The following is a 72,089-nucleotide window of genomic DNA, read 5'->3' as shown; positions in this document are numbered from 1 at the left end:
TAGTAAAAAAAATTTACAAGTAGTAAATTGGGTCGGCCAGGAGTCTTTTCTGTTATACTACCTGTAGTCGCCCAGGTGTCTCTATCACTAGATTGCCTGGGGTCGACCAGGAGTCTCTCCCATAAGAATGCCTGAGGTACTCCAGGTGTCCCAATCATTACACTCCTGGGGTCAGCCAGGAGTCTCTCCTATTAGAATGCTTATTGTTGTTCTTATGTCTCTATCATTAGAATGCCTGAGGTCGCCCAGGTGTCTCAATCATTACACTCCTGGGGTCAGCCAAGAGTCTCTCCTATTAGAATGCCTGCTGTTGTTCTTGTGTCTCTATCATGAGAATGCCTGGGGTCATCCAGGAATCCTTCATATTAGAACACCTGGGGTCACCCGGTTGTCTCTATCATTAGACTGGGGCCTGCCAGTAGTCTCTCTCAGTATCTCAAATAAAGGAATCTGTTTTTATTCACTAGATTGAAAACACTCTTTTTTCACCTATACTGAAAAATGAATATCCCCCAATAAAAATTAGAAACAAGCTATATGTGGATATACTTTGTGATGTGTGGATTAATCTCACAGAGTTAAACCTGTGTTTTCATTCACCAGTTTGGAAATATTCTTTTTATATAATTTACAAGGACCTTTCTTTCAGAGCCCAAAGAAGCCTATAGTGAAAAACCGAATATCCTGTGATAAAACTAGAAATAAGCTTTCTGTGATAATCCTTGGTGATATGTGGATGGATCTCAGTGTTAAACCTCTGTTTTGATTCAACAGGTCGGAAGCATTCTTTTTGTAGTATCTACAAAGGGACAACTCTGAGCCCATTGAAGCCTGTAGTGAAAAACCAAATATCCTGTGATAAATACCAGAAAAAAATCTACCTGTGAAAATTCGCTGTGATGTGTGGATTCATCTCACCGAGTAGAACCTGTGTTTTTACTCACTAGGTTGGAAACAGTTTTTGTAGAATCTACTAAAGGATATTTCTGAGCTCACTGAAGCCTATAGTGCAAAAATAGAGTGTCCCATAACAAAAACTAGATACAAACTATCTCTGAAATTCGTTCATTAAGTATGGATTCATCTCACAGGAAGCTCTGTTTTAATTCATGAGGTTGGAAACACTCTTTTTGTAGAGTCAATGAAGGGACATTTCTGAGCCCTTGAAGCCCATAAGATAAAATCAAATACCCATGATAAAAACTAGAAAAAGAGTCTGAAAAAATGCTTTTTAATGTAGTGGATTCATCTCACAAAATGGAATCTGTGTTTTGATTCACCAGATTGGAAACACTGTTTTTGCAGAATCTGTGAAGGGACATTTCTGAGCCCATTGCAGCCTATAGTGAATAATAGAATATCCCACAATAAAAACTAGAAACAAGCTATATGTGAAAATGCTTTGTGATGTGTGGATTCATCTCACAGGGTTAAACTTGTGTTTTGATTCACCAGGTTGGAAACACTCTGTTTGTACAATCTACAAAGGGACATTTCAGTGCTCATTGAAGCCTATATTGAGAAACAGAATATCCCATGATAAAAATAAAGAACAAGCTATCTGTGAAAATACTTAGTGATGTGTGCATTCTTCTCACAAAATGGAACCTGTGTTTTGATTTAACAGAATAAAAACTCTTTTTTGTAGACTCTAAGGGATATTTCTGAGCTCATTGAAACCTATAGTGTAAAACTGAATATTCCATGATAAAACTAGAAACAAGCTATCTGTGAAAATGCTTTGTCATTTGTGGATTCATCTGACAGGGAAAATCCTGTGTTTTGATGAATCAGGTTGGTAATACCCTTTTTGTAGAATGTATAAGGAAACATTTCTGAGCACCTGGAAGCCTATAGTGAAAAACTGAATATCCTGCAATAAAAACTAGAAACAAGCTATCTGTAGAAATGCTTTCTGATATGTGGATTAATCTCACAGAGTGGAACCTGTGTTTTGATTCACCAGGTTGGAAACACTCTTTTTGTGGAATCTATGAAGGGACATTTCTGAGCCCCTTGGGGCCTGTAAGATAAAATCAAATATCTTGTGTTAAAAACTAGAAACAAGCTGAGAAAATGCTTTGTGATGTGTGGATTTATCTCACATAAATGAATCTATGTTTTGATTCATCAGGTTCAGGTTGGAAACATCTACTTATAGAACCTATGAAGGGACATTTCTGTGCCCATTGATACCCATAAGATACAATTAAATATCCCTTGGTGAAAACTAGAAGCACTGTAAACAAGTCAGATATGAAAATACTTTGTAATGTGTGGATTCATCTCACATAGTTAAACCTGTGTTTTGATTCACCAGGTAGGAAACACTCTTTTTGCAGAATCTATGAAGGGACATTTCTGAGCCCAATAAGGCCCATAAGATAAAATGAAATATCAGATGATAAAAACTAGAAATAAGCCATCTTGAAAATGCTTTGTGATGTGTGCATTCATCTTACTGAATGGAATCTGCCTTTTGATTCACCATGTTGGAAACACTCTTTTTGTAGAATCTACAAAGGGGCATTTCTGAGCCCTATAGTGAAAAATTGAATATCCCACGATAAAAACTAGACACAAGCTGTCTGTGAAAATGCTTTATGATGTGTGGATTCATCTCACAGAGTAAACCTGGGTTTTGATTCACCAGGTAGGAAATACAGTTTTTATAGAGTCTACAAAGGGAAATTTTTAAATCTTATTTAATTCTAGCATGAAAAACTGTGTATCCTGCAATAAAAACTAGAAGCAAGCTATCTGTGAAAATGTTTTGTGATATCTGGATTCATGTCACAGAATGGAACCTGTATTCTTTTTCACCAGGTTGGAAAAACTCTTTATGTAGAATCTACGAAGAAATATTTCTGAGCCCTTTGAGTCCTACAGTGAAAACTGAATATCCAGCGATAAAAACTAGAAACAAGATATCTGTGAAAATGCTTGGTGTCATTTGCATTTGTCTCACAGAATGGAACCTGCATTTTGATTCACCAGATTGGGAATACTCTTTTGTATAATCTATGAAAAAACATTTCTGAGCCCATTGAAACCTATACCAAAAAATCGAATATGCTGTGATAAAAACTAGAGAAAAACTATCTGCGAAAATGGTTTGAAAGGTGTGAATTCATGTCACAGAATGAAAGCTGTGTTTTGATTCCCCAGTTTGGAAACTCTCTTTTTTGTAGAATCTGCAAAGGGATATTTCTGAGTCCATTAAAGCCAATAGGGAAAAACTGAATATCCTGCGATAAAAACTAGAAAAAACCTACCACTAAAAATGCTTTGTGATGCGTGGATTCATCTCACAGAGTTAAACCTATGTTTTGATTCATCAGGTTAAAAAGACTCTTTATGAAGAATCCATGAAGGGATGTTTCTAAGCCCATTGATGCCTATTGTGAAAAAACAATCCCGTGGAAAAAAAAATTGAAACAACATATCTGTGAAAATGCTTTGTGATGTGTGGATTTATTCCACAGAATGGAACCTGTGTTTTGATTCAACAGGATGGAAATACTCTTTTTGTAGATTCTACGAAAGGGTATTTCTGAGCCCTTTGAAACCTATAGTGAAAACCAAAATATCATGCAATAAAAGCTATAAAGAAGCTACCTGTGAAAATGCTCTTTGATGTGTGGATTCATCTCAGAGAGGTAAACTTGTGTTTTGATTCACCAGGTTGGAAAACTCTATGTAAAATCTATGAAGGGACATTTCTGAGCCCATTGAAGCTGATAGCAAAAAAACAAATATTCTGTGATAAAACCTAGATACACACTAACTGTGAAAATGCTTGGTGATGTGTGGATTCATCTCACAGAATGGAACCTGTGCTTTGATTAACCAGGTTGGAAACTTTTTTTTTTTTTTGCAGAATCTATGAAGAGACATTTGGGAGCACATTAAAGCCTACAGTGTAAAGGCAAATATATTGTAATAAAAATTAGAAACAAGCAATCTGTGAAAATGGTTTGTGAAGTGTGGATTCTTATCACAGAATGAATCTTTTTTTTTTCGAGACGGAGTCTCACTCTGTCACCCAGGCTGGAGTGCAGTGGTGTGATCTTGGCTCACTGCAACCTCCACCTCATGGGTTGAAGCAATTCTCTGCCACAGCCTCCCAAGTAGCTGAGATTACAAGCACTCACCACCATGCCTGGCTAATTTTTGTATTTTTAGTAGAGATGGGGTTTGACCAACTTGGCCAGGCTGGTCTTGAACTCCTGACCTCGTGATCCACCTGCATCAGCCTCCCAAAGTGCTGGGATGACAGGCATGAGACACTGTGCCCAGCTGAAACTTTTGTTTTTACTCAGCAGGTTGGAAACACTCTTTTGTAGAATGTAAGAAGTAACATTTCTGAGCCCATTGAGGCCCATTAGATAAAATCAAATATGCTGTGATAAAAACTAGAAAAAATCTATCAATGAAAATGCTTTGCAATGTGTGGATTCATCTCGCAGACTGGAAGCTCTGTTTTGATTCACCATGTTAAAGGCACTTTTTGTAGAATAAGCAAAAGGACATTTCTGAGCCCATTGAAGCGCATTATATAAAATCAAATACCGGTGATAAAAACTTAAAAAAAGCTATCAACGACAATGCTTTGTGATGTAGTAGATTCATCTCACAGAATGGAATCTATGTTTCAATTCACAAGATTGGAAACACTCTTTTTGTAGAGTCTACAAAGGAACATTTCTGAGTCCATTAAAGTGTATAGTGTAAAACAGAATATCCTGCAATAAAAACTAGAAACAAGATACATGTGAAAATACTTTGTGATGTATGGATTCATCTCAGAGAGTTAAGCCTGTGTTTTGATTCACCAGTTGGAAATACTCTTTTTGTAGAATCTAGGAAGGGACATTTCAGAGCCCTTTGAAGCCTTTAGTGAGAAACAGAATATCCTGTGATAAAAATTAGAAAGAAGCTATTCATGAAAATGCTATGTGATGTGTGGACTACTCTCAGAGAATGGAACCATTGTTTTTATTCAACAGGATGGAAACACTATTTTTGTAGAATCTAAGAACAGATATTTCTGAGCACATTGAAGCCTATAGTGTAAAACTGAATATCCTGTGATAACAACCAGAAACAAGCCATTTGTAAAAATTCTTTTTTTAATGTGTGGATTCATGTCACAGAGTTAAACCTATGTTTTGATTCACCAGATTGGAAATATTGTTTTGAAGAGTTTATGAAGGGACATTTCTGAACTCATTGAAGCCTATAGTGAATAACTGATCCCACGATAACAAAATTGAAACAAGCTGTCTGAGAAAATGCCTTGTGATTTAGGGATTCATTTCACAGAATGGAACCTGTGTTTTAATTCAACAGGATGGAAACACTCTGTTGGTAGAATCTACAAAGTGGTATTTCTGAGCCCATATAAGCGTATAGTGCAAAACCAAATATTTTGTGATAACAATAGAAACAAGCTGTCTGTGAAAATGCTCTGTGATGTGTCACTTCATCTGGCAGAGTTAAACCTGTGTTTTGAGTCATCAGCTTGGAAACACTCCTTTTGTATACTCTACGAATGGAAATTTCTAAGCCTATTGAAGCCTATAGTGAAAAAACAAATATCCTGTGATAAAAACTAGAAAAAAGCTGTCTTTGAAAATGGTTTAAAAATCGTGGGTTCTTCCCACAGAATGAAACCTGTGTTTTTATTCACAAGGTTGGAAACACTCTTTTTGTAGAATCTACAAAGGGATATTTCTGAGGCCATTAAGGCCCATTATGTAAAATTGAATATCCCATGATAAAAACCAGAAACAAGGTATTGGTGAAAAAGCTTTGTGATGTGTGTATTTATCTCAGAGTCTAGAAGCCCTTTTTTGATTCACCAAGTTGTAACACTCTTTTTGTAGAATAGATGAAAAGACATTTCTGAGTTTATTAAGGCCCATAAGATAAAATCAAATATCTGTGATAAAAAGTAGAAAGAAACTATCTCTGAAAATGCTTTGTGATGTAGTGGATTCATCTCACAGAATGGAAACTGTGTGTTGTCACTAGGTTGGAAACACTGTGTTTGTAGAATCTATCAGGGGACATTTTTGAGACAATTGAAGCCTATAGAGAAAATCAGAATATCCTGCAATGAAAACTAGAAACAAGCTATACTGGAAAATGCTTTGTGATATGTGGATTCATCTCATAGAATTAAATTTTAGTTTTGATTAACCAGTTTGGAAACACTTTTTGTAGAATCTATGAAGGGACATTTCTGAGGCTATTGAATCCTGTAGTGAAGGACCAAGGATCCCGCAATAAAAACTAGAAAAAAGCTGTCTGTGAAAGACTTGTGATGTGTAAATTCCGCTCATGGAATAAAATCTGTGTTTTGATTCACCAGGTTGGAAATTTTTTTGTGCAAATTACTGTGGGACATTTCAGAACCCATTGAATACTATAGTGAAAAATTGAATATCACGTGATAACAACTAGAAACAACCTATCTGTGAAAAACTTTTGTGATGCATGGATTTATCTCACAGAATGGAACCTGTGTTTTAATTCGCCAGGTTGGAGTCACTGTTTTTGTAGAAACCACAAGGGGACATTTCTGAGCCTGTTGATGCCTATAGTGAAAAACTGAATATCCTACGATAAAAACTAGAAACAAGCTATTTGTGAAAATGCTTTCTGACATGTGAATTTATTGCACTGAATAAAACTTGTGTTTGGATTCACCAGATAGAAAAAACTGTTTTTGTAGAATCTATGAAGGGACATTTCTGAGCCCATTGAAGCCTATAGTGAAAAACTGAATATTCTGCAACATAAAATAGAAACAAGCTATCTGTGAAAATGCTTTGAGATGTGTGGATTCATTTCATGGAGTTAAACCTGTGTTTTGGTTCATGAGATTGGAAACACTATTTTTGTAGAATCTGCAAAGAAACATTTCTGAACCCGCTGAAGCCTGTGGAGAAAAAACAAATATCCTGTGATAAGAACTAGAAACAAGCTATCTGTGAAAATGCTTCATGATTTAAGGATTTATCTCACAGAGTTTAAACATGTTTTGATACACCAGGTAGAAAACACTTTTTTTTGTAGAATCTACAAAGGGACATTTCTGAGCACATTGAGTGCTACAGTGATAAACCAAATAACCCATATAAAAAAACTAGAAACAAGCTATATGTGAAAATTCCCTGGGATGTGTGGATTCATCTCACTGAGTGGAACCTGTGCTTTGATTCTCCAGGCTGAAAACACCATTTTTCTAGAATCTATGAAGAAACATTTCTGAGCCAATTGAAGTCTATGGTGAAAAACAGAATAATCCATGATAAAAACTAGAAACAAGCAATCCATGAAAATGCTTTATGGTGTCTGGATTCATCTAACAGAGTTAAACACAAGTTTTGATTCACCACATTGAAAATACTCTCCAGTATCTAGGAGGGGATATTTCTGAGCCCATTGAGGTCTCAGTGAAAAAGTGAATATCCAGAGATAAAAACTACAAACAAGCTATCTGTGAAAATGCCTTGTGATGTGTGGACTCATCTCACAAAATATGACCTCTGTTTTGATTCACCAGGTTGAAAACACTTTTTTTTGTAGAATCTTAAGAGGGACATTTCTGAGCCCAGTGAAGCCTTCAGTGAAAAACTGAATATCCTGCAATAAAAACTAGAAACAAGCTATCTCTGAAAATGCTTGGTGATGTGTGGATTCATCTGACAGAATTAAACTTGTGTTTTGACTCACCATGTTGGTGATACCTTTTTTGTAGAATCTATGAAGGGGCATTTTTGAGCCCATTGAGGTGGATGAGATATAATTATATACCCATTATGTAAACTAGAAACAATGTATCTGTGAAAATTGCTTGTGATGTGTGGATTCATTACACAGAGTTAAAACTTTGTTTTGATTCAACAGGTTGAAAGCACTCTTTTTGTAGATTCTACAAAGGAACATTTCTAAACTCATTGAGGTCTATAGGAAAAAAATGAATATCCCTTGAGAAAAACTAAAAGTAAGCTATCTGTGAACATGCTTTGCAAAGTGTAGATTCATCTCTCAGAGTTAAATCTTTGTTTTGTTTCAATAGATTGGAAACAATCTTTTTGTAAAATTTATGAAGCGACATTTCTGAGCCTATTGAGACCTATAGTGAAAAATTGAATATCCTCCAATAAAAACTAGAAACAAAGTATCTGTGAAAATGCTTTGCAATGTATGGATTCATTTCACAGAGTTAAAACTTTGTTTTGATTCAACATGTTGGAAACACCCTTTTTGTAGAATCTATGAAGAAATATTTTTCAGCTCATTGAGGCTTATATTGAAAAAATATATTCTGTGATTAAAACTAGAAACAAGCTATCTGTGAAAATGCTTTGCAATTTGTGCATTTGTTTCACATAATTAAACTTTTGTTTTAATTAAACAAGTTGTATACACTCTTTTTATTGAATATATGAAGGGACATTTCTGAGCTCATTGAGGCCTACTGTGAAAAACTGAATATCCCATGATAAAAACTAGAAAAAAAAATCTCTGAAAATTGTTTAGGATGTGTGGCTTTATCTCACAGAGTTAAACCTTTGTTTTCATTCAACAGGTTGGAAAACCTTTTATTTGTAGAATCTACAAAGGGATGTTTTTGAACCCATTGAGGCCTGTATTGAAAAAAGAAATATTCCATGAAAAAAAAAAACAACTAGAAACAAGCTATCTGTGAAAATGCTTTGTGATGTGTAGTTCATTGCACTGAATGGAACCTGTGTTATGATTCACCAGATTAGAAACAAACTTTTTTCAAAATCTACAAAGGGACATTTGTTAGCCCTTTGAGGCCTATAGTGAAAAACCGAATATCTTGCGATAAAAACTAGGACTAAGCTATCTGTGAAAAAGATTTACGATATGTGGATTCATCCAACAATGTTAAACCTCTGTTTTGATTTCACAGTTAGTTTGTCAAATGTACAGACATTTCTGAACCCATTGAGGCCTATAGTGAAAACCAAAACCAAATATTCTGCCTCAAAAACTAGAAACAAGCTACCTGTGAAAATACTTTACAATGTGTGGATTCATCTCAAAGAATTAAACCTGTCTTTTGATTCAAGAGCTTGGAAACACTCTTTTTGTAGTAACTATATGTGAAAATCCTTTGCAATGCATGGATTCATCACACGGAATGGAACCTGTGTTTTGATTCACCAGGTTCGAAACACTCTTTTTGTCAAATATACAAACAGGCATTTCTGAACCCATTGAGGCCTATAGTGAAAAACAAAACCAAATATTCTGCCTTAAAAACTAGAAACAAGCTACCTGTGAAAATACTTTGCAATATGTGGATTCATCTCAAAGAATTAACCTTTCTTTTGATTCAAGAGCTTGGAAACACTCTTTTTATAGTAACTACAAAGGGACATTTCTGAGCCCACTGAGGCAGATAGTGAAAAACCAAATATCCTGTGATAAAAACTAGAAACAAGCAAACTATGAAAATGCTTTGTGATGTGTGGATTTCTCTCAGACAGTAACACTCTTATTTGATTCCACAGGTTGGAAACATGCTTTCTGTAGAATCTACCAAAAGACATTTCTGAGCCCATTAAGTCCTAAAGTGGAAAACAGAATATTCCACAGTAATAACTAGAAACAAGCTACCTCTGAAAATGCTTTATGAGGTGTGGATTCATCTGATACAATAAAACCTCCCTTTTGATTAAAAATGTTGGTACACTCATTTTGTAGATTGTACATAGAAACATTTCTGAGCCCATTGAGGCCTATAGTGAAAAATCAAGTATCTTGCGATAAAAAGTAGAAACACAATACCTGTGAAAACGCTTTGTGATGTGTGGATTTATCTCACATAATTAAACCTTTCTTTTGATTCAAAAGGTTGGAAACACTCTTTATGTAGAATCTATGAAGACTCATTACTGAGCTCAATGAGGCATACAGTGAAAAACTGAATATCATGCGATAAAATCTAGAAAGAAGCTACCTGTGAAAATACTTTGTGATACATGGATTCATCAGAGAGTTACACTTTTGTTTTGAGTCAACAGTTTGGAAACATTCTTTTTGTACAATCTATGAAAGGACATTTCTGACCCCATTAAGGCCTGAAGTGAAAAGCAGAATAATCCATGATAAAACCTAGATGCGAGCTATATCTGAAAATGCTTTATGAGGTGTGGATTTATCTCACAGAGTGAAACCTCTGTTTTGATTCAACGGATTGGGTACACTTTTTTTGTAGAATGTATTAAGGGATATTTCTGAGCTCATTAAAACCTATAGGGAAAAACTGAATATCTCATGATAATGACTAAAAATAAGCTATCGGTGAAAATTCTTGGTGATGTGTGGCTTCATATCACCGAGATAAATGTTACTTTTGATTCAACAAGATGGAAACGCTTTTTTTGTGGGTCTATGAAAGGACATTTCTGAGCCTACTGAGGCTTTTAGTAAAAAACCAAATATCTCCCAATAAAAACTAGAAATCAGCTATGTGTGAAAATGCTGTGCAATGTCTGGATTCATCTCACAAAGTTAAAACTTTGTTTTGACTCAACAGGTTGGAAACACTCTTTTATAGAAGATATGAATGGACATTTCTGAACCCATTAAGGCCTAAAGAGAAAAACAGAATATCCCACAATAAAAACTATTAACAAGTTATCTGTAAAAATGCTTTGCAATGTGTGGTTTTATCTCACAGAGTTAAATCTTTGTTTTGGTTGAACAGGTTGGAAGAAATATTCTTGTAGAATCTACAAAGAAACACTTCTGAGCCCATTAAGGCTTACAGTGAAAAACCAAATATCCCCCCCCACACACACACACAAAACTAGAAATAAGCTATTTGTGAAAATGCTTTGTGATGTGTGAAGTCATCAGAAAGTTGCAATTTTGTTTTTGTTCAACAGGTTGAAAAAACACATTTTGTAGGATCCATGAAGGGATATTTCTGAGCCCATTAAGGCCTAAAGTGTAAAACAAAATATCCCACAATAAAAACTAGAAAAAAAGCTATCCATGAAAATGCTTTGCGATGTGTGGTTTCATCTCTCAGAGTTAAACCTTTGTTTTTATTCAATAGATTGTGTACACTCTTTTTGTAGAATCTACAAATAATATTTCTGAACCCATTGAGAACTATAGTGAAAAACTGGATACCCCATGATAAAAACTAGAGACATGCTCTCTTTGAAAATGCTTTGCAATAACTGGATTTATCTCACAGAATTAAAATTTGTTTTAATTTAAATGATTTGAAACTTTTTTTTGTGGATTCTATGTAGGGATATTTCTGAGCCCATTAAGGCCCTTAGAGATAAACTGGATATCCCACAAAAAAAACTGAAAACAAACTATCTATAAAAAATGCTTTGTGATGTGTGGCTTTATCCCACAGAGTTTAACTTTTCTTTCTATTCAACAGGATGAAAACACTCTTTGTAGAATTTTGAATGAAAATTTCTGAACCCATTGAGGCCTATAGTGAAGAACAAAATATGCTGTGATAAAAACTAAAAACAAGCTATCTGTGAAAATGCTTTATGATGTGTTTATTCACCTCATCAATTGGAAACTGTGGTTTGATTCACTGTGTTGGAATCACTCTTTTTGCAGAATTTACAGAGAGATGTTTATGAGCCCTTTGCGGCCTACAGTGCAATACAGTATATCCCACAATAGAAACTAAAAACAAGCTATCTGTGCAAATGCTTTGTGATGTGTTGACTCATATCACAGAGTTAACATCATTTTCATTCAACAGGTTGGAGGCACTCTTTTTGTGGAATCTATGAAGAAAAATTTCTGAGTCCATTGAGGCCTACTGTAAAAAACTGAATATTTTGTGATAAAAACTAGAAAAAAAGCTATCTGGGAAAATGCCTTGTGATGTATGAATTTATTTGAGTTAAACTTGTTTTTTTACTCACCAGGTTGGAAATATTCTTTTTGTAGAAGCTACAAGGAAATATTTCTGAGTTTTTTGAACCTGTAGTGAAAAACAAAATATCCCATGATAAAAACTAGAAATAAGCTATCTGAGAAAATGCTTGGTGATGTGTGGTTTCATGTCAAAGAATTCAACCTTTATTTTGATCCAACATGTTGGAAAGACTGTTTTTTAAAAATCTACGAAGAGACATTTCTGAGCCCATTGAGGCCTATAGTAAAGAACCGAATCACCTGCTATCACAACTGGAAACAAGCTATCTGAGAAAATGCTTTGCAATCTGTGGATTTATATCAGAGTTAAATTTTTCATTTTATTCAACAGGTTGGTAACACTCTTTTTCTGGAATCTACGAAGGAACATTTTTGAGCCCATTGAGGCTTACAGTGAAAAACCAAGTATCCTGCCATAAAAACTAGAAACAAGCTACCTCTGAAAATGCTTTGTGATGTGCACATTCATCTCACAGAGTTAAACTTTTATTTAGATTCAACAGGATGGAAACAGTCTTTGTGTAGAATCTATGAAGGGATATTTCTGAGCTCACTGAGGCCAACAGTGCAAAACCAAATACACTGTACTAAAAACTAGAAGTAAGCTACTTGTGAAAATGCTTTGTGATGTGTAGATTTATCTCAGAGAGTTACACTTTTATTTGGTTCAACAGATTGGAACCACACTTTTTGTAGAAATTATCAAGGGGCATTTCTGAGCCCATTAAGGCCTAAAGTGAAAAATAGAATATCCCTAGATAAAACTAGAAACAAGGTGAAGTGTGGTGGCTCATGCCTGCAATCTCTGCACTTTGGGAGGGTGAGGTGGGTGGATCACGAGGTCAGGAAATCTAAACCATCCTGGCTAACATGGTAAAACCCAGTTTCCACACACACAAAAAAATACAAAAAATTAGCTGGGCATGATGGTGGTTTCTTGTAGTCCCAGCTACTCAGGAGGCTGAGACAGGAGAATGGTATGAACCTGGGAGACAGAGATTGCAGTAAGCCAAGATCACACCACCGCACTCCAGCCTGGGTGACAGAGTGAGACTCTGTCTCAAAAAAAAAAAAAAAAAAAAAAAAAAAACTAGAAAGAAGCTTTCTCTGAAAATAGTTCACAAGGTGTGGATTCATCTCAAAAAGTTAAACCTTGTTTAGATTCAACAGGTTGGGTTCACTCTTTTTGTAGGATCTAGGTAGAAATATTTCTTAGACCATTGAGGATGATAGTGAAAAACAGAATATCCTGTGATAAAAACTCAAAACAAGCATCTGCAAAAATGCTTGGACATGTGTGAATTCTTCTCACACAATTAAACCTTTCTTTTGATTCAACAGAATGGAAACACTCTTTTTGTGGACTCTATGAAGGGAACTTTTGAGCTTACTGAGGCCTGTAGTGAAAAATCAAATATCCCATGATAAAAACTGGAAAAAGGTTATGTGTGAAAATGATTTGCAAAGTCTGGATTCATCTCACAGAGTTAAACCTTTGGTTTTATTCAAACAATTGGAAAGGCTCTGTGGTAGAATCTATGGTGCAACATTTCTGAACCCATTGAGGCCTATAGTGAAAAACAGAATATCCTGCCTTAAAAACTGGAAACAATCAATCTGTAAAAATGCTTTGTGATGTGTGCATTCCTGTAACAGAATTAAACCTTGGTTTTGATTTAACATTTTGGAAACCCTTTTTGTAAAATGTATGAAGGGATTTCTGAGCCCCTTGAGGCCAACAGTAAACAACAACAAAAAACAATCTTGCATAAAACTAGAAACAAGCTGTAAAAATACTTTCTGATGTGGGGATTTATTTCACTGAATGAAACCTGTGTTTTGATTCACCAGGGTGGAAACACCCTTTTTGTTGAATTTATGAGAGGAAATTTCAAAGCCCTTTGAGACCTGCAGTGAAAAACTGAATATCCTGTAATATATTCTAGAAACAAGTTATGTTTAAAAATACTTTGCAATTTCTGGATTCATCTCATAAAGTTAAACCTTTGTTTTCATTCAAACAGTTGGAAACACTTTTGTAAGATCTATGAAGGGACATTTCTGAACCTACTGAGGCCTATACTGAAAAACCAAATATTTCACCTTAAAAAGTGGAAACAAGCTATTTGTAAAAATGCTTTGTAATGTGGAGATTAATCTAACAGAGATAGAACTTCCTTTTGATTCAAAAGGTTGGAAACAATCTTTTTGTAAAATCTATGAAGGGACATTTCTGAGTCCATTGAGCCCTCCATTGAAAAACCAAAAATATTGTGAGAAAAAACTAGAAATAAGCTACCTATGAAAATGACTTGCGATGTGTGGATTCATCTCAGAGAGTTACACTTTTGTTTTGATTCAACTAGTTGTAAACATCCTTTTCATAGAATCAGAAAAGGGACATTTCTGAACATCTTGAGGTCTAATGTGAATAACAATATCCTGCAATAAAAACTAGAAACATCCTATCTTTGAAAATGCTTTACAAGGTGTGGATTCATCTCACAGAGTTAAATCTTTGTTTTGATTCAACTGGTTGGTTACACTCTTTTTGTAGAATCTACAAAAGCATATTTCTTAGCCCATTGAGTACCATAGTGAAAAACTGAATATCCCAAGATAAAATCTGGAAACAAGTTTGTGTGAAAATTCTTTGCAGTGTGTGGATTTATCTCACAGAATTAAACGTTTGTTTGATTTAATAGTTTGGAAACACTCTTTTTGTAGAATCTACAAAGGGACATTTCCTAGCCCAATGAGGCCAATAGAAAAAAAAAGCATATCCAACAATAAAAATTAGAAACAAGCTATCTGTGAAAATACTTTCAAATGTAAGGATTCATCTCACTGAATTAAATCTTACTTTTGTTTCAAAAGGTTGGAAACACTTTTTTTTTTGTAGAAATTATGAAGGAACATTTCTGATTTCATTGAGGCCTATCATGAAACACTGAATATCCTGCAATAAAAACTAGAAACAAGCTATATGTGACAATGCTTTGTGATGTGTGGATTCATCTCACAGAGTTAAGATGCTGTTTTGATTCAACAGATGAAAAACACTCTTTTTGTAGAAGCTAAGAAGTTATATTTCTGAGCAAATTGAGGCCAGTAATGGAAAACAAAATATCATTCTATAAAAACTAGAAATAAGCTATCTGTGAAATACTTTGCAATTTATGTTTTTAGCTAAAAGAGGTAAAGATTTCTTTTGATTCACCAAGTTTTGTGGGGTATACGAAGGGACATTTCTGAGCCCATTGAGGCCTATAGTGAAAAACCGAATATCCCACCTTAAAAACTGGAAACAAGCTATCTATGGAAATACTTTGTAATATGTGGATTCATCACAGCAAATGGAACACAGGTTCAAAGCACTCTTTTTGTAGAATCTACAAAGGAACATTTCTGAGCACATTGAGGCATATAGGGAAAAACCGAATTTCCTGTGAGAAAAACAAGAAACAAGGTATCTGTGAAAATGCTTTGTGATGTGTGGATTCATCTCAGGGACTTAAACCTTTGTTTTGTTTCAACAAGTTGGGAAGACTCTTTTTGTAGAATCTGCAAAGGGATATTTTTGAGCCCTTTGAGCTCTATATTGAAAAATTGAATATTCCATGATAAAAACTACAAACAAGCTATCTGGGAAAATGCTTTGTGATATATGGATTCATTACAATGAATGGAACCTATATTTTGATTCACCAGGCTGGAAACACTTTTGTTGTAGAATCTTTGAAGACACATTTCTGAGTAAATTGAAGCCTATAGTAAAAAAACCCCTCATATCCCACAATAAAAACTAGACACAAACTATCTTTTAAATGCTTTGTGATATGGAAATTCATGTCACAGAGTTAAATGGTTAACTTGATTCAAAATGTTAAAAACACTTTTTTGTAGAATCTATGTAGGGATATATCTAAGCCCGTGGAATACTACTGTAAAAACAGAATTTCCCACAATGAAATCTAGAAATCTAGGATCAAGCTATCTGTGAAAATGCTTTGTGATTCATGGATTTTTCTCACAAAGCTAAACCTTTCTTTTGATTCAACAGGTTGAAAACACTCTTGTAGAATCTGCGAAGGAACATGTCTGAGTCCATTGAGGCCTATAGTGAACAACTGAATATTTTGCTATAAAAACTAGAAACAAGCTATCTGCGAAAATGCTTTGCAATATCTGGATTCTATTCACCTAATTAAACATTTGTTTTCATTCAACAGGTTGAAAACACTTTTTTTGTATCATTTACAAAGAAATATTTCTTAGCCAATTGAGACCTACTCTGAAAAACTGAAAATCCCACGATGGAAACTAGGAGAAAGATATTTGTAAAAATGCCTTGCAATACGTGGATTCATCTCAAAAAGTTAAAACTTTGTTTTGATTCAACAAGTTGGAAACACTCTTTTCATAGAATCTGCAAAGGGACATTTTCTAGCCCATTGAGGACAATAGAAAAAAACACACAAATATCCCACAATAAAAACTAGAAACAAGCTGTCTGTGAAAATGCTTTGTGATGTGGGGATTCATCTCACCAAGTTAAACCTTTCTTTTCATTCAACACATTGAAAACACTTTTTTGTAGAATCTATGAAGAGACATTTCTTGTAACTAACCTGCACAATGTGCACATGTACCCTAAAACTTAAAGTATAATAATAAAAGAAAAAAAGAAAAAAAAAAGAAGAGACATTTCTTATTTCATTGAGGCCTATAGTGAAAAACTGAATATCCTGTGATAAAAACTAGGAACAACCCTATCTGTAAAAATGCTTTTTGATGTGTGGAGTAGTCTCAAAGAGTTAAAGCTTTGTTTTGATTCAGCAGGCAGAAATACTCTTTTTGTGCAATCTACAAAGAGATATTCCTGAGCCCCTTGAGACCTATGATGAAGAAACAAGTGTCCCATGATAAAATCCAGAAACAAGCTATCTGAGAAAATGCTTTGTGATGTGTGGATTCATCTCATAGAGATAAACCTTTGTTTTGATTCAACATGTAGGAAACACTCTTTGTAGAATCTACAATGGGACATTTCTAAGCACATCTAGGCCTATAGTGTAAAACCGAATATTTTGTGATAAAAGCTAGAAACAAGCTATCTGTGAAAATGCTTTGTGATATGTGGATTTATCTCACAGAATGGAATGTGTTTTGGTTTACCAAGTTCAAAACACTCTTTTTTGTATGATCTATGAAGGGACATTTCTGAACCACTTGAAGCAAAATGCAAAACCACATATCCAATGATAAAATCTAGGAACAAGCTATCTGTGAAAGTTCTCTGCGGTGTGTGGATTTACCTGACAGAGATGAAACTGTGTTTTGATTCACCAGGGTCTAAAAAGTCTTTTTAAAAAAATCTATGTTAGAACACTTCTTAGCACATTCAAACCTATAGTGAAAAACTGAATATAACTTGATAAAATCTAGAAACAATCTATCTGTTAAAATGCATGGTAATGTGCATATTCATCTCAGAGAATGGAAACTTTGTTTTCATTCAACAGGTTGGAAATACTCTTTCTGTAGAAATTATGAAGGGACATTTCTGAGCCCATTGAGGCCTATATTAAATAACCAAATATCCCAAGACAAAAACTAGAAACAAGGTCTCTGGGAAAATGCTTTGTAATTTGTGCATTCATTTCACAGAGTTAAAGCTTTCTTTTGATTCAACAGGTTGGGAGTACTCTTTTCATAGAATACATGAAGGGACATTTCTGAGCTCATGTAGGCCTATATGGGAAAACAATATGCTGCAATAAAAACTATAAACAAGCTATCTCTGAAAATGCTTTATGACTTGTGGGTTAATCTCACAGAGTTAAAGCTTTGTTTTGATTCAACAGGTTGGGTACACTTTTTTTGTAGAATCTAGGTAGAAATATTTCTGACCCCATTGAGGCATATAGTGAAAACCGAATATCCTGCAATAAAAACTAGAAACAAGCTCTCTGTGAAAATGCTTTGTGATTTATCTCACAGAATTAAAACTTTGTTTTTATTCAAAAGGTTGGAAACACTCTATCTGTAGAATCTATGAAGGGACATTTGTGAGTCCACTGGGGCCTATCATGAAAAACTGAATATCCCCCTTAAAAACAAGAAACTAGCTATCTGTGAAAATGCCTTGTAGTGTGTTGATTCATCTCACAGAGTTAAATCTTTTTTTTGATTCAACAGATTGGAAACACTGTTTTTATAGAGTCTACAAAGGGACATTTCTGAGCCCACTGAGCCCTGTCATGAAAAATTGAATATTCCGTGATAAAACCTTTAAAAAATGTATCTGTAGAAATCCTTTGTAATGTGTGGATTCCTCAAACTGAATGGAACCTGAGTTTTGATTCACCAGTTTGGAAACACTGGTTTCATAGAATTTACAGAGGGACATTTCTGGGGCCATTGAGGGCTATTGTATAAAACAATATTCCATGATAAACCCTAAAACAAAGCTATCTGTGAAAATTCTTTGTGATGTCTGGATTCATCTCACAGAATTAAACGTTTGTTTTGATTCAACACTTTGGACAAACTCTTTTTTGAGAATCTTTGAAAAGACATTTCTGAGCTTTTTGAGGCCCATAGTGAAAAAGAAAATGTTTCATGTTAAATGTTAGAAACGAGCTACCTGTGAAAACTGTTTGCAATGTGTGGATTCATCTCACAAAGTTAAACCTTTCTTTTGATTCAACAGGTTGGAAATAGTCTTTTTGTAGAATCCCCAAAGGGACATTTCTGAGTCCACTGAGGCCCATAGTAAAAAACCAAATGTCCCACAATAAAAACTATAAACAATCTATTTGGGAAAAATGCTTTATGATGTGTTTATTTATCTCACCCAATAGAACCTGTGCATTGATTCATGAGGTTGGAAACACACGTTTTGTAGAATGAATGAACAGACACTTCTGAGCCCATTTAGCCCTGTAGTGAAAAACCGAATATCACATGATAAAAACTAGAAGGAAGCTATGTGCGAAAATGCTTTGCAATGTGTGAACTCATCTTCCAGAGTTAAATCTTTAATTCAACAGGTTGGAAACACTTATTTTGTAAAATCTATGAAAATACATTTCTGAGCCCACTGAGACCTATAGTAAAATGCTGAATTTTCTGCCTTATAAAGTGGAAACAAACTTTCTGTGAAAATGCTTTGTGATGTGTGGATTCATCTCAAAGAGATAAAACATTCTTTTGATTCAACAGGTTGGAAATGCTCTTCTTATAAAATCTCTGAAGGGACATTTCTGAGCCTATTAAGGCCCAATGTGACAAGCAGAATATCCCACAAGAAAAATTAGAAACAAGCTATCTCTGAAAATGGTTTATGAGGTGTAGATTCATCTCACAGAGTTAAGCCTTTGTTTTGATTCAATATGTTGGGTACACTATTTTTGGAGAATCTACAAGAGGATATTTCTGAGCCCATTAAAGATTACAGTAAAAAACCAAATATCCCACCATAAAAACTAGAAAAAAGCTATCTGTAAAATGCTTTGCAATGTGTGGATTCATCTCAGAGCATTAAAGCTTTGTTTTGATTCAACAGGTTGAGAACACTTCTTGTAGAGTCTACCAAGGGACATTTCTTCACTTATTTAGGCCCATAGTATGAAACAGAATATACTATGTATACTCTGATAAAAATTAGAAAGAAGCTATCTCTGAAAGTCCTTTATGAGTTGTGGATTAATCTCCCAGAGTTAATTCTTTATTTCGATTGAGCAGGTTGGGTATACTCTTTTTGTGGAATCTCCACAATGATATTTCTGAGTCCATTGAGGTCTATAGTGAAAAACTGAATATCCCATAATAAAAAAGTAGAAACAATCTATCTGTGAAAATAATTTACAATGTGTCAATTGATCTTACAAAGGTAAACCTTTGTTTTGATTCAGCAGGTTGAAAACACTCTTTTTGTAGGATCTCTGAAGGGAAATTTCACAGTCCATTGAGGGCAATGTGAAAAACTAAATATCCTGGGATAAAAGCTAGAAACAAGCTACCTGTGAAAATGCTTTGTGGTGTGTGAATTCATCTCACACAGTTAAACCTTTCTTTTGATTCAACAGATTGAAAACAGTGTTTTTATAGAATATATGAAGGGACATTTCTGAGCTTATTGAGTTTTACAGTGTAAAACCAAATATCACACACACACAGAAAGAACAACAACAAAAAAAACTGTGAAAATGTTTTGAGATGTTTGGATTCACGACAGCAAGTGGAAACTGAGGTTTGATTCACCAGGTTCAATATGCTGTTCTTCTAGAATCTACAAAGGGACATTTCTGAGCCCATTGAGGCCAATAGTGGAAAAACTGAATATCCCACAATTAAAATTAGAAACAAGCTATCTGTTAAAACGCTTTGTGTTGTCTGGATTTGTCTCACAGAAATAAACCTTTGTTTTGATTCAACAGGTTGGAAACATTGTTCTTGTAGAATCTAAGAAGGAACATTCTGAGCCCATTTCTGCACCCATTGAAGCCTGTAGTGAAAATCTGAATATCTCACTAATAAACCAGAAACAAGCTATGTGTGAAAATGGTATGTGACCTGTGGATTCATCTCACAAAGTTAAATCTTTCTGTTAATTCAACAGGTCGGAGACACTTTTTTGTAAAATCTATGAAGTAATATTTCTGAGCCCATTGAGGCCTATAATAATAGTGAAAAACTGAATATTCCATCTTATACAAAAGAAACAATCTATCTGTGAAAATGTTTTGTGATGTGTGGATTTATCTCACAGAGTTAAATCTGTGTTAATTCAACAGGTTGGCAACACTTTTTTTGTAGAATCTACAAAGGGAAATGTCTGAGTCCATTGGGGCCTACAGTGAAAAATCAAATGTTCCACAATAAGAACTAGTAACAAGCTATTTGGGAAAATACTTTATGATGTGTTTATTCATCTCACTGAATGGAACATGTGTTTTGATTCAACAGGTTGGAAACACAGTTTTTGTAGAATCTATGAAGGGGCATTTCTGAGCCCACTTTGTCTTGTAGCAAAGAACCAAATATCCCGCAATAAAAACTAGAGACAAGATATCTGTAAAAGTGCTTTGGAATGTGTAGATTCATATCACAGAGTGAAATCTATGTTTAATTCAATAGGTTGAAAACCTTCTTTTTGTAGAATCTACAAAAAGACATTTCTGAGCCCATTGATGCCTATAATAAATTACTGAATATCCCATGATGAAAACTAGAAACAAGCTATCTATAACAATTCTTTGTGATGTATGGATTCATCACACTGAATGGAAATGCTGTTTTGATTCACCTGGTAGGAAACACTTTTCCTGTAAAATCTACTATTGGACATTATTTTGCCCATTGTGGACTGTAGTGAAAAACCGAATGTCCCATGGGGAAATTAGCAACAAAGTATCTGTGAAAATGGTTTGTGATATGTAGAATTATCTCACAGAGTTAAACCTTTCTTTTCATTCAGCAGGTAGCAAACACTCTTACTGTAGAATCTACAAAGGAAAATTTCTGAGACCATTGAGGCCTGTAGTGAAAAATTGAAGCTCCAGCTATGAATACTAGAAACAAGCCATCTGTGGAAATGCTTTGCAATGTGTGGCTTCATCTCAAAGTGTTACACCTTTGCTTTGATTAAACGTCCCCATAAGTCTTTTAGTAGAATTCATGATGGGGCATTTCTGAGATTATGGAGGCCTAGAGCAAGATACTGAATATCCCGTGATAAAAACTAGAAACAAGCTATCTGTAAAAAATTCTTTGTGATATGTGGATTCATCTCACAGAGTTAAAGCTTTTTTTAAATTATTCAAAAGGTCATAAATACTCTTTTAGTAGAATCTACAAAGGAACATTCCTGAGCCATTGAGATCTGTAGTGAAATACCAAATTTCCCACAATGAAAAGTAGAAACAAGCTATCTTTGAAAATGCTTTGCTGTGTGTGGATTTATCTAAAGGATTTACACCTTTGTGTTGATTCAAAACTTTGGAAAACCTCTTTTGGTAGAATCTATGAAGGGACATTTCTGAACCCTTTAAGTTCTAGAGTAAATAACTGAATATCCTTCAATAAAAAGTGAAAGAAGCTATCTGTGAAAATGCTTTGCCATGTGTGGATTCATCTCTAAAAGATAAACCTTTGTTTGAGGCCTACAGTGAAAAACTAATATCCAGTGATAAAAACTAGAAATAATCTATCTGTGAAAATGTCTTGTGATGTGTGGATTCATTTCAGAGAGTTAAACCTTTGTTTTGATTCAGCAAGCTGGAACCACTCTTTTTGTAGAATCTACAAAGGGACATTTCTGAGCCATTGAGGCCTATAGTGAAAAACCAAATTTCCCAAAATAAAAAAAGTAGGAAAAAGCTATGTTTGAAAATGCTTTGCCATGTGTGGATTCATCTCAAGGAGTTAAACTTTGTTTTGATTAAAAAGGTTGGAAACACTTTTTTGGTAGAATCCACCAAGGGACATTTCCAAGCCCTTTAAGTTCTATAGTGAATAACTGAATGTCCTGTGATAAAAAGTAGAAACAAGCTATCTGTGAGAATGCTTTGCCATCTGTGGATTCATCTCAAAAATTTAAACCTTTATTTTGGTTCACCAGGTTAGAAACACTGTATTTGTACCATTCAAGAAGGGACATTTCTGAACCCATTGAGGTCTATAGTGAAAAATTGAATATCCAGTGGTGAAAACTAGAAGCAAGCTATCTGTGAAAATTATTTGTAATGTGTGGATTCATCAAACTGAATGGAACCTGTGTTTTGATTCACCAGGTTGAAAACACTCTTTGTAGAATCAATGAAGGGACATTTCTTTGACCCTCGAGGCCTATAGTGAAAAACGAAATATCCAGTGATAAAATCTAGAAACAAGTTACCTGTGAAAGTGCTTTGGGCTGTGTGGTTTCACCTGACAGAGTTAAACCTGTATTTTAATTGACCTCATTGTAGGGATTCTTATTGCAGAATCTACGAAGGCACACTTCTGAGCCCATTGAGATCTACAATGAAAAACGGAATATGCCTGGATAAAAACTAGAATTAATCTTACTGTGAAAATGCATTGTGATGTGTATATTCATTTCACAGAATAGAACCTGTGTTTTGATTCACCAATTGGAAACGCTGTTTCTGTAGAATCTACGAGGGGACATTTCAGAGCCCACTGAAGCCTATAGTGAAAAACTGAATTTCACACAATTAAAAGTAGAAACAAGATAACTGTCTGAAGGCTTTCTGATATGTAGATTCATCTCACAAAACGTACTTGTGTTTGGATTCAGCATGTTGGAAACACTCTTTTAGAATAATCTACTAAGAGACATGTCAGAGCCCTTTGAAGCCTACAGTGAAAAATGAATACACTACAATAAATACTAGAAGCAAGGTGTCTGTAAAAATGCTTTGTGATGTGTAAATATATCTAAAAGAATGGAACGTGTTTTCATTCAGCAGGTTGGTAACACTCTTTTTGTAGAATCTACAAAGGGAAATTTCTGAGGACATTGAAACCTGTAGTGAAAGACAGAATATCCCATGACAAAAAGTAGAAATAATCTATCTGTGAAAGTGCTTTGTGATGTGTGAATTCATCTCACAGAGTTAAACCTTCGTTTTGATTCAACAGGTTGGAAACCCTTTTTTTTGTAGAATCTACGAGGGGACATTTCTGAGATTAATGAGGTCTATAGTTAAAAAACCAAATATCCTGCAATAAAATCAAGAAACAAACTTTGTGTAAAAAGAGTGTGTGATGTGTGGATTCATCTCACAGAGTTAAACCCTTGTTGTGATTCAACAGATTGGAAACTCCCTTTTTGTAAAATCTATGAAGAGACATTTCTGAGCCTATTGAGCCCTATAGTGAAAAACCAAATATCCTGCAGTCAAAACTAGAAACAACTGGTGAAAATGCTTAGTGATGTTGGATTTATCTCACTGAATGCAGGCTTTGTTTTGATTTGTTGGTAGGAAACACTCTTTTTGTAGAATCTACAAAGGGACATTTCTGAGTTCCTTGAGGCGTATAGTAAAAAACAGAATATACCATGGTAAAATCCAGAAACAGGCTGTCTGTGAACAGGCTTTATGATGTGTTTATTTATATGACCAACTGGAACCTGTGTTTTAATTCATCAGGCTGGAAACCCTTATTTTGTAGAATCTACAAATTGACATTTCTGAGCCCGTTGAGGCCTGTAGTGAAAAACCGAATATACTGCAATAAAAACTAGAAACAAACTATCTGTAAAAATACTTTGTGATGTGTGGACTCCTCTCACAGAGTTAAAGCTTTGTTTTGATTCAACAGGTTAGAAGCACACTTTTTGTAGAATGTACATAGGGAGATTTCTGAGCCCATTGAGACCTATAGAAAAAACAGAAAATATTGTGATAAAAACTAGAAACAACCTGTCTGTGAAAGTGCTTCTTGATGTGTCGATTCCTCTCACAGAGTTAAACTTTTGTTTAGATTCAACAGGATGGAAAAACTCTTTTTGTAGAATCTATGAAGAAACATTTCTGAGGCCATTGAGGTCAACAGTGAAAAATCAAATACACCACGTTAAAACCTAGACAAAAGCTACCTGTGAAAATGATTTGCAATGTGTGGATTCAGCTCAGAAAGTTACACTTTTGTTTGATTCAATAGATTGGAATTGCACTTTTCGTAGAGTCTACCAATTGGCATTTCTGAGTTTATTAAGGGCTAAAGTGGAAAACAGTATCCCATGATAAAATCTAGACACAAGCCACCTGTGAAAATGCTTCATGATGTGTGGGTTTTTCAGAGAACTACACCTTTGTTTTCATTCAACATGTTGGAAACACGCTTTTTGTAGAATCTATGAAGGGTCACTTCTAATCCTATTAAGACCAGAAGTGAAAAGCAGAAAAAAACAAAAACAAAAAAAACTAAAAAACTAAAACTGGAAACACGCTATCTCTGAAAATGCTTTACAAGGCATGGATTAATCTCACAGAGTTATATGTTTGTTTTGATTCAACAGGTTGGGTACACTCTTATTGTAGAATCTACATAGGGACATTTATTTGCCCCTTTAGGCCCATAGTGAAAAACAGAATAGCTTGTGATAGAAAGTATAAATAAGCTATCTGGGAAAATGCTTGGTGACGTGTAGATTCACCTTATGGAGTTAACCTTGTTTTAATTCAAAAGGTTGAAAACACTTTTTTTTTTGTAAAATCTATGAAGGGACATTTCTGAGCCCATTGAGGAGCATAGTGAAAAACTGAATATCCCACAATAAAAACTAAAAACAAGCTATCTGTGAAAATGCTTTGTGATGTGTGGATTTATCTTACCAAATAGCACCTGTGTGGATTCACCAGATTGGAATCACTCTTTCTGTAGAATCTCAGGAGAAGCATTTCTGAACCCATTAGGTTCCATAATGAAAAATTAAATATCCCACAATAAAAACTAGGAATAAGCTATCTGTGAAAATGCTTTGCAATGTGTGAATTCATTGAGAAGAGTTAAACTTTTGTTTTGATTCAACAGTTTGGAAACACTCCTTTTGTAGAATCTATGAAGGGACATTTCTGGGTCTGTTGAGGCCCATAGTGAAAAACCAAATTTCATGTGATAAAAACTAGAAACAAGCTATCTGTGTAAATGCTTTTCAATGTGTGCATTCATCTCAAAAAGTTAAACCTTTGTTTTGATTCAACAGGTTGGAAACACTCATTTTTTAAAATATACAAATAGAAATTTCTGAGCCCATTGTGACCTGTAGTGAAAAACTGAATTATGTGCATAAAAACTAGAAACAATCTATCTGTGAAAATGCTTTGTGATGTGTGGATTCGCCTCACTGAATGGGACCTGTGTTTTGATTCACCAGGTTGGAAACACTCTTTTTGTAGAATTGATGAAGGGACATTTCTGAGCACTCTGAAACCACAGTGAAAAAGTATATATCTTACAATGAAAATTAGAAACAAGCTGTCTGTGAAAACGCTTTCTGATGCATAAATTCATCTCACCAAATGAAACCTGTGTTTTGACTCAACAGGTTGGAAACACTCTTTTTGTAGAATATATGAAGGGACATTTCTTACGCATTGAGTACAATAGTGAAAAACTGAATTTCCTGTGACAAAAAGTAGAAACAAGCTATCTGTGAAAATGCTTTGCAATGTGTGTATTCATCTCACAAAGTTAAACCTTTGTTTTTATTCAGCAGATTAACACTCTTCTCATTGAATTTATGAAATAATATTTCTGAACCACTGAAACCTATAATATAAAATCAAATTTCCCATGATAAAAACTGGAAACAAGCTATGTGTGAAAATGCTTTGCAATGTGTCAATTCATCACAGAATGTTAAACTTTGTTTTAATTCAACAGGTTGAAAACACTCTTTGTGTAGAATCTACAAAGGGACATTTCTGAGCCCTTTGAGGCCTGTAGTGAAAAATTAAACATCCTACAATAAAAACTAGAAACAAGCTATCTGTGAAAATGCTTTGTGATGTGTGGATTCATCTCACAGAATGGAACCTGTGTTTTAATTTACCAGGTTAGAAACACTCTTCTTGTAGAATTTACAAAGAAACATTTTTAGGCCATTGAGGCCTGTAGTGAAAAACTAATTATCTTGTATAAAAACTAGAAACAAGTGATCTGTGAAAATGCTTGGTGATGTGATTAATCCCACATAGTTAATCTTTGTTTTGATTCAAAAGGCTGGAAACACACTTCTGTAGAATGTACAATGGGACATTTTTGAAACCATTAAAACCTGTAGCTAAAAACTGAATATCTAGTGATAAAAACTAGAAAAAATCTATCTGTGAAAATGCTTTGCCATGTGTGGATTCATCACACAGATTCAAACCTTTGCTTTTATTCAACAGGTTGGAAATACTCTTTTTGTAGAATTTACAAAGGGACATTTCTGAGCCCATTGTGGCCTGTAATGAAAAAACAAATATCCCACAATATTAACTAGAAAGAAGCTATCTGTGAAAATACTTCTTGATGTGTTGGTTCGTCTTACTGAATGGAACCTGTGTTTTGATTCAGCAGGTTAGAAATACTCTTGTTATAATATCTACAAAGGAACATTTCAGAGCACACTGAGGCCTGTAGTGTAAAACCAAATATCCTGCAATAAAAAGTACAAACAAGCTATCTGTTGAAATGCCTTGAAATGTGTGGATTCATCTCATCGAATGGAACATGCGTTTTTACTCATCAGGTTGGAAACATTTTTTGTAGAATTTATGAATGAACATTTCTGAGCCCTTTGATGCCTGTAGTGAAAAACTGAATATCCCTCAATAGAAATGAGAAACAAGCTATCTGTGAAAATGCTTTGTGATATGTGGATTTGTCTCACAGAGTTAAAAAACTTTGTTTTTATTCAACAGGCTGGAAACACTCTCTTTGTAAAATCAACAAAGAAGCATTTCTGAGACCCTTGAGGCCTATTGTAAAAAATTGAATATACCATGATGCAAGCTATCTGTGGAAAGGCTTCACAATATGTGGGTTCATGTCTCAGAATTAAACCTTTATTTTGATTCAACAAGTTAAAAACTATTTTGTAGAATCTACAAAGGGACATTTCAGAGCCTATTGAGGCCTATAGTAAAAAAAAAAAAAATCCCGTGATAAAATCTAGACACAAGCTATCTGTGAAAATGCATTGGGATGTGTGGATTCATCTCACAGAGTTAAACCATTGCTTTGATTCAACAGGTTGGGAACACTGTTTTTGTAGAATCTACGTAGGGACATTTCTAATCCAATAGAAGCCTATAGTGAAACACCAAATATCCCACCTAAAAAAACTGAAAACAAGCTATCTGTGAAAATGCTTTGCAATGTTTGGATTCATCTCACAGAGTTAAACTTTATTTTGATTTAACTGCTTGGAAACACCCTTTTTGTAGAATCTATGAAGGGATATTTCTGAGCCCATGAAGGCCTATTGTGAAAAACAAAATTTTCAATAATAAAAACTAGAAACAAGCTATCTGTGAAAATGCTCTGTGATTTGTGGATCCATCTCACAGAATTAAACCTTTATTTTTATTCAACAGTTCAAGAACACTCTTTTTGTGAAATCTATGAAGGGATACTTCTGAGCCCATTCAGGTCTATAGTGAAAAACTAAATACCCTGCAATAAAAATTAGAAATAAGTTATCTGTGAAACTGCTTTGTGATGTGTGCATTCATCTCACAGAGTTAAACCTTTCTTTTGATTCAGCAGGTTGGAAACCCTCTTTTTGTAGAAACTGTGAAGGGACATTTGGGAGCCCATTGAGGCCTATAGTGAAAAATGGAATATCCCCCTATAAAAACTAGAAAGAAACTCTCTGTAAAACCATTTGTGATGGGTGGATTCATCTCACAGAGTTAAACCTTTGTTTTGATTCAGCAATTTGGAAACACTTTTTTTGTAGAATATATGAAGGGACGTTTCTGAGCCCATTTAAGCCTGTAGTAAAAAACAGAATATCTCACTATAAAACCAACAAACAAGCTATCTCTGAAAATGCTTTGTGACGTGTAGATTCACATTGCAGTTAAACCTTTCTTTTGTTGTGTGGATTTTTCTATTGATGTGTGGGTTCTTCTCACCATATAGAACCTGTGTTTTCATTTACCAGATTCAAAACCCTTCTTTTGTAGAATCTATGAAGGAACATTTTTGCTCTCATTGAGGCCTATACTGAAAAACTGAATATATTAATATAAAAACTAGAAACAAGCAGTCTGTTGAAATGGATTAAATGTGTGGATTTATCTAGCAGAGTTAAAGCTTTGTTTTAATTCAGCAGGTTGGAAACACTGTTTTTCCAGAATCTATGAATGGCTGTTTCTAAGATCATTGAGGCCTATAGTGAAAAACCGAGTACACCGGGATAAGATCTACAAACAAGCCATCTATGAAAATGCTTTGTGATGTGTATATTCACCTCCCTGAGTGGAACCTATTTTGCTTCACCAGGTTGGAAACACTTCTTGTAGAATCTACGAAGGGACATTTTCAAGCCCATTGACAGCTGTAGTATAAAACTGAATATACTGAAGATGGCCAAATGGCAGCAGCTCTGGTCTGTAGCTCCCAGTGAGATTGATGCAGAAGATGGGTGATTTCTGCATTTCCAACTGAGGTACCTTGTCCTTCTCACTGGGACTAGTTGGACAGTGGGTACAGCCCATGGAGGGTGAGCTGAAGCAGGGTGGGGCATTGCCTCATCTAAGAAGCACAAGGGGTCCAGGGATTTCCCTTTCCTAGCCAAGGGAAGCTGAGAGAGATACCTGAAGGAGAGGCATACTCCTGCCCAAATACTGTGCTTTTCCCACAGTCTTCAAAACCAGCACACCAGGAGAGTCCTTCCCATGCCTGGCTCAGCAGGTCCCACACCCATGGAGCATTGCTCACTGCTAATACAGCAGTCTGAGATTGACCTGGGATGCTATAGCTTGGTGTTGGGGGGCAGGCTGTCTGCCATTGCTGAGACTTGAGTAAGTGGTTTTATGCTCACTATGTGAACAAAGCAGCAGGGAAATGCAAACTGGACAAAGCCCACCACAGCTCAGCCAGGCCTACTGCCTCTCCAGATTCCACCTCTGTGGGCAGGGCATGTCTGAACAAAAGGCAGCAGACAGCTTCTGCAGACTTAAATGTTCCTGCCTGACAACTCTGAAGAAAGCAGTTGTTCTCTTATCGTGGTGTTCGAGCTCTGATAACAGACAGACTACTTCCTCAAGTGGGTCCCTGACACCCATGTAGCCTGCCTGGGAGACACCTCCCAGTAGGGGTTGACAGACACCTCATACAGGTGGGTGCCCTCTGGGACTAAGCTTCCAGAGAAAGGAACAGACAGCAATATTTGTGGTTCTGCAGCCTCCACTGGGATACCCAGGCAAACAGTTTGGAGTGGACCTCCATCAACCTCTAAACAAATCTGCAGCTGAGAGGCCTGACTGTTAGCAGGAAAACTAACAAAGAGAAAGGAAGAGCATCAACATGAAAAAAAAAAAAGGACATCAACACCAAAACCCCATCCATAGGTCACCAACATCAAAGACCAAACATAGATAAAACCACAAAGATGGGGAGAAACCAGAGATGAAAGGCTGAAAATTCCAAAAACCAAAATGTTTCTTCTCCTCCAAAGGGCCACAACTCCTTACCAGCAACGGAACAAAACTGGACAGAGAATGAGTTTGACAAGCTGACAGAAGTAGGCTTCAGAAGGTCGGTAATATCAAACTTCTCCAAGCCAAAGGAGTGTATTCTAACCCATTGCAAGGAAGCTAAAAACCTTGAAAAAAAGGTGAGATCAGTGGTGAACGAGAATAACCAGTGTGGGGAAGAAATTAAATGACCCGACAGAGCTGAAAACCACAGTACGAGAACTTTGTGAAGGATACAAACCTTCAATAGCTGATTCAATCAAAGGGAAGAAAGAATATCAGTGATTGAAGATCAAATTAATGAAATAAAGCAAAAAGACAAGATTAGAAATAAAAAAGAGTAAAAAGAATGAACAGTGCCTCCAAGAAATATAGGACTATGTGAAAAGAACAAATCTACATTTGATTGTTGTACCTGAAAGTGACGGGGAGAATGGAACCATGTTGGAAAACACTCTTCAGGACATTATTCAGGAGAACTTCCCCAACGTAGCAAGGCAGGACAACATTCAAATTCAGGAAATACAGAGAACACCACAAAGATACTCCTTGAGAAGGGCAACCCCAAAACACATAATTGTCAGATTCACCAGGACTGAAATGAAGGAAAAAGTGTTAAGGGCAGCTAGAGATAACAGTCGGGTTACCCAAAAAAGAAGCCCATCAGACTAACAGCGGATCTCTTAGTAGAAACTGTACAATCCAGAAGAGAGAGAGGGCCAATATTTAACATTCTTAAAGAAAAGAATTTTGAAGCCAGAATTTCATATCTAGCCAAACTAAGCTTTGTAAGGGAAGGAGAAATAAAATCCTTTACAGAGAAGCAAATGCTTAGAGATTTTGTCACCACCAGGCCTGCCTTACAAGAGCTCCTGAAGGAAACACTAAACATGGAAAGGAACAACTGGTACCACCCACTGCAAAAAACATGCCAAATTGTAAAGGCAATCAATGCTATGAAGAAACTGCATCAATTAACAGGCGATATAACCAGCTAGCATCATAATGACAGGATCAAGCACACACATAACAATATTAACCTTAAATGTAAATGAGCTAAATGCCCAAATTAAAAGACACAGACTGGAAAATTGGATAAAGAGTGAAGACCCATCATTGTTCTGTATTCAGGAGACCCATCTCACATGCAAAGACAAATATAGGTTCAAAATAAAGTGATGGAGACAGATCTACCAGGCAAATGGAGAAAAAAAAAAAGAGGGCTTGCAATCTTGGTCTCCATAAAACAGACTTTAAACCAACAAAGATCAAGAGATAAAGAAGGCCATTACATAATGGTAAAGGGATCAATTCAACAAGAAGCGCTAACTATCCTAAATATATATGTACCCAATACAGGAGAACCCAGATTCATAAAGCAAGTCCTTAGAGACCTGCGAAGATACTTAGACTCACACACAATAATAACGGGAGACAATACTAGGCAGAGGAATGAGACAGAAAATTAACAAGGATATCCAGGACTTGAACTCAGCTGTGGACCAAGTGGACCTAATAGACATCTACAGAACTCTCAACCCCAAATCATCAGAATATACATTATTCTCAGCTCCACATTGCACTTATTCTAAAATTGACCACATAACTGGAAGTAAAACACTCCTCAGCCAATGGAAGAAAATGGAAATTACAACAAACTGTCTGTCAGACCACAGTGCAATCAAATTAGAGCTCAGGATTAAGAAACTCACTCAAAACCGCCCAACTACATGGAAACTGAACAACCTGCTCCTGAATGACTACTGGGTACATAATGAAATGAAGGCAAAAATAACGCTGTTCCTTGAAACCAATGAGAACAAAGACACAATGTACCAGAATCTCTGGGACACATTCAAAGCAGTGTGTAGGGGGAAATTTAAAGCACTAAAAGCCCACAAGAGAAAGAAGACAGATCTAAAATCGACACTCTTAACATCACAATTAAAAGAACTAGAGAAGCAAGAGCAAACAAATTCAAAAGCTAGCAGAAGACAAGAAATAACTAAGATCAGAGCAGAACTGACGGAGATAGAGACACAAAAAAGCTTCCAAAAAAATCAATGAATCCAGGAGCCAGTTTTTTTTAAAAGATCAACAGAATAGACTGCTAGCAAGACTAATAAAGAAGAAAAAAGAGAAGAATAAAATAGACACAATAAAAAATGATAAAGGGGATACCTCCACTGATCCCACATAAATACAAACTGCAATCAGAGAATACTATAAACACCTCTATGCAAATAAACTAGAAAGTCTAGAAGAAATGGATAAATTCCTGCACACATACACCATCCCAAGAATAAACCGGGAAGAAGTTGTTTCTCTGAATAGACTGACAACAGGTTCTGAAATTGAGGCAAGAATTAATAACCTACCAACAAAAAAAGTCCAGGGCCAGATGGATTCAGCCAAATACTACCAGAGGTACAAAGAGGAGCTGGTAGCATTCCTTCTGAAAGTATAACCAGAATCTACAATGAATAGAATCTACAATCAATAGAAAGAGAGGGAATCATCCCTAACTCATTGTATGAGGCCAGCATCATCCTGATACCAAAACCTGGCAGAGACACAACCAAAGAAAGATAATTTTAGGCCAATATCCTTGATTAATATCGATGCAAAAATCCTCAGTAAAATACTGGAAAGCCTAATCCAGAAGAACATCAAACAGCTTATCCACCACGATCAACTTGGCTTCATACCTGGGATGCAAGGCTGGTTCAACATACACAAATCAATAAACATAATCCATCACATAAATAGAAGCAATGACAAAAACCACATGGTTATCTCAATAGATGCAGAAAAGGCCTTCAACAAAATTCAACAGCCCTTCATGCTAAAAACTCCCAATAAAATAGATATTGATGGAACATATCTCAAAATAATAAGAGCTATTTATGGCAAACCCACAGCCAATATCATACTGAATGGGCAAAAACTGGAAGTATTCCCTTTGAAAACTGGCACCAGACAAGGATGCCCTCTCTCACCACTCCTATTCAACACAGTATTGGAAGTCTTGGCCAGGGCAATCAGACAAGAGAAATAAATAAAGGCTATTTAATTAGAAAAAGAGCAAGTCAAATTGTATCTGTTTGCAGATGACATGCTTGTATATTTAGAAAACCCCATTATCTCAGTCCAAAATCTCTTTAAGCTGATAAGCAACTTCAGCAAAGTCTCAGGATACAAAATCAATGTGCAAAAATCACATTCCTATACACCAAGAGCAGACAAACAGAGAGCCAAATCATGAGTGAACTCTCATTCACAAATTCTATGAAGAGAATAAAATACCTTGGAATCCAACTTACAAGGGATTTTAAGGATCTCTTCAAGGATAACTACAAACCACTGCTCAATGAAATAAAAGAGGACACAAACAAATGGAAGAACACTCCATGCTTATGGATAGGAAAAATCAATATCATGAAAATGGCCATACTGCCCAAGGTAAGTTACAGATTCAATGCCATCCCCATCAAACTACCACTGACTTTCTTCACAGAATTGGGAAAAATTACTTTAAATTTCATATGGAATCAAAAAAAGCCCACATCGCCAAGACAATCCTAAGCAAAAAGAACAAAGCTGCAGGCCTCAAGCTACCTGACTTCAAACTATACGACAAGGCTACAGTAACCAAAAAAGCATGGTACTGCAACCAAAACAGGTATACAGACCAATGGAACAGAACAGAGGACTCAGAGGTAACACCACACATCTACAACTATCTGATCTTCCACAAAGCTGAAAAAAAAACATGCAATGGGGAATGGATCCCCTATTTAATAAATGGCATTGGCAAAACTGGCTAGCCATATGTAGAATGCTGAAACTGGATCCCTTCCTTACAACATATACAAAAATTAACTCAAGATGGATTAAAGACTTAAATATGAGACATAAAACTATAAAAACCCTAGATGAAAACCTAGGCAATACCATTCAGGACATAGGCATAGGGAAAGACTTCATGACTAAAACATCAAAAGCAATGGGAACAAAAGCCAAAATTGTCAAACGGTATTTAATTAAACTAAAGAGCTTCTGAACAGCAAACAAACAAACAAACAAACAAACAAACAAAAAAAACAAAAAAAACTATCCTAACATGATGAAACCTGTCTCTACTAAAAATACAAAAAATTAGCTGGCCCTGATGGTGGGCACCTCTAGTCCCAGCTACTCGGGAGGCTGAGGCAGGAGAATGGTGTGATCCTAGTAGACAGAGCATGCAGTGAGCCAAGATCGTGCCACTGCACTCCAGCCTGGGTGACACAGCAAGAATCTGCCTCAAAAAAAAAAAAAAAAAAAAAAAAAAAAAAAAAAAAAAAAGAAGAAGAAGAAGAAGAAAGAAGAAAGAAAGAAAGAAAGAAACTATCATTAGAGTGAACAGGCAACATACAGAATGGGAGAAATTTTTTGCAATCTATCCATCTGACAAAGGGCTAATATCCAGAATCTACAAAGAACTTAAACAAATTTACAAGAAAAAAAGAAGAACTTTATCATAAATTGGGCAAAGAATATGAAAAGACTTCTCAAAAGAAGACATTTATGCAGCCAACAGACATATGAAAAAATGCTCATCATCCCTGGTCATCAGATAAATGCAAATCAAAACCACAATGAGATACAATCTCATGCCAGTTAGCATGGCAATCATTAAAAAGTGAGAAAACAACAGATGCTGGAGAGCATGTGGAGAAATAGGAACACTTTTACACTGTAGGGAGTGTAAATTATTTCAACCATTGTGGAAGACAGTGTGGCAATTCCTCAAGGATCTAGAACCAGAAATACCATTTGACCCAGCAATCCCATTACTGGGTATATACCCAAAGGATTATAAATCATTCTACTATAAAGACACATGCACACATATGTTTATTGTGGTACTGTTTACAATAGCAAAGACTTGGAACCAACCCAAATGTCCATCAATAATAAAGAAAATCATGCTACAATAAAGACACATGCACACGTATGTTTATTGTGGTACTGTTCACAATAGTAAAGACTTGGAACCAACCCAAATGTCCATCAATAATAAAGAAAATGTGGCACGTATACACCATGAAATACTATGCAGCCACAGAAAAGGATGAGTTCATGTCCTTTGCAGGGACATGGATGAAGCTGGAAACCATCATTCTCAGCAAACTGTCAGAAGGACAGAAAACCAAACATTGAATGTTTTCACTCATTAGTGGGAGATGAACAATGAGAACACATGGACACAGGGAGGGGAACATCACACACCAGGGCCTGCCAGAGGGTGGAAGCCTGGGGGAGGGATAGCATTAGGAGAAATACATAATATAAATGATGAGTTGATGAGTGCAGCAAACCAACATGGCACATGTATACCTATGTGACAAACCTGCACATTGTGCACATGTACCCTAGAACTTACAGTATAATAAAAAAAGAAAAAAATACCCAAATGACCTTGAAAAAAATTGAATATACAAAGATTTGAAAAAAGCAATCTGTGAAAATGTTTTCTGTTGTCTGGATTTATGTCACTGAATAGAACCTTTGTTTTGATTCACCAGGTTGGAAACACTTCTTGTAGAAATGAGAAATGTCCATTTCTGAGCCCATTCGGGCCTGTAGTGAAAAGGAATATCTTGTGATAAAAACTAGAAACAAGCTACCTGTGAAAATGCTTTGTGATGTGCAGATTCATCTTACAGAGTTAAATCTTTCTGTTTCAACAGGCTAAAAATACTCTTTTTGTAGAATCTACAATGGGACATATCGGAGCCCATTGAGGCCTATTGTGAAAAACGGAATTTTCTGCATTAAAACTAAAAAATTCTCTGCAAAAATGCTGAGTAATGTGTGGATGCATCCCACATAAATAAACCTTTGTTTTTATTTAACAGTTGTAAACACTCTTTTTAAAGAATTTCTGAAGGGACATTTCTGAGACAATTGAGGCCGATAGGGAAAACCCAAATTTACAATAATGAAAACTAGAAACAAGCTATCTGTGAAAAAGCTTTGTGTCATGTCGATTCATGTCAAATAATTAAACCTTTTCTTCAATTCAATGTGTTGGAATCACTTTTTTTTTGTAGAATCCGTAAAGAAAAATTTCAGAGCCCATTAAGGTCTATAGTGAAAAATGAAATACCTCATGATAAAAATTAGAAACAAGCTATTTTTGAAAATCCTTTGTGATTTGTGGATTCACCTAACTGAAGGGATATGTGGATTCATCTCACACAGTTACATCTTGATTTTCATTTAACACATTGGAAACACTCTTTTTCTCAAATCCAGAAAGGGACATTTCTGAGCCCATTGAGGCCTGCAGAGAAAAACGAAATATAACACAATAAAAACTAGAAGTAAGTTATCTGTGAAAATCCTTTGTGAAATGTGGATTCATCTCACAGAGTTGAATCTGTCTTTTAATTCAACAGCTTGGAAACACTTATTTTGTAGACTCTACAAAGGGGCATTTCTGACCCATTGTGGTCTATATTGAAAAACAGAATGTCCCATCAGAAAAGCTAGAAATGAGCTATCTGTGAAAATGGTTTGTGATGGATGGATTCATCTCACCAAAGAGAACCTTCCTTCTGATTCAACAGGTTGGAAACATTCTATTTCCAGAATGAAGAAAGGGTCATTCTGAGCCCACTGACTCCTATAATGAAGAACTAAATATCCAGCAATATAAACTAGAAAATGCCTACCTGTGAAAATGCTTTGTGATGTGTGGATTCATATAACTAAATGTAATCTCTAGGTTGATTCACACAGTTGGAAACACTGTGTGTGCAGAATCTACAAAAGGACATTTCTGAGCCCATTGAGGCCCATAGTGAAGAACAAAATTTCCCGCTACAAAAACTAAAAACAAGCTACAAGTGAAAATGCTTTGTGATATGTGGATTCATCTCACAAAGTAAAACCTTCGTTTTGACTCAACATTTTGGAAACACTCTTTTTGTAGAATCAATGAAAGAACATTTCTAAGCCCATCAAGGCCTATAATAAAAAACCGAATGACCCTCAATAAAAAGTAGAAACCAAGTATCTGTGAAAATGAACACTCTGTGTAGAAACTATAAATGGATATTTCTGAGCCCATTGAGGCTTGTAGTGAAAAATCGAATTTCCCACTACAAAAACTAAAAACAAGCTACCAGTGAAAATGCTTTGTGATGTGTGGATCCATCTCACAACATAAAATCTTTGTTGTGATTCAACATGTTGGAAATACTCATTTTGTAGAATCAATGAGGGAACATTCCTGAGCCCATTGAGGTCTATAATGGAAAACTGAATAACCCATAATAAAAAGTAGAAACTATGAAAATGCTTTGTGAGAAGGGTCTATTCATATCCTTCACCCACTTTTTGATGGGGTTGTTTTTTTCTTGTAAATTTGTTTGAGTTCATTGTAGATTCTGGATATTAGCCCTTTGTCAGATGAGTAGATTGCAAAAATTTTCTCCCATTCTGTAGGTTGCCTGTTCACTCTGATGGTAGTTTCTTTTGCTGTGCAGAAACTCTTTAGTTTAATTAGATCCCATTTATCAATTTTGGCTTTTGTTGCCATTGCTTTTGGTGTTTTAGACATGAAGTCCTTGCCCATGTCTATGTCCTGAATGGTATTGCCTAGGTTTTCTTCTAGGGTTTTTATGATTTTGGGTCTAACATTAAAGTCTTTAATCCATCTTGAATTAATTTTTGTGTAAGGTGTAAGGAAGGGATCCAGTTTCAGCTTTCTGAATATGGCTAGCCAGTTTTCCGAGCACCATTTATTAAATAGAGAATCCTTTCACCATTTCTTGTTTTTGTCAGGTTTGTCAAAGATCAGATAGTAGTAGATATGTGGCATTATTTCTGAGGGCTTTGTTCTGTTCCATTGGTCTATATCTCTGTTTTGGTACCAGTGCCATGCTGTTTTGGTCACTGTAGCCTCATAATGTAGTTTGAAGTCAGGTAGTGTGATGCCTCCAGCTTTGTTCTTTTGGCTTAGGATTGACTTGGCAATGCAAGCTCTTCTTTGGTTCTATATGAACTTTAAAGTAGTTTTTTCCAATTATGTGAAGAAAGTCATTGGTAGTTTGATGAGGATGGCATTGAATCTATAAATTACCTTGGGCAGTATGGCCATTTTTATACTTCTCAAAAGAAGACATTTATGCAGCCAAAAGACACATGAAAAAATGCTCATCATCACTGGCCATCAGAGAAACGCAAATCAAAACCACAAGGAGATACCATCTCACACCAGTTAGAATGGCGATCATTAAAAAGTCAGGAAACAACAGGTGCTGGAGAGGATGTGGAGAAATAGGAAAATTTTACACTCTTGGTGGGACAGTAAACTAGTTCAACAATTGTGGAAATTAGTGTGGCGATTCCTCAGGGATCTAGAACTACAAAGGGATATTTCTTAGCCCATTGAGGCCTATAGAGAAAAACTGAATAAAACGCCTTAAAAACTAGAAATAAGATACCTGTATAAATGCTTCATGGTGTGTGCATTTATCTCACAGTTTAACATTCACCAGGCTGGAAATGTTTTCATTCACCAGGCTGGAAATACGATTTTTGTAAAATCTACGAAGGCACATTTCAGAGCCCCTTGAGGCCTGTAGTGAAAAGCCAAATATCCAGCAATAAAAACTAGAAAGAAACTATTTGTGAAAATGCTTTATGATGTGTAGATTTATCTCACAGAGTTTAACATTTTTTTTCATTCAACAGGTTGGAAACATTCTTGTTGTTGAATCTATGAAGGGACATTTCTGAGACAATTGAGGTCTACAGTGAAAAACAAGATATCCTGCAATAGAAACTAGAAACAAGTTATTTGTGAAAATTCTTTGTGATATGTGGATTCATATCACTGAGTTTAACTTTTATTTTTATTTAACAGGTTGGCAACACTCTTCTTGTAAAATCTACAAAAGGACATTTCTGAGATTATTAAGGTGTACTGAATAACAAAATATCCCATGATAACAACTAAAAACAAGCTATTCATGAAAATGCTTTGTGATGTGCAAATTCATCTTACAGAGTTAAACTTCTGTTTTGATTTGACAGGTTAAAAACACTCGTTTTATACTACCAGCAAGCAGACATTTCTGAGTCCATCAAGGCCAATAGTGAAAAACTGAAATTTCCATGATAAAAACCAGAAACACCAGCTATCTGTGAAAATGGTTTGTGATGTGTGGATTAATCTCACTGAAAGAAATCTGTGTTTCCATTCAACAGGTTGGAAAAAATCTTATTGTAAAGTCTGCAAAGGGACATTTCTGAGCCATCTTGGGATAAGGGAAAAACCAAATTTTCTACAATAAAAAGTAGAAACAAGCTATTTGCCAAAATGCTTTAAGATATGTGGATTCATCTCACAGAGTTAAACCTTTGCTTTGTTTCAACAGATTGAAAATACTGTTTCTGTAGAATCTGCAAAGGGACATTTTTGAGCCCAGTAAGAGCAATAGTGAAAAACTGAATATCCCACCTTAAAAACTACAAACAAGGTATCCATAAAAACGTGTTGAGATGTGTGGACTCATCTTACAGAATTAAACCTTTATTTTGATTGAATTGATTAAAAACCACTAGTTTAGTAGAACCTACAAAGGGACATTTCTGAGCCCATTGAAACCTATATTGAAAAATGGAATATGTCTCCTCAAAAACTAGAAACAAACAATCTGTGAAATTGCTCTGCAATATGTGAATACATCTCATAGAGTTATACCTTCGTTTTGATGTGACAGGTTGTGAACATTCTTTTTTTGTAAAATCTATGAAGGGACATTTTTGAGCCCATGAGGCCTATATTTGAAAATTGAATTTCCCGTGATAATAACTGGAAACAAGTTACCTGTGAAAATGCTTTCAATGTATGGATTCATATAACAGAGTTAAATATTTCTTTTGATTAAAAAAATTATAAACCATGTTTTTGTAGAATCTACAAAGGATCATTGCTGAGCCCCTCGAAGGCTATAGTAAAATGGGAATGTCTCACGATAAAAAGTAGAGACAAGCTATCTGTGAAAATGCTTCCTAATGTGTGAATTCATCTTACCAAATGAAACCTGTGTTTTGATTGACCGGGTTGGAAACACTCTTTTTGTAGAATCTATGAAGGGACATATCAGAGCCCATTGAGGCCTACATTGAAAAACAGAATTTTGCTTGATAAAAACTAGAAATAAGCTATTTGTGAGAATGCTTTCGTATGTGTGGATGCATCCCAAAGAGTTAAACTTCTGTTTTTGTTTGCCAGGTTGGAAAAACTATTTTCATAGAATCTACAAAGGGATATTTCTGAGACCATTGAGGCCTATAGCAAAAAGTGAATATCCTGTGAGACAAAATAAAAGCAAGCTATCTGTGAAAATGTTTTGTTATTTGTTCATTCATCTCATTGAATGGAACCTGAGTTTTTATTTACTGGGTTTGAAAAAATATTTTGGTAGAATCTATAAAGAAAAATTTCTGAGCATATATAGGCCCATAGTGAAAAATCAAATATCCCATAACATGAACTAGGTTGAATCTACCTGTGAAAACGCTTTGTGATATGTGGGTTCATCCCACAGATTCAATAGGTTGTAAACACTCTTTTTATAGAAGCTACAAAAACTCATTTCTGAGCCAATTGAGGCCTACAGTGAAAAACCAAATATCATGCGATAAAAAACTTGAAATAAGCTACCTGTAAAAATTCTTTGTGATGTGTGGATTCATCTCACTGAATAAAACCTGTACATTGATTCACCATGTTAATAACACTTATATAGAATCTATGAAGGAACATTTCTAAGCCCATTGAGGCTTGTAGTGAAAAACAATATTCCATGATAAAAACTAGAAAAAAAAATCTGTGAAAGTGCTTTGTGATGTGTGAATTTGCCTCACAGAGTTAAACCCTTTTTTGATTCAACAGGTTGGGAATTCTCTTTTTGTAGAATCTATGGAGGGACATTTCAGAGCCCATTGAGGCCTATAATATAAAACTGAATATCCCATGAGAAAAACTAAAAACAAGCTATCTCTAAAAGTGCTTTGTGATGTGTGGATTTATCTCATGGAGTTAAAACTTTGCTTTGATTCAACAGATTGGAAACACTCTTTTTGTAGAATCTACAGATGGACATTTCTGAGCCCACTGATGCCTACAGTGAAAAACCAAATCTCCTGTAATAAAAACTACAGACCAGTTATCTGTGAAAATGCTTTGGGATGTGTGGATTTATCTCACAAAGAAAAACCTTTGTTTTCATTCAACAGATTGGAAACACTCATTTTGTAGAATCTACGAATGGACATTTCTGGTCCCATTGAGGCCTGTAGTGAAAAATTGAATATCCTGTGAGAAAAATTAAAAACATGCAATCTGTGAAAATGCTTTGTGATATATGGATTCAACTCACAGAATGCAAACTGTGTTTTGATTTCCTATTTGGAAACACACGTTTTGTAGAATCCACAAAGGGACATTTCTGAGCAAACCAAGGCTTATAGTGGAAACTCGAAAATCTCAAGACAAAAACTAAAAACAACCTTTCTGTGCAATGCTTTGTGATGTGTGCATTTATCTCACCGAATGGAACCTGTGTTTTGATTTACCAGGTTGGAAACACTCTTTTTGTAGAATGTACAAAGAAACACTTCTGAACCCATAGAGGACTATAGTGAAAAAACAAATTTTCTACTATATAAACTAGAAACAAGCTATCTGTGAAAATGCTGTGGGATGTGTGAATTCATCTCACAGATGTAAACCTTTGTTTAGATTCAATAGGTTAGAAACACTCTTTTTGTAGAATCCATGAATGGATATTTCAGAGCCCATTGAGGCCTATAGTGAAAAACGGACTATCCATCAATGAAAAGTACAAACAAGCTATCTGAGAAAATGCTTTGTGATGTGTGGATTCTTCTCACAGACTTAAACCTTTGTTCTAATTTAACAGGTTGGAAACACTCTTTTTGTAGAATCTACAAAGGAACACTTGTGAGTTCATTGAGGCCTATAGTAAAAAACAGAATTTCCCCTAATAAAAACTAAAAACAAACTCTCTCTGAAAATGCTTTGCATTGTGTGGATTCATCTCAGAGTTAAACCTTTGTTTTGATACAACAGGTTGTAAGCACACTTTTTGTAGTATCTACGAAGGAGCATTTTGTGGCCCATTGATAACTACAGTGAAAACCTGAATTTTCCACAATAAAAACTAGAAATAAGCTATCTGTGAAAAGCTTTGCAATGTGTAGATTCATCTCACAGATTTAAAACTTGTTTTAATTTAACAGGTTGGAAACCCTGTCTTTGTTAGATCTACCAAGAGACATTTCTTAGCCCATCGAGAAGTATAATGAAAATCCAAATTTCTCACTATAAAAACTAGTAACAACCTATTTGTGAAAATGCTTTGCAATGTGTGGAATCATCTCACAAAGTCAAACCTTTTTTTTTTTTTTGATTCAACAGGCTGCAGACACTCTTCTTATACAATAAACAAATGGACATTTTGAAGCCCATTAGGCCTATAGTGAAAAACCGAATTTCCCGTGATAAAAATTAGAAACAAGCTGTCTGTGAAAATGCTTTGCAATGTGTAGATTCATGTCAAAGCAGTAAACCTTTGGTTTTTTTCAACAGTCTGGTAACACTCTTTTTATAGAATTTACCAGAAGACATTTCTGAGACCATTGAGGCCTCTAGTGGAAAACTGAATATCCTGCAATAAAAACTACAAACAAGCTATGACAATGCTTTGCAATTTGTGGATTCATATAACAGAGGTAAGCCTTTGTTTTGATTGAACACTTTGGAAACACTTTTATTGTAGAATCTACAAAGGCATATTTTTGACCCATTGAGGCCTATACTGAAAAAAACCAAATATCTCATGATAAATACTAGAAAAAAGCTATGTGTGAAAATGCTTTGTGATTTTTGGATTCCTCTCACTTAATAGAACGTGTGTTTTTATTCACCAGGTTGGAAACACTTTTTGTAGAATCTACAAAGTGACATTTCTGGACACAATAAAACCATGGTGAAAAAGTGAATATCTTATTATAAAACCTAGAAACAAGCTATCTGTGAAAATGCTTTGTGATATGTGGTTTCATCTCTCATAGTTAAACCTTTGTTTTGATTCACAGGGTGGAAACACTCTTCTTGTGGAATCTATGAAAAGATATTTCTGACCTGTTGAGGCCTATGCTGAAAACACAAATTTCCCGTGATAAAAACTAGAAAAGAGCTATTTGTGAAAATGCATTGTGATTTGTTTCTTCTCAAGGAATTACACCTTTGTTCTGATTCTGATTAGAAACACCTTTTTTGTAGAATCTATGAAGGGACATTTCTGAGCCCATTGAGGCCTCCAGTGAAAAACTGAATGTCCTGCGATAAAAAGTAGAAACAAGCTGTCTGTGAAAATACTTTGTTATGTGTGGATTCATCTCACTGAATGGAATCTGTATTTTGATTAACCAGGTTGGAAACACTTCTTTTGTAGAATATATAAAGGTACATTTCTGAGCCCATTAAGGCCTATGGTAAAAAATCAAATATCCCACCACAAAAATTAGAAACAAGCTCTCTGCAAAAATGCTTCATGCCGTGTGGCTTTATCTCACAGAGTTAAGCTTTTGTTTTGGTTCACCAGGTTGGAAACATTTTGTTTTTATTTGTAGAATCCAAAAAGAAACATTTCTGAGCCCATTGATGCCTGTAGTGAAAACTGGAAATTTTCAAAATTGAAACTAATAACTAGCTATTATTAAAAATGCTTTGAGATGTGCGGTTTCATCACAATGACTTCCACCTTTGTTTTGATTCAACAGGTTGTAAACACTCTCTTTGAAGAATCTATGAAGGGATATTTTTGGGCCCATTCAGGCCTATAGCAAGAAACTGAATATTATGCGATAAAAAGTCAAAACAAGATGTCTGTGAAAATTCTTTGTGACAGGTGGATTCATTTCACCAAATAGAAGCTGTGTTCTTATTCACCAGGTTGGAAACACTACTTGTAGAATCTACAAAGGGACAGTTTTGAGCCCATTTAGGTCTATACTAAAAAAACCAACAACTGAATATCCCATGAAAAAAGGTAGAAAATATGGTGAAAAATCAAATATCCCACTATCAAAACTAGAAACAAGCTGTCTCTGAAAATACTTGTGATGTGTGGATTCATCTCACCAAATGGAACCTGTGTGTCAATTTACCAGGTTGGAAACACTCTTCTTGTAGAATGAACAAAGGGATATTTCAGAACCCTTTGAGGACCATTGTAAAAAATGGAATATCCCTCGATAATAACTAGAAACAAGCTACCTATGAAAATGCTTTGAGGTGTATGGATTCATGTAGCCGAATGAAACCTGAGTTTTGATTCACCGATTTGGAAACACTCTTTTTATAGAATCTATGAAGAAACATTTGAGAGCCCATTGAGGTGCATCATGTAAAGCCAAATATCCATGATAAAAACTAGAAACAAACTATATGTAAAAATGCTTTGTGATTTGTGGACTCACCTTGCAGATTTAAACATTTATTTTGATTCCACAGCTTGGAAACAATTTTTTTGTAGAATCTACAAAGGGACATTTCTGGGTCCATTCAGGCCCATAGTGAAAAATTAAATTTCCTGTGATAAAAACTAGAAATGAGATATCTGTGTAAATTCTTTGTTATGTGTGGATTTATCTCAAAGTGTTTTACCTTTATTTTGATTTAACAGGGTGGAAACACTCTTTTTGTAGGATTTATATTGGGGCATTTCTTACTCCATAGAGGCCTGTTGTGAAGAACTGAAATTTTCACTATATAAACTAGAAACTAGCTATTTGTTAAAATGCTTTGTGATGTGTGTATTCATCTCAAAGAGTTAATGCTTTGTTTTGATATAACAGGCTGGAAACACTCTTTTTGTAAAATTTATGAAGGGACATTTCTGACCCCCTTTGGGGCCCATCCTAAAAAAACAAATTTCCCAGGATTAAAACTAGAAACAAGCAATCTAGGAAAATGCTTTGCAATGGGCAGACCCATCTCAAAGAGTTGAACTTTTGTTTGCATTGTACAAATTGGAAACACTCTTTTTGTAGAATCTACAAAGAGACATTTTTTAGCCTGTTGAGGCCTATAGTGAAAAACTGAATATCCCACGATCAAAACTAGAAACATGCTATCTGTCAAAATGCTTTGTGATGTGTGGATTCATCGAATTGAATAGATCCTCTGTTTTGATTCACCAGGTTGGAAACCCCCTTATTGTAGAATTCTAGAAAGTGACGTTTCTGAACTTACTGGAGCCACGTTGAAGAAGCAAATATTTTGTAATAAAAACTAGAAAAAACCTATCTGTGAAAATACCTTATAATGAGTGTATTCATCTCATCAAATGTTACCAGTGTTTTGATTCACCAGGTTGGAAACACGTTTTTTATAAAATCTACAAAGGTATATTTCTGAGCCCTTCAAAGCCTGCAGTAAGAAACTGAATATCATGTGATTAAAAATTAAGAGCAAGCTCTTTGTGAAACTGCTTTGTGAGTTATGGGTTCTTTTAGATGTATAGATTCATCTCACAGAGTTAAAATTTTGTTTTTATTACACAGCTTGGAAACACTTTTTTTTGTAGAATCTATGAAGAAATATTTCTGAGCACATCAAAGCCTATACTGAATAGCTGACTATCCTACAAAATAAATGAAAACTGTAGTGAAAAATCGAACATCCCATGATGAAAACTAGAAACAAGCTATCTCTGAAAATACCTTGTGATATGTGGATTCATCTCACTGAATGAAACCTGTATGTCAATACACCAGGTTAAAACACTCTTTTTGTAGAATATACCAAAGGATATTTCAGACCCCTTTGAGGCCCATTGTGAAAAACCAAATATTCTCTGATAAAGGCTTGAAACAAGCTATCTGTGAAAATGCTTTTGGATGTGTGGATTCATCTCAGAGATTTAAACCTGTGTTTTAATTCAACTGGTTGGAAACACCTTTTTGTACTATCTACAAAAAAATTTCTGAGCCCATTGAGACCTATAGCAAAAAAATGAATATCCAATGATAGAAACTAGAAACAAGCTATCTGTAAAAGCTTTGTGATGTGTGGGTTTATCTAATGGAATGAAGCCTGTGTTTTGATTCACCAGGATGGAAACACTTTATTGTACAATCTGCAAAGGGACATTTCTGAGCCCACTGAGGCCTATAGTGAAAAATCTAATTTTTGCTACAAAAACTAGAAAGAAGCAATCTGTGAGAATGCTTTGGAATGTTTGGATTCATCTCACAGAGTTAAACTTTGTATTGATTCAAAGAGTTAGAAACACTTTATTTGTAGAACTTACTAATAAACATTTCTGAGCCCTTTGAGGCCTATGATAAAAAAACTGAATATCTCCTGATAAAAAGTAAAAAGAAGCTATCTGTGAAAATGCGTTGTGATATGTGGATTAATCTCACTGAATGAAACCTGTTTTTTGATTTACCAGGTTGGAAACACTCTTTTTGTAGAATCTACGAAGAAACATTTCTTAGCTCATTGAAGCCTATAATGAAAAACTGAATTTCCTGTGATAAAAACTAGAAACAAGCTATCTGGGAAAATACTTTGCAATGTGTAAATGTATCTCACAGAAATAAACCCTTGTTTTTAATCCACAGGTTGTAAACTCTCATTTTGTGGAATCTATGAAGGGACATTTCTGAGCAATTTGAGGTCGACAGGAAATAACTGAATTTCCCAGAATAAAAACTACAAAAAAACTATTGGCAAAAATGATTTGTGATGTGTGGATTTACCTCAAAGAATAAAATATTTGTTTTGATTCAACAGGTTGGAAACACTTTTTGAACAATCAACAAAGGAATATTTTAGAGCAAATTGAGGCCTTTCATGAAAAACTAAATGTACCACGATAAAAACCAGAAACAAGCTATAGGTAAAAATTATTTGTGATGTGTGGATTAATCTCACCAAATGGAACCTTTATGTTGATTCACTATGTCAGAAACACACTTTTTGTACTCTCTATGAAGGGACACTTCTGATATCCCTGATGCAAATAGTGAAAAACAGAATATCCCACTATTAAAACTGTAAACAAGCTATCTGATATGCCTTGGAATTGGTGGATTCATATTACAGAGTTAAATTTTTGTTTTGATTTAAAAGGATGGAAACACTCTTTTTGTAGAATCTATGAAGAAACTTTCCTGAGCACATTGAGGCCTATGATAAAAACAAGTGTCTCACAATAAAAACTAAAAACAATCTGTCTGTGAAAATGTTATGTGCTGTGTGGATGCATCTCACCAAATGGAACCTGTGTTTTGATTCACCAGCTTGAAAACACTTTTTTTGTAGAATCTATGAAGAAACATTGCTGAGCCTTTTGAGGCCTATAGTGAAAAAACGAATGTCTCATGATATAAGTTAGAAACAAGCTATATGTGAAAATGCTTAGTGATATGTGGATTCCTCTCACAGAATTACACCTTTGCTTTGATTCAGCAGGTTGGAAACTCTCTTTTTGTAGAATCTACAAGGACATTTCTGAGCCTACTGGGTCATATAGTGAAAAATTGCATATCCCAAGATAAAAACTAGAAACAAGCTATCTGTGAAAATGCTTTGCAATGTGTGGATTCATCTCACAGGCTTAAACCTCTGTTTTGATTCATCAGGTTGAAAACCCTCTTTTTGTAGAATCTAGGAAGGAACATTTCTGAGTCCATTGGGGTCAATACTGAAAAACTGAATATCCCCTTAGAAAAACTAGGAACAATCATCAGTGAAAATAGTTTGCAATGTGTGAATTATTCTATCAGTTATGTTTTGTTTCAGCAGGTTGGAAACACTCTTTTTGTAGAATCTACAATGGGACATTTTTCAAGCCCATTAATGCCTATAGTGAAAAATGGAATATCTCAAGATAAAAACTAGCAACAAGCTTTTCGTGAAAATGCTTAGTGATGTGTGGATTTATCTCACTGAATGGAACCTGTATGTTGGTTCATTACATTAGAAATATTCTTTTTGTAGAATCTAAGAAGGGACATTTCTGAGACTATTCAAGCTTGTAGTGAAAAATGGAATATCCCACGATAAAAGTTAGAAACAACCTATCTGTGAAAGTGCTTTGTAATCTGTGGATTAATCTCAAAGAATTAAACCTCTGTTTTGATTCCACAGGTAGGAAACACTCATTTTGTAGAATCTATCAAGGAACATTTCTGAGCCCATTGAGGCCTATAGTGAAAAATCGAGCTTCCCACAATAAAAACTAGAAAACTATATCTGTAAATGCTTTGTGATGTGTGGGTTCATCTCACTGAATGAAACCTATGTTTTTATTCAACAGGTTGGAAACACTCTGTTTGTATTATTTTTGAACGGACATTTCTGAGACCATTGAGGCTATAGTGAAAAACCTAATATCCCACCTTAAAAACTAGAAACAAGCTATTTGTGAAAGTGCTTTGCCAAGTGTGAATTCAACTCAAAGGGTTAAACCTTTGTTTTGATTCAACTCAAAGGGTTAAACCTTTGTTTTGATTCAACTCATTAAAAACAATCTTTTTGTTTAATCTATGAATGGACATTTCTGAGCTTATTGTGGTGTATGAGATTGGACATACTCTTTTTGTAGAATTTAAGAAAGGACACTTCTGAGCTCATAGAAGCCTGTAGTGAAAAATGGAATTTCCTATGACATAAACTAGAAGCAAGGTATCTGTGAAAATGCTTTGGGATGTGTAGATTCCTCTAACAGACTTAAACCTTTGTTTTGATTGAATAGGTTGGAAACACTCTTTTGGTAGAATCTACAAAAAGACATTTCTGAGCTTATCGAGGTCTACAGAGAAAAATGAAATATCCTGCCTTTAAAAACTAGAAACAAGCTATCTGTGAAAATGCTTTGTTATGTGTGAATTCATCTCACAGAGATAAAGCTTTGTTTGATTTTTTTAGGTTGAAAAAAATTTTTCTACAGAGCACATGAAAGGACATTTCTGAGTCCATTTGAGGCCTATAGTGAAAAACCAAATTTCCCATGATATAAACAAAAAATAAGCTATCTGTGACAGTGCTTTAAGATGTGTGAATTCATCTCACAAATATAAACTTTTGTGTTTATTCAACAGAGTGTAACACTCTTTTTGTAGGATCTATGAAGGGACATTTCTGATCAAATTGAGGCCTATAGGAAAAAAATATTTTCAAGTGAAAAACTTCAAACAAGATAGCTGTGAAAATGCTTTGCAATATGTGGATTTATCTCGAAGAATTAAAGCTTTGCTTTGATTCAACATGTTGGAAACACTCTTTTTGTAGAATCTACAATGGAAAATTTCTGAGCCCATTGAGGCCTATAATAAAAATCCAAATATCCTACTATATACACTACACACAAGCTGTCTGTGAAAATGCTTTTTGATGTCTGGATTCATCTCACTGATTAGAACACGTGTTTTGAATCACCAAGTTTGAAACACTATTTTGTAGACTCTACAAAAGGAAATTTTTGAGCACATTGAGGCCCATAGTGAAAACACAGATACCCTGTGATAAAAACTAGAAACAAGTTATCTGTGAAAATGGTTGACAATGTTTGCATTAATCTCACAGAGTTAAACTTTTATTTTAATTCTGCTAGTTGGTAACATTGTTTTTGCAGAATCAACAAAGAAACATTTCTGAACCCTTTGAGGCCTATGGAGAAAGACTGAATATTTCACAATAAAAACTAGAAATAAGATAGCTGTGAGAATGTTTTGTGATATGTGGATTCATCTCACAGAGGTAAACCTTTGTTTTAGTTCAACAAAATGGAAACATTATTATTGTAAAATTTATGAAAAAAGATTTCTGAGCTTATTGAGGTCTATAATGAGAAACTGAATATTCAGCAATAAAAACTAGAAACTATACGTGAAAATGCTTTGCAATGTCTGCATTCATCTTAAAGAGGTAAGCCTTTGTTTTGATTCAGGTGGTTGCAAACTTTTTTTTTGTAGAATCTATGAAGGGACATTTCTGAGCCAACTGAGGTCTATGGTGAAAAAGTGAATACCCCATGATAAAATCTCCAAAGAAGCTTTCTGTGAAAATGCTCTGCAATGTGTCGATTCATCTCACAGAGTTAAATCTTTGTTTTGATTCAGAAGGTTGGAAACACTTTTTTTTGTAGAATCTACCTAGGGACATTTCTGAGTCCAGTGAGAACTACAGTGAAAAACCGAATATCCTGTGATGAAAACTAGAAATAAACTATCTTTGAAAATGCTTTATGTTGTGTGGATTCATCTCATAGAGTTAAACCTTTGTTTTAATTCAGCACGTAGGAAACACTCTTTCTGTAGATTGTACAAAGGGACATTTCTGACCCTTTTGAGGCCTATAAGAAAAAGCTAATATCTTGTGATAAACTAGAAACAAGCTATCTGTGAAAATGCTTTCAGATATGTGGATTTAGTTCACAGATTTATACCTTCATTTTGATTCTGCAGGTTAGAAACATTCTATTTGTATAATCTACAACAAGACATTTCTTTTCCCATTGAAACCTATAGTGAAAAATGACTATCCCACAATAAAATATAGAAACAAGCTATCTTTAAAAATGCATTTCAATGTGTGGATTTCTCTCACAGAGGTAAATTTTTGTTCTTATTCAGCAGATTGGAAATTGTCTTTTTGTAGAATCTATGAAGAGACATTTCTGAGTCCATTGAGACCTAGGGTAAAAAAAAAACAAATATCCCATGATAAAACCTAAAAACAAGCTATTTGTCAAAATCTTTGTGATGTCCTTATTCATCTAACCAAATTAAAACTTTGTTTTTATTCAACAGGTTGGAAATACTCTCTTTGTAGAATCTTCAAAAAAAATGTATGCACCCATTGAGGTCCACAGTTAAGATCCAAATATCCCTTGATGAAAACTAGAATATGAGCTCTCTGTGAAAATGCTTTACAATGTATAAATTCATCTTAAAGCGTTAAACCTTTGTTTTCATTCAACAGGTTGAAAATAGTCTTTTTGTAGCATCTTGAAAGTGACATTTCTAAGCCCATTAAGGCCTATAGTAAAAAATGAATATCCCACAATAAAAACTAGAAAAAAGCTGTCTGTCAACATATTTTGCAATTTGTGGATTTAGCTCTCAGAGTTAAACGTTTATTTTCCTTCAACAGTTTGGAAACCCTCTTTTCATAGAATCTCTGAAGAACCATTTCTGACTCATTGAGGCCTATAGTCCAAATCTGAATATCCAGCAATAAAAACTAAGAACAGCCTATCTGTAAAAATACTTTATGATGTGTGGATTCATCTCACAGAGTTAAATGTTTGTTTTCATTCAACAGGTTAAAATAACTTATTGTAGAATATAAGAAGCAATATTTCTGAACTCATTGAGGCCTATAGTGAAAAACAAAACATGTTGCAATAAAAACTAGAAACAATCTATCTGTGAAAATGCTTTGCAATGTGTGGATTCATCTCACAGAGTTACACCTTTGTTTTGATTCATCAGATTGAAAACACTCTTTTTGTAGCATCTACAAAGTGACATTTCTCAGTCCATTGAGGCCTGTAGTGAAAAATTGAATATCCCATGATAAAACTAGAAACAAACTATCTGTGAATATGCTTTGTGATGTGTGGATTCATCTGATAGAGTTAAATCTTTGTTTTGATTCAGCAGGTTGGAAACACTCTTTTCGCAGAATCTACAAAGGCACATTTTTCTGCCCATTGAGGCCTATAGTCAAAACAGAATATCCCACAAAAAGAACTCGAAACATGTTATCTGTGAAACTGTTTTGAAATATGTTTCTTCATTTCACAGAGTTAAATCTTTGTTTTGATTCAGCAAGTTGGGAACACTCTTTTGTAGCATCCACAAAGGGACACTTTGAGGCCATTGAAGTCTATGGTAAAAAACTGAAAATCCCACAATAAAACTAGAAAAAAACTATCTGTGAAAATGCTTTGAGATGTGTGGTCTTATCTCACAGAGTTGAACCCTTGTGTTGATTCAGCAGGTTAGAAAGTCTTTCTGCAGAATCTATGAAGGGACAGTTTTGAGCACATTGAAGCTTGTAGTGAAAAACAGAATATCCTGTGAAAAAAACTAGAAACAAGATATTTGTGAAAATGCTTTAGGATGTGTAGATTAATTTCACAGAGTTAAACCTTTTTGATTCAGCATTTAAAAACACTCTCTTATAGAATCTGTGAAGGAACTTTCCATAGCCCATCGATGCCTATAGTGAAAAATCAACTATCCTGTGATTAAAACTCAAAACAAACTATGTGTGAAAATGAATTGCAATGTGTGCATTAATCTCACAAAGATAAACATTTGTTTTGATTCAGAGGGGTTGGAAATGCTCTTTTTGTAGAATCTACAATGGAATATTTCTGAGCCTGTTGAGGCCTATAGTAAAAAAACAAATATTTTGAGATATAAACTAGAAACAAGGTATTTGTGTAAATATTTTGTAATGCGTGAATTTGTCCCACAGATTTAAACCTATGTTTTGATGAATTGGCAAAGACCTCATGACTAAAACAGCAAAAGCAATGGCAACAAAAGCCAAAATTGACAAATGGGATGTAATTAAACTAAAGCACTTCTGGACAGCAAAAGAAACTACCATCAAAGTGAACAGGCAACCTACAGAATGGGAGAAAATTTTTGCAATCTACCTATCTGACAAAGGGATAATATCTAGAATATACAAAAACTTAAATAAATTTGCAAGATAAAAACAATCCCATCAAAAAGTGGGCAAAAGATATGAACAGACATTTCTCAAAAGAAGACATTTATGCAGCCAGCAAACATAAAATAACCTCATCATCACTGGTCATTAGAGAAATGCAAATCAAAACCACAATGAGATACCATCGCATGCCAGTTAGAATGGCCATGATTAAAAAGTGAGGAAATAACAGATGCTGGAGAGGATGTGGAGAAATAGGAACACTTTTACACTGTTAGTGGGAGTGTAAATTAGTTCAACCATTGTGGAAGACAGTGTGGTGATTCCTCAGGGATATAGAACTAGAAGTACCATTTGACCCAGCAATCCCATTACTGGGTATATACCCAAGATTAGAAATCATTTTACTGTAAAGACATACACACACATATGTTTATTGTGGCACTGTTCACAATAGCAAAGACTTGGAACCAACCAAAATGCCCATCAATGATAGACTGGTTAAAGAAAATGTGGCACCATGGAATTCTATGCAGCAATAAAACGGAATGAGTTCATATCCTTTGCAGGGACATGGATGAAGCTGGAAACCGTCATTCTCAGCAAACTATCAAAAGAACAGAAAAGCAAACACTGCATGTTTTCACTCATAAGTGAGAGTTGAACAATGAGAACACATGGACACAGTGGGGAGCATCACGCACCAGGGCCTGTCCAGGGGTGGGGGGCTGGGTGAGGGATAGCATTAGGAGAAATACCTAATGTAGATGATGGATTGATGGGTGCAGCGAAACCCCATGGCACTTGTATACCTATATAACAAACTTGCACCTTCTGCCCATGTACCCCAGAACTTAAAGTATAATAATTTAAAAAATAAGAAAACCCATGTTTTGATTCAGCAGTTTGGAATCACTCTTTTTATAGAATCTATGAAGAGACACTTTTGAGTCCATTTAGGCTTATAGTGAAAAACTGAATATTCCATGATAAAAAATAAAAACAAACTATCTTTGAAAATGCCATGTGTTGTGTAAATTCATCTAACATTATTAAACCTTTGTTTTGATTCACCGGGTTGGAAACACTCTTTTTGAAGAATCTACAAAGGGACATTTTGAGCCTATTTAGGCATATAGTAAAAACAATCTAATGTCCCGCAATAAAAACTAGAAACAAGCTGTCTCTGAAAATGGTTTGTGACCTGTGGATTCATCTAATAAAGTTAAACCTTTATTTTGATTCAGCAGGTTGGAAACACTGTTTTTGTAGAATCTACAAAGGGACATTTCTGAGCCTATTGAAACCTGTAATGAAAAACTGAGTATCCTGATAAAAACTATAAACAAGCTATCTGAAAATGCTTCACAATGTGTGGATTCATGTCACAGAGCTAAACCTTTGTTTTGATTCAGCTGGTTTCTAAAACACTCTCTTTTTATAATGGTGAAAATGATTTCTGAACAATTTGAGGCCTGTAGTGAAAAACCATATATCCCATGATAAAAGCTAGAAAACAAACTATCTATGAAAATATTTTTCGAAGTGTACATTTATCTCACAGTGTTAAACTTTGTTTTGATTCAGCTGGTTGGAAACATATTTTTTTTGTAAAATCTACAGAGGGATATTTCTAAGCCCTTTGAGGCCTGTAATGAAAAACCATATATCCCATGATAAAAGCTAGAAAATAAACTATCTATGAAAATATTTTTCGAAGTGTACATTTATCTCACAGTGTTAAACTTTGTTTTGATTCAGCTGGTTGGAAACATATTTTTTTTGTAAAATCTACAGAGGGATATTTCTAAGCCCTTTTCGGCCTATAGTGGAAAACAGTATATCCTGTGATAACAACTAGAAATGAGCAATCTGTGAACATATTTTGTGGTGTGTGAATTTATCTCACAGAGTTAAACCTTTGTTTTGATTCAGCAGGTTGGAAACACCTTTTTTGTAGAATCTATGATGGGACATTTCTGAGCCCGTTGAGGCCTATAGTGAAAACCCACATGTCCCAAGATAAAAACTAGAAACAAGCTATCTGGGAAAATGCTTTGCAATGTGTAGATTCAGCTCACCAATTTAAAGCTTTGTTTTGATTCAGCAGATTGGAAACATTCTTTTTCTAATATCTATGAAGAGATATTTCTTAGCCCACTGAGGCATTTGGTAAAACTTTGAATATCCTGCAGAAAAAAAAAAAAAAACCAGAATCAAACTATCTGTGAAAATGCTTTGCAATGTGTGGATTCATCTCGTGGAGTTAAACCTTTGTTTTGATTCCATATGATGCAAACACTCTCTTTTTGTAGAATCTATGAAGGGAGATTCTAAGCCCATTGAGGACTATAGTGGAAAACTGAATATCTTGTGATGAAAACAAACAAACAAAAAAAGCTATTTGTGAAATCCTTTGTGAAGAGTGAATTCATTTCACAGATTTAAACTTTTATTAGGCAGGTTGGAAAGACGTTTTGTAGAATCTATAAAGGGACATTTCTGAGCCCATTGAGGCCTACACTGCAAAACTGAATATCCCACAATAAAAAGTAGAAGGAAGCTATCTTTGAAAATGCTTTGTGAAGTGTGGGTTTATTTCACAAAGTTAAACCTCTGTTTTGATTCAGCAGGTTGCAAACACTCTTTTTGTAGTGTCTACAAAGGAACAATTCTGAGCCAAGTGAAACCTATCATGAAAACCATATATGCAGCAATAAAAACTAGAAACAAGCTATTTGTGAAAATGCTTTGCAATGTGTGGATTCATGTAACAGAGTTAACCTTTGTTTAAATTCTTTTTTTGGAAACACTCTTTTTGTAGAAATTACCAGGAAAGATTGTTGAGCTTCTTGAGGCCTATAGTAAAAAACCGAATATCTCACAATAAAAAGTAGAAATAAGCTATCTGTGAAAATGCTTCACAATGTGTGGATTCATCTCACAGAGTTTGACCTTTGTTTTGATTCAGCAAGTTGGAAGCACTGTCTCTGGAGAATCCATGAAGAAACATTTCTGAAGCATTATAGGCCTTTAATGAAAAACAAAAATCCAGTGATATAAACTAGAAATAAGACATCTGTGAAAATGCTTTGTGGTGTTTGGATTTCTATCACAGAGTTAAACTTTTGTTTTGATTCAGCACGTTGGAAACACTCTTTTATAGAATCTTTGAAGGGACAACTCTAAGAGCATTGAGGCCTATAATGAAAAACCGAATATTCCACAATAAAACCTAGAAAAAAGCCATCTGTGAAAATGCTTTGTGATGTGTGGATTCATCTCACAGATTTAAACCATTGTTTTTTATTTAGCAGGCTGGAAACACTCTTTTTGTAGAATCTATGGAGTAGATTTCTGAGCTTATTGATGCCTATTGTGAAAAACCAAATATTCAGCCATAAAAACTAGAAAAAACCTATGTGTGAAAATGCTTTGCAATTTACATATCTTCTCACAGAGTTAAACCTTTGTTTTGATTCAGGAGGTTGTAAACACTTTTTTTGTAGAATCTGTGAAGGGAGATTTCTGAACACACTGTGGCCTATGGGGAAAAACCGAATATTCTGCAATAAAAACTAGAAAGAGCCTATGTGTGAAAATGCTTTGTGATTTGTGTATTCGTCTCACAGAGTTAAACCTTTATTTTGATTCAGGAGGTTGGAAACACTCTTTTTGTAGAATCTGTGAGGGGACATTTCTGAACACACTGTGGTCTATGGGAAATAAGTGAATATTCCACAATAAAAACTAGAAAATATATCTGTGAAAATGGTTTGCAATGTGTGGATTCATCTCCATGCATTAAAGTTTGTTTTGATTCAGCAGATTGGAAACCTCCTTTTTCTAATAGCTATGAAGGGATAATTCTTAGCTCATTGAAGCCTATGGTGAATATTTGAATATCCTGCAATAAAAACAAGATTCAAGCTCTCTGTGAAAATGCTTTTCAATGTGTGGTTTCATCTCATGGAGTTAAACCTTTGTTTTGATTCAGCATGTTGGAAAGTCTTTCTTTGTAGAATCTACAGCAGATTACTGAGCCCACTAAGGCCTGCAGTGAAAAACAAAATGTATTGTGACAAAAACAAAAAACAAACTATCTGTGAAAATGCTTTGTGAAGTATGCATACACCTCAAAGAGTTAAATCTTTGTTTTTATTCACTAGGTTGGAAACATTCTTTTTGAACAATCTATGAAGGCATATTTCTGAGACCGTTGAGGCTTACAGTGAAAAACAAAATATCCTGTTATCAAAACTAGAAAGAAGCTATCTGTGAAAATGCTTTGCACAGTGTACATTCATCTCACAGAGATAAACCTTTCTTTTGATTCATCAGGCTGAAATCTCTTTTTATAGAATCTACAAAGGTGCATTTTTGAGTTCCTTGAGGCCTATAGTAAAAAATGGAATATCTGGTGATAAAAATTAGAAACTATCTGTGAATATGATTTAAGATGTATGAATTCATATCAAAGAGGTAAACCTTTGTTTTGATTCAGCATGTTGGAAACCCTCTTTTTGTAAAATCTACAAAGTAACATTTCTGAGACCATTAAAACATATAGTCAAAAACAGAATACCTCATGATAAAACTAGAACCAAGTTATCTGTGAAAATGCTTTGCAGAGTGTGAATTCATCTCACAGAGTTAAACCTCTGATTTGATTCAGTAGGTTGGAAACACTCTTTTCATAGGTTCTACCAAGTGAAATTTTTGAGCCCTTTGAAACACATAGTGCCAAACCATATATTTCACAATAAAAACTAGAAGCAAGCTATCTGTGAAAATACTTTATATCTGGATTCATCTCACAGAGCTAAAACTTTGTTTTATTCAGCAGGCTGGAAACAATTTTACTGTGGAATCTACAAGAAAAACATTTGTCAGCCTCTTGAGTCCTATGGTGCAAAACTGAATATCTCGCGATAAAAGCTAGAAACAAGCTATCTGTGAATATGCTTTGAGATGTTTGGATTAATTTCACAAAGTTAAATCTTTGCTTTGATTTAGCAGGTTGGACACACTCTTTTTGTAGAATATATGAAAAGAGATTCTGAGTGCATTGAGGCCTATAGTGAAAATCCGAATATCGCATGATAAAAACTACAAACAAGCTATCTGTGAAAATGCTTTTTGATGTGTAGATTTATCTCACAGAGTTAAACTGTTGTTTTTATTCAGCAAGGTGGAAACTCTCTTTTTGTAAAATCTACGAAGGCACATTTCTGAGTCCATTGAGGCCTATAGTAGAAAAGGAAATATCCCACCATCATAACTAGAAAAAAGCTATCTGTGAAAATGCTTGGCAATATGTGAATTCATCACACAGATGTAAACTGTTATTTTGATTCAGCAGATTGGAAGCCCTCTTTTAGTAGAATCTACGAAGAGATATTTCTGAGCCCATTGAGGCCTATATTGAAAAACCAAATATCCCACAATAGAAACTAGAAACAAGCTATCTGTGAAAATGGCTTGTGATGCGTGGATTCATCTCACAGTGTTAAACTATTGTTTTGTTTCAGCAGGTTGGAAGCACTCTTTTCTTAAAATTTATGAAAAAAGATTTTTGAGCTGATTGAGGACTATAGAGAAAAACTGAATATCCTGCAATAAAAAGTAAAAACCAGCTATCTGTGAAAATGCTTTGCGATTTGTGCATTTAAATCACAGAGTTTAACCTTTTTTTTAATTCAGCATGTTGGAAACAAGCTTCTTTGTAGTATCTACAAAGGGACATTTCTTAGTCCATTGAGGTCTATAGTGAAAAACTGAATATCCCACAATAAAAACAAAAATAAGCTCTCTGTGAAAATGTTTTTAGATTTAGGGATTTCTCTCACAGTATGATACCTTGGTTTTTATTCAAGAGGTTGGAAACACTTTTTTTTTTATAATATAGGGAGGGATATTTCTGAGCCCTTTGAAACCTGTAGTAAAAAATTGAGTATTCCATGAAAAAAAAAAAAAAACTAAAAACATGCTATCTATGAAAATGCTTTGTGATGTATGGATTCATCACAGAGAGTTAAACCTTTGGCATGATTCAGCAGGTTGGAAAATCTCTTTTCTTAGAATCTACAAAGAGACATGAGACCATTGAGGCCTATTTTAAAAAATTGAATACCTCGCAATAAAAACTGGAAACAAGCTATTTATGAAAATTCTTTTCATCTCACAGAGTTAAACCCTACTTGTTTTTATTCAGTGGGTTGGAAACACTCTTATTCTGTGAAAATGCTTTTCAATGCATGGATTCATCTCACAAAGTTAAACCTTTGTTTTGATTTAGGAGATTAGACACACTCTTTTTATAAAATCCACAAAAAGATATTTCTGAGTGCATTGAGGCGTATAGTGAAAAACTGAATATCCCTTGATAAAAACTAGAAACATGCTATCTGTGAAACTGCTTTGCAATATGTGGATTTATCTCACAGAGTTAAACCTTTGTTTTTATTCAGCATTAGGTAACTCTTTTTTTGTAGAATCTATAAGGGCATATTTCAGAGCCCATTGAGGCCTATACTGCAAAACCAAATATCCAACAATGAAAACAAGAAATAAGCTATCTGTGAAAATGCTCTGTTATGTGTGTATTCATCTCACAGAGTTAAACCTTTGTTTTGATTCAGCATGCTGAAAATACATTTCTGTGGAATCTACAAAGGTACATTTTTGAGTTCCTTGAGGACTATAATGAAAAATCAAATATCTGGCCATAAAAGCTAGAAACAAGCTATCTGTGAATATGATGTGCAATGTGTGTATTCATCTCAGAGAGTTAAACCTTTGTTTTGATTCAGCAGGTTGGAAACCCTCTTTTTATAAAAACTATGAAGGAACATTTCTGAGCCCATTAAAACTCACAGTCAAAAACTGAATATCCCATGATAAGAACTAGAAATAAGCAATATATGAAGATGCTTTGTGATGTGTGAATTTATCTCACAAAGTTAAACCTTTATTGTGATTCACCATGTTGAAAATCCTCTTTTTGTAGAATCTATGAAGAAACATTTCTGAGCCTATTGAGGCCTATAACGAAAAACTGAATATCCCACAATCAAAACTAGAAACAAGCATTCTGTGAAAATGCTTCAGGATGTGTGGATTCATCTCACAGAGTAAAACTTTCTTTTGATTCAGCAGGCTGGAAACCCTCTTATTGTAGAATCTACAAAGGTACATTTTTGAGTTCCTTGGAGCCTATAGTAAAAAGCCAAATATCAAGCCACAAAAACTAGAAACAAGCTATCTGTGAATATGCTTTGTGATGAGGGAATTGATGTCACAGAGTTAAACCTTTGTTTTGATTCAGCAGGTGGGAAACCCTCTTTTTGTAAAATTTATGAAGAAACATTTCTGAACCCATTGAGGCCTGCAGTGAAAAAACGAATATCCCATGATAAAAACTAGAAACAAGCTATATTTGAAAATGCTTGGTGTTATGTGAATTTATCTCAGAGTTAAAGCAGTATTTTGATTGAGCAGGTTGAAAACTCTCTTTTTGTAGAGTCTAGGAAGAGACATTTCTGAGCCCATTAAGGTCTGTAGTGAAAATCTGAATATCCCATGATCAAAACTACAAACAAGCTATCTGTGAAAATGCTTTGTGATGTGTGAATTCATTTCATAGAGTTAAACATTTTTTTATATTCACCAGGTTGGAAGCACTCTTTTAGTAGAATCTTCAAAGAGAGATTTCCGAGCCCATTGAGGCCTATAGTGAAAAATTGAATATCCCTGGGTAAAAATTAGAAACAAGCTATGTGTAAAAAAAGCTTTTCAATGTGTGAATTTTTCTCACAGAGTTAAACCTTTATTCTCATTCTGCTGGTTGGAAACATTCTTTTTGTAGAATCTACCACGGGACATTTCTGAGCTTATTGAGGCCTGTTGTAAAAAACTTAATATCCTGCAATTAAAAACTGGAAGCAAGCTGTCTGTGAAACATTTTGTGATTTAGGGATTTCTCTCATGGCATGAAATCTTGGCTTTTATTCAACAGGTTGAAAACACTCTTTTTGTAGAACCTATGATGGGACATTTCTGAGCCCTTTGAAACTTATAGCAAAAATTGAGTATTCTACCAAAAAAATAAAAATAAACACAAGCTATCTATGAAAATGCTCTGTGATGTGTGGATTCATCACAGAGAGTTAAACTTTTGTTTTGGTTCAGCAGGTTGGAAAATCTCTTTTTGTAGAATCTACAAATGGACATTATGAGACCATTGAGGCCTATATTAAAAAATTTAATATCTCACAACAAAAACTAGAAAGAAGCTATCTGTGAAAATTCTTTGCAATGTGTACATTTATCTCACAGAGTTAAATCCTTGTTTTTATTCAGCAGGTTGGAGACACTCTTATTGTGGAATCTAGGAAAAATCATTTCTCAGCCTGTTGAGTCCTATGAATATCTCGTGATAGAAATTAGAAAAAAGACATCTATGAAAACGCTTTGCAATGTGTGAATTCCTCTCACAAAGTTAAACCTTTGTTTTTATTTAGGAGGTTGGACACACTGTTTTTGTAAAATCTACAAAAAGAGATTTCTGAGTGCATTGAGGCCTATAGTGAAAAACCAAATATCTCTCGATAAAAACTAGAAACATGCTATCTGTGAAATTGCTTTGCAATGTGTGCATTTATCTCACAGAGTTAAACCTTTGTTTTTATTCAGCAGTGGGTAACTCTTTTTTTGTAGAATCTATAAAAGCATATTTCAGAGCCCACTGAGGCCTATAATCAAAAACTGAATATCTCATGATGAAAACTAGAAACAAGCTATCTGTGAAAATGCTTTGTGATGTGTGTATTCATTTTACAGAGTTAAACCTTTGTTTTGATTCAGCACGCTGGAAATACTCTCTTTGTAGAATCTACAAAGGTACATTTTTGAGTTCCTTGAGGCCTATAGTAAAAAACCAAATATCCGGCCATAAAAACTGGAAACAAGTTATCTGTGAGTATGCTTTGTGATAAGCAAATTGATCTCACAGTTGAACTTTTGTTTTGATTCAACAGGTTGGAAACCCTCCTTTTGTAAAATCTACAAAGAAACATTTCTGATCCCATTGAGGTCTATAGTGAAAAACAAATATCCTGTGGTTAAAACTAGAAACAAGCTATCTTTGTAAATGCTTTGTGATATGTGAATTTATCTCACAGAGTTAAGACTTTATTTGATTCAGCAGTTTGGAAACCCTCTTTTTGTAAAATCTACAAAGGAATATTTCTGAACCCATTGGGGCCTATACTAAAAAAAAGATATCCTGCAATAAAAACTAGAAATAAGCCATCTTTAGAAATTGTTTGCAATATGTGAATTTATCTCACAGAGTTAAACCTTTCTTTTGATTCAGCAGGTTGGAAATCCTCTTTTTGTAGAATCTAGGAAGAGATATTTCTGAGCCCATTGAGGTCTACAGTGAAAAATTGAATATCCCATGATCAAAACTACAAACAAGTTATCTGTGAAAATGCTTTGTGATGTTTGAATTTACATCACAGAGTTAAACATTTGTTTATATTCAGCAGGTTGGAAGCACTCTTTAGGTAGAATCTTCAAAAAAAGATTTCAAAGTCCGTTGAGGCCTATAGTAAAAAATTGAATATTCCTGGATAAAAATTAGAAACAAGCTATGTGTAAAAGACTTGCAATGTGTGCATTTTTCTTGTAGAGTTTAACCTTTCTTCTCATTCTACTGGTTGGAAACACTCTTTTTGTAGAATCTACGATGGGACATGTCTAAGCTTATGAGGCCTGTTGTGAAAAACCAAATATCTCATGATAAAAACTAGAAACAAGCTATCTGTAAAAATGCTTTGTGTGAAAAAAAAATCCCACAATAAAGACTGGAAGCAAGCTATCTGTGAAAATGCTTTGTGACGTGTAGCTAGAGCTCACAGAGTTAAACCTTTGGACTCATTGGTTTGAAAACACTCTCTTTGTACAATAAACGAAGAGACATTTCTGACCCAATTGAGGCCTATTGTGAAAATCCGAATGTTTGGCCATAAAAACTAGATAAACAAGCTATCTGTGAGAATACATTGCAACGTGTGGATTCATCCCAGAGAGCTATATTTTTGTTTTGATTCAACAGGTTGGAAACACTTTTATTGTAGAATCTTAGAAGATACATTTTTTAGATTACAGCGGGCTCTAGGGAAAAACTGAACATATGTGTTTAAAAACTGGAAATAAACTATGTGAAAATGGGTTGCAATGTGTGGATTCATCTCACAAAGTTAACCATTTTTTTTTTGTTTCAGCAGATTGTATACACACTCTTTTTAGAATCTACAAAGTAACATTTCAGAGCCCATTGAGGCCTATAAGGAAAAACCCAATATCCCATGATAAAAACTAGAAATAACTATCTGTTGAAATGCTTTGCAATGTGTAGATTCATCTCACAGAGTTAAACCTTTGTTTATATTCAGCAGGTTGGAAGCAATCTATCTGTAGAATCTACAAAGGGACATTTCTGAGCCCATTGAGGTCTGTAGTGAAAAATGGAATATTCCAGGATGAAAATTAGAAAAAAGCTATTTTTGAAAAAGCTTTGTGGTGTGTGCATTTTTCTCACAAAGTTAAATCTTTGGATTCAGCTGGTTCACTCTTTTTGTAGAATCTATGAAAAGACATTACTGAGCCCATTCAGGCCCCTAGTGAAAAACAGAATATATTGCAATAATAATTAGAAACAAGCTATCTGTGAATATGCTTTGCCATGTGTAGATTCAGCTCACAGAGATAAACCTTTGTTTTGATTCAGCTGGATGGAAACCGTGTTTTTGATTCAACAAGTTGGAAACACTTTTTTTGTAGAATCCACAAAGTGACATTTCTGAACCCATTGAAGCCGGTCATGAAAAACAGAATAGCTTGCAATAAAGACTGTATACAAGCTATCTGTGAAAATGCTTTGTGATGTGTTATTTCAGCTCACAGAGTTAAAGCTGTGTTTCAGTTCAGCAGGTTGGAAATACTTCTTGTAGAATCTACAAAGAGACACTTCTGAGCCCTTTGAGGGATATAGTAAAAAAATGAATATGTAGCAATAAAAACTAGATACAAGCTATCTGTGAAAATGTTTTGTGATGTGTGAATTCATCTCACAGAATTAAACCTTTGTTTTGATTCTACAGGTTGGAAATACTTAATTGTAGAATGTACGAAGAAACATTTCTCAGCCCATTGAGGCCTATAGTGAAAAACAGAATATCCTGTGATAAAAACTAGAAAGAAGCTATGGATGAAAATGTTTTGCAATGTGTATTTTCATCTCACAGAGGCAAACCTTTGCTATTATTTGGCAGGTTGCAAATGCTCTTTTTGTAGAATCTACAAAAGTAGATTTCTGAGGCCAATACTGAAAAACCGAATATCCTGTGATAAAAACTAGAAAGAAGCTATATACGAAACTGCTTTGCAATGTATGAATTCTTCTCACAGAGTCAAATCTTTCTTTTGATTCAGCTGGTTGAAAACACTCTTTTGTAGAATCTATGAAAATAAATTTCTGAGTTTATTGAGGTCTGTGCTGAAAAACTGTGTATCTTGTGATAAAAACTAGAAACAAGCTATCTGTGAAAGTGCTTTGCAATGCGTGGATTTATCTCACAGAGTTTAACTTTTGTTTTTATTTATCAGGTTGGAAACACTCTTTTTACAGAATCTATGAAATGAGATTTCTGAGCCCATTGTGGCCTATAGTGAAAAAACAAATATCCTGGGGAAAATTAGAAACAAGGTATGTGTGAAAAAGCTTTGCAATGTGTGCATTCTTCTCACAGAGATAAACCTTTCTTTTGATTCTCCTGGTGGGAACTCTTTTTTTAGAATCTACAAAAGGACATTTGTGAGCTTATGGAGTCCTGTGGTGAACAGCCGAACATTCCGTGTTAAAAACTAGAAACAAGATATCTGTCAAAATGCTTTGCGATGTGTGGATTCATTGCACAGAGTTAACCGTTTCTTTTTATTCAACAAGTTGAAAACATTCTTTTTGCAGAATCTGCAAAGGGACGTTTTTGAGCCCAGTGAGGCCTATGGTGAGAAACCGAATATCCTGTGATTAAAAACTAGAAGCAAGCTATCTGTGAAAATGCTTTGCAATGTGTAGATTCAGCCCTCAGAGTTAAACTCTTGTTTAGACTCAACAGTTTGAAAACACTCTTTTTAGGCCAGGCATGGTGGCTCATGCCTCTAATCCCAGCACTTTTGGAGGCTGAGGCAGGTGGATCACGAGTTCAGCAGTTCGAGACCTGCCAGACAAACATGGTGAAACCACATCTCTACTAAATACACAAAAATTAGCCAGGCATGGCAGTGTGTGCTGTAACACCAGCTACTCAGGAGGGTGAGGCACAAGAATCACTTGAACCCTGGTGGGGGAGGTTGCAGTGTGCCGAGATTGTGCCATTGCACTCCAGCCTGGGTGACAGAGTGACATGTTGTCTCAAAAAAAAAAAAAAAAAGAATAAAAGAAAACACTCTTTTTGTACATCAACAAAGAGACATTTCTGAGCCAATTAATGCATACAGTGAAAATTTGAATATTCAGCCATAAGAAAGTAGAAACAAACTATGTGTGAGAATACTTTGCAATGTGTAGATTCATCCTAGAGAGCTTAATTTTTGTTTTGATTTAACAGGCTGGAAACAATTTTATTGCAGAATCTAAGGAGAAACATTTTTAGTTTATAGGAGACTCTAATGAAAAACCGAACAGCCCATGTTAGAAACAAGAAACGAACTATCTGTGAAAATGCATGGTGATGTGCGGATTTATCTCATGGAGTTTAACCTTTGTTTTGATTCAGCAGGTTGGATACACTCTCTTTTGAGAATCTACAGAGGGACATTTCTGAGCTCATTGAGGCCTTCACTGAAAAACCGAATATCCTGCGATAAAAACTAGAAACAAGCTATCTGTGAAGATGATTTGCAGTGTGTGGATTCATCTCACAGAGTTAAAACGTTATTTTGATTCAGCAGGCTGGAAACACACTTTTTCTAGAATATACCAGGAGACATTTCTGAGCCCAATGAGGCCTATAGTGAAAAAGCAAATATCCTGTGGAAAACAAACAAACAAACAAACAACAACTAAAAATAAGCTAGATGTGAATATGCTTTGTCATGTGTTGAATCAGCTGACAGAGATAAACATTTGTCTTTACTGTACAGGTTGGAAACACTTATTTTGCAGAATCTATGAAATAACATTTCTCAGACCATTGAGGCCTATAGTGAAAAAATGTATATCCCACAATAAAAACTAGAAACATGATGTTTGTGAAAATGCTTTGCAATGTGTGGATTCATCTCACTGTGCTAAACCTTGGTTTTTATTCAGCATGTTGGAAACATTCTATTTGTAGAATCTACAAAGGGAAATTTATGAGCCCACTGAGGCCTATAGTGAAAAATCTAATATTCAGGATGAAAATTAGAAACAAGCTATATTTGAAAAAGCTTTGAGATGTGTGCATTTTTCTCACAGAGTTAAACCTTTGTTTTGATTCAGCTCATTGAAAACACTATTTTTTGTAGGATCTATGGTAAGATATTTCTGAGCCCATTGCGGCCTCTATTGAAAAAAAAAATATCTTGAGTTAAAAGCTAGAAACTAGTTATCTGTGAATTTTCTTTGCCATGGGTGGGTTCAGCTCACAGAGATAAACAATTGTTTTGGCTGAGCTTGTTGGAAATACTGTTTTCGATTCAACAAGTTGGAAACACTTTTTGTATAATCTACAAGGAGACATTTCTGAGCCCATTGATCCCTGTAGTGAAAAACCGAATACCTTGCAACAAAAACTAGATACAAGCTATCTGTGAATGTGCTTTGTGATGTGTGGATTCAGTTCACAGAATTAAACCTGTGTTTTGATTCAGCAGATTAGAAACACACTTTTTGTAGAATTTCCAAAGGGATATTTCTGAGCCCTTTGATGCCTACAGAAAAAAAAATTATATTTATTGATAAAAACTAGATACAAGCTATCTGTTAAAATGTTTTGCAATGTGTGAATTCATCTCATAGAATTGAGGCTTTGTTTTGAATCTACAGGTTGGAAACACTTATTTTGTAGAATCTGTGAGGGAACGTTTCTCAGCCACTTGAGGCCTGTAGTGACTAACAAAATATCCCATGATAAAATCTAGAAAGATGCTTTCTGTGAAAAATGCTTTGCAATGTGTGGATTCATCTCACAAAGTCTAATTTCTGCTTTTATTCAGCAGGTTGGAAACACTTTTTTTGTAGACTCTACGAAGGTAGATTTCTTAGCCAATTGAGGCCTATAGTGAAAAAACAAATATTCCTGGATTAAAAATTAGAAACAAGCTAAGTGTGAAAAAGCTTTGCAATGTGTACATTCTTCTCACAGAGTTAAACCTTTCTTTTTATTCCACTGCTTGGAAACACTCTTTTTGTAGAACCTACGAAGATAAATTTCTGAGTTTATTGAGGCCAGTGGTGAAAAACTGAATATCTTGCAATAAAAACTAGAAACAAGCTATCTGTCAAAATGCTTTGCAATATGTGGATTTATCTCAAAGAGTTTAATCTTTGTTTTTATTCAACAGGTTGAAAACAGTGTTTTTGTAGAATCTACAAAGTGACATTTCTGAGCCTAGTTAGGCCTATGCTGAAGAAACGAATATCCAGCGATTTTCAGTGAATAAACTATAGTGAAAACTAGAAACAAACTATATGTGAAAATGTGTTGCAGTGTGTGGATTCATCTCAAAGAGTTAAACCTTTGTTTTGATTCAACTGGTTGGAAACCCTCTGTTTGTAGAATACACGAAGTGACATTTCTGAGCCTATTGAGGCCTATAAGGAAAAGAGAATATACCACCATAAAATCTAAAACAAGCTATCTTGGAATATGTTTTGCGATGTGTGAATTCAGCTCACAGAGTTAAACCTTTCTTTTGACTCAACAGGATAGAAATACTTTATTTGTACAATCTATGAAGAGAAATTTCTGAGCCAATTGAGGCCTGTAGTGAAAATCCACATATCCAGCCATAAAAACCATAAACAAGTTATCTATGAGAATCTTTTGTGATGTGTGGATTCACCTCACAGGGTTAAATTTTGGTTTTGATTGAACAGGGGTTGGAAACTCACTGTAAAATCTAAAAAGGGACTTTTTAAGCTTATAGTGGTCTCTAGCAAAAAACTGAACATTCTGTGATAAAAGCTAGAAACAAGTTATCTATTAAAACGCTTTCTGATGAGTGAATTCATCTCACACAGGTAAACCTTTGTTTTGATTCAACAGGTTAGAAACAAGTTTTTTGTAGAATCTACGGAGACATTTTTGAGCCCCTTGAGGCCTATAGTAAAAATTCTCATATCCTGTGATAAAAACTAGAGATAACCTATCTGTGAAAATGCTTTGTGTTGTGTGGATTCATCTCACAGAGTTAAACCTTCATTTTTATTAAGCAGATTGGAAACACTCTTTTTGTAGAATCTACAAAGGGAGATTTCTGAGCCCATTAAGGCCTATAATGAAAAACTTAATATCCCGTGATAAGAACCAGAGAGACATTTCTGAGCCCATTGAAGCCTACAGTGAATATGTGAATATCTCGTGGCAAAAACTACAAACAAGATATCTGTGAAAGTGCTTGGCAATATGAGTATTTATCTCAAAGTGTTAAATTTTTATTTTGATTCAGCAGTTTGGGAAGATTTATTCTCTAGAATCTACTAAGGAAAATATCTGAGACCAATGAGGCCTATAGTGAAAAACCAAATATAAAATAAAAGCTAGAAACAAACTATCTTGAAAATGCTTTGTGATGTGTTGATTCATCTCACAAAGTCTAACCTTTGTTTTGATTTAGCAGGTTATAAACACTTTGTTTGTAGAATCTACAAAAGGAAATTTATGCATTATTTGAGGCCTATAGTGAAAAACCGAATATACCGTGATAAAAACTATAAACAAGCTATCTGTGAAAATGCTTTGCAGTGTGTGGATTCATCTCACAGAATTAAACTTTTGCTTTCATTCAGCTGGTTGGAAACACTTATTTTGTAGAATCTACAAAGGGAGATTTTTGAGTGCATTGAGGTGTATAGTGAAAGACAGAATATTCCAAGATAGAAATTAGAAACAAGCTATGTGTGAAAAAGCTTTGAATGTTAGCACTCTTATTACAGAGTTAAACCTTTTTTTTGATTAAGCTGGTTGAAGACACTGTTTGTAGAATCTATGAAGGAACATTTCTTAGCCCATAGAGTCCTGTGGTGTATAATCGAATATCCTGTGATAAAAAGTAGAAACAAAATACTGCAGAAAAAAAAAACAAGGTTCTGTAGATAAAAACTATCTACAGAATTATTATAGCAGAGAGAGTGCCAAGATGGCTGACTAGAAGCAGCTACAGTGTGTGGCTTTCATAGAAAGGAAAAAGGGCATAGTAAATATAGGAATTTAAGCTGAAACACCCTGGTTTTTCACTGGAACTAATGAAGGAAACAGATCAACTCATGGAGAATGGATAAAAGAAGTGCATAGCAACTGCCCACCCAGAATTGAGAGAGAGAGCCAAGGGAACTTACCTTGCCAGGAAAGTGGTGAGTGAATGTGTGACTGTGGGAAACCATACTTCTCTCATTAATCTTTTAAGCCTAGGGTCGGGAGATCTTCTCATGAACCATTCCACCAGCGCCTTTGTCTGCCACAGACAGCTGCATGGTCGTGGCAGAGCAACTGATCAGACACAAAAGGAATCTCAGGCGGTTTAGACACTCTGGCTCTGGGATCTCCAGCAAAGGTGACTGCAACTCAGACAAGGCAGGAGGTGAGACCTTCGTAGAACATCACCCAGGTCTCCTTAGACTGCCTGGGGTCAGCAAGGAGTCTCTCCCATTAGAATACCTGAGGTTGCCCAGTTGTCTCTATCATTAAACAGCCTGGGGTTTGCCAGGAGACTCTCCCTTTGGAATGCCAGGGATCAGCCAGGAGTCTCTCTCATTAAAATGCCTGGGGTTGCCCAGCTGTCTATCATTACAATGCCTTGGTTGGCCGGGAGCCTCTTCCATTGGAATGCCAGGGATTGGCTGGGAGTCTCTCCAATTAGAATGCTTAAGGTCCCCCAGGGGTCTCTAACATTAGAATGCCTGGGGTCGCCCAGGTTTCTCTATCATTAGAATGCCTGGGATCGGCCAGAAGTCTCTCCCATTAGAATGCCTGGAGTCGTCCAGGTGTCTCTATCATTTAACAGCCTGGAGTGGACCAGGAATCTCTTCCATTGGAATACCAGGGATCGGCCAGGAGTCTTTCCCTTTAGAATGCCTGGGGTCCCACAGGTGTCTCTAACATGAGAATGTCTGGGGTCACTCAGGTGTCTGTATCATTAGAATGCCTGAGGATGGCTGGGAGTCTCTTTCTACTATTAGAATGTCTAGAGTCAGCCGAGAGTCTTTCCCATTAGAATGCCTGGGGTCGTCCAGGTATATTTATCATTAGACTGCCTGGGGTCGACCAGAAGTCTCTGCCATTAAAATGCCTGTGGTTGGCTAGGAGTCTCTTCCATTAGAATGCCAGGATTTGCCCAGGTATCTCTGTTATTTGACTGCCTTGGGTCAACGAAGAGTCACACTAGAATACCTAGGGTCACCCAGGTGTCTCTATAATTAGACTGCCTTAAAGCAGCCAGAAGTCTCTCCATTAGGAGGCCTGGGGTCCCCCAGGTGTCTCTATCATTAGACTGCCTGTGGTCAGACACGAGTCTTTCCCATTAGAATGCCTGGGGTCTCTCACGTGTCTCTAAAGTTAGACTACTACCTGCCCAGATTCAAACGGGAGTCTCCCTTATTAAAATGCTTGGGGTCGCCCAGGTGTCTCTATAATTAGACTGACTTGGGTAGGTGGGAGTCTCTTCAATTAAAATGCCTGGTGTCACCCAGGTGTCTCTATCATTGGATTGCCTAAAGTCAGCCAAAAGCCTCTCCCATTAGAATGCCTGGGGTTGCCCAGATGTCTCTATTATTAGAATGCCTGGAGTTGACCTGGAGTCTCTTTCATTAGAATGCCTGGGGTCCCCCTGGTGTCTGTATTATTAGACTTACTGGGGTTGGCCAAGAGTCTTTCCCATTAGAATACCTGAAGTCGCCCAAGTGTCTATATCATTAAACCACCTGGAGTCAGCCAGGAATCTCTCCCACTAGAACGCCTGAGGTTGCCCAGGTGTCTTTCATTCCACTGCCTGGGGTCGGCCAAGATTATCTCCCATTAGAAATCCTGGGATCGGCTGGGCGTCTCTCCCATTAGAGTTCTTGGGGTCGCCCAGGAGTCTCTATCATTAGACTGCCTATGTACATCTGGGAGTCTTTCCCATTAGCATGCCTGGGGTTGACCAGGTGTCTCTAGCCTTAGATTGCCAGGGGTTGGCAAAGAGTCTCTCCCATTTGAATGCCAGTTGTCACCCAGGTATCTCTATAATAAGACTGCCTGGCATCGACCAGGAGTCTCTTCTATTAGATTGCTGAGGTCGCCCAGGTGTGTCTATCATTAAACTGCCTAAGGTCGGCCAGAAGTCTCTACCATTACAATGCCTGGAATCGACCAGTAGTCTATCCCATTAGGATGACTGGGGTCGCCCAGGTGTCTCTATCATTAAAATGCCTAAGGTCGCCCATGAATTTCCATCATTAGAATGCCTGGAGACGGCCGGGAGTCTCTCCAATTAGAATGCCCGGGATTGCCAAGGTGTCTATCATTAGACTGACTGGGGTTGGTCGAGAGTCTCTCTGATTAAAATGCCTGGGGTTGCTGAGGCATTTTATGAGTCTAATATCATTAGACCTCCTGAATTCAGCCTGGAGTCTCTCCCATTAGACTGCCTGGGGTCCCCCAGGTGTCTCTATCATTAGACTGCCTGGGGTCAGCCAGGAGTTTCTCCTATTAGAATGCCTGGGGTCACTCAGGTGTCTTTATCATTAGACTGCCTAGTGTCGGCTGGGAGTCTCTCCTATGAGAATGCCTGGGGTGGCTTAGTTGTCCCTACCATTAGACTGCCTGGGGTTGGCCATGAGTCTCTCTCATTAGAATGCCTGC

This window comes from Pan paniscus, chromosome 18, assembly GCF_029289425.2.
Source record: "Pan paniscus chromosome 18, NHGRI_mPanPan1-v2.0_pri, whole genome shotgun sequence".
NCBI classification, from domain to species: domain Eukaryota; kingdom Metazoa; phylum Chordata; class Mammalia; order Primates; family Hominidae; genus Pan; species Pan paniscus.
The sequence above is the reverse complement of the archived record's forward strand: the minus strand, read 5'-3'. Positions refer to the sequence as shown.